Raw genomic sequence first — 72089 nt, 5'->3', positions numbered from 1 at the left:
TAGAACATCCCAAATCAGATAAGCTGCTGAGTCATGCAGGATGCACTGCTGACTCACGACTGTTTCAGTTTAGTTGCATGAAGGAATGGTCAGACAGAAATTGTTTTGGTTAAGTACTTGCAGATGAATTTACATTTTTTATCCCAGGATTACTCACATAAAATTAATTATAATATTTAAGTGCATAACTACCTCATTGCCTGCCCGAAAGCTCCATGTGAGATTAATTTGCTAACACGGAAAAAAAAAAAAAGGGAAAAATAATTCAGGATATTCTCAAACATCATCTAAACTCTTCTAAAACAGAAATAGTGAGATAAAGTGAGATAAATCTCACTATTTTAGAAAGAACGGTGTTGAGGTTCACATTAGGAAACAATCAATGTCTCCCACTATTTGGTGTCAGAATTTTACCACCATTTGGAAAGCTGGAGCAAGCCATGTGGAGAGCTGCTCTTCAGGTTCCAGCACTTATTCCAGAGGCCTCTCTGGCCATTACGCTCTCCCCAACAACTGCAACTGACTCTCTACACCTTACTTGCTATTTCCACAACAGAAGTAATAGGACATATGTTTTCCAGTTACAGTAAGAACAATGTGTGGAGAGACGAGACACTCAGACAATGCAGAGCCAAATACTTTGCTGTTGCAATGATGCAGCCCCACTGATTTCAAGATGTGGCTGTAGGGATAAAAGCAAGAATGGAAATGCAAGTACATCACAGGCCAGCTTTGAACGAAGAGACAGAACACAACGGGGAACAAGCAACATTATGAATAACATGTCATTACATTTGAAAGCAGAACTATGAATCAAGATGCTTATTAATGGAACCCTGAATTTATTAATTTGCTAAAGAGGTAAGCCACTAAACTGTCTTCGAAGTGGTGTTAATATAAAGGTCAGTCAGTCATTAGCAGCACAAAGCATCCTTCTGCACTTTGGAGAATTTGAATACTTAGTAATGGATGTTGAAACACAAGCCAGAGTTCTTGCAGCACATTTTAGACAAAAATTGGAATATTCTGCACATAGAAACGCAACACGCACAAAAAGATAACCTTTTCACTATAGAAAATGCCAGTACTACACTACACTACAGAACAACAGAAACACTAAATTTCTATTGCTTTTTTTGAAATGGGACTTAGTAAGTGCTGGCTAACAATAAGCCAGGACAGACACTGCAAATATTATTAGTACTTCTTACCCTATTTTTTGTAGCTGTACAGGATTCAAAATTCTCCCAGACAAACTCCACCTGTGAAAACCCAAACAGTATAGAGCAGAGGCAGCTGGGAGGTCATATTTTTTCTTTCACGGAAAGTTTTAATCAGAGAGAAAAATATTTTATTAAATTCCGGAAGGGGCACTGTATAAAACATGTTTTTGATTATCAGAATTGAGAACATTTGTATGTTTTCAAATTTTAAGAAATAAATGTACTAACAAAAGCTCTTCTTCCATCCCAAAAGTGCTATTTAATTGAAAAGTCATTTTCTTTCCAGAAAAAAAAAAAAAGTTTTTATGAAAAACATCCTACTTGCAACTACTAGTTCTAATGTTCAGGCTAAGAGTCTGGAAACCATTGACACTGATAAATTTACTAGCAGTAGCAGAGCAATGCTGCAAGCTTCCTGCAATCCCCACCTCCTTTAGGGGACCCAGAAATAGCTGCTAACGTCTCAGGGCGGGTTTAGCTGAATCATGAGAAATGCAATCAGGGCAGGAAGAAAACGCACTGATTAGTTATTTCTCAGGTAGGTTTTGCTACTAAGATTGCAGGTAAGAACTGCAGTCTTGGAGAGGCTTTTGATTCATAAGCAACTCAGCCAAACTCAAGAGGCAACACCAACCGCCCTCATTAACTGACTCTTAATCCACTAGTATAAAGTAATTTGTCTTCTGCTTGTAGGGATTAATCTAGGCTAAAGTAAGAGTTTTTAGTGAGCCTAGTGCACAAGGAAATCTAAAATACTGGAATAAAATCTTGCAACCAAGAAAATGGCTTAATACATACTGTCTCCCAGTTTTTGCAGCCTCATTATAGAGTTCCACAGCATTTCCAGTAACAAGCCAGATGTGTTAATAAAGGAAGTTTGCATAATGGGCACAGACAATTTAGTTACTAGACCAATGGTCACGACCTAGTAAACTTCACTAAATTTTTCTTTAGAATATATGAAGCATTTTACCAACAAATCAATGAAGATCATTTCTTAAAACTTCTTGTCTAGTTACGTGTCTCCACAATGCTTGTGTATTGCACATGAAAGTGCCAAAGACCTGGCCTGGGTCACAGATAATTCATGTTAGCACAATCTTCCCTTAAATGGATTACACCAATCCTTCCCTCTACACATGCTGAAAATGGAGCTTGTTCTTCCTCCTCTTCTAGGTTAGGAGGAGAAGGAAAAAACTTTTAAAAAGTCATTAAACATTATTGCTATTGGCAGGTCTCAGATTTATAAGGTCTAAAAACTTGTATTTTAAAAGATCCTTTTGACTATTTTGACAAGCTACCATGGTTGCCACAGGCCTTTGAAATGCAAAAGGCAGAATTCCCTTAATCTTAAAAAGTGCCTTTTCTTTATCCCATTGAACCGTACTCAGGCTGAGCCGAGTTACAAATTGTTGCAAATTGACATTTTCTTCTTTTACTTGAATTGCTCAGGAAAACTTAGGAACATGGTACTGGAAGAGAGCTCCTGTGGCATCAGATGCAGTCCGTAGGCACCATGTTATATAACCTTTCTCACAAAAGTATTGAGCTCCACCTTAAAAGCAGCTGTTCTTTTTCTGAACCCACTACCTCATTTGTAGGCTGTACCAGAACCTCATATAATTAAAAAACCTTCTTCTCATTTCTAGCCAGAATATATTCATAGCCAGTTGAGACTCATTTTTTTCATAAGAAAATACTGTCCTTTAGCTCAAATTGCTCTTTTCCATGTCTTGTATTTATTCCCTCATGTATTCATATTCTCTCTGACTTTTTCTCCTCCTATACTGAACAAGCCAAGCCTTTTAATTCCATGGACTTCATGATGGATACAATAAACACACTTCTTTCCTTATAAATGCCAATCTGAATCTCTCTCTGTAAAGGAATTTCAGGATGATAGATCAGAAAGGCACCCAATCTTTTTCTCATACAGTGAGAAATGTATACTTCAAAGTATACTCAGTTTTCTTCCCTCTTTGGGTAGTTCTGAAATCTGCAGCAATGAACTAACTCTTAATAAAAAAAATAGAAAACAAGTAATTAGTACGGAGAAGAGAACTGAGAATATATAACATAAGCCTTTGAGGCTTCCAGGTGTTGCACAGCTTCCAACACCAATCACAGGTCAAAGGAGCATTTGGTGATGTATCATACTAGTAATTTGATTTCAAGTCCTCCTTAGAAGTTTTATCTGTTACTGTTCAATTTTGCTGTAGGTCCCAACAGTGACTACTCAATGGTTCCTGATATCTGTAGCATCTGTCATCGGACAAGAAATACAGTTTGTTTTTGTGACTTTGCATATTCTCTGTCCATACATGAAATTTCCTCCATGTCTGCCTTCACTCATATAATATTATTTTTTTCTGGACTTCCGGAAGTGAGATGGCTCAATAGATTTACTACGTTTGAAATTAATCTTCCTCACTATGTTTTTGTAGAAATAAGTTTTCTAACTGTCAAGTGGAAATAAGGGTGCCACCTTCCAACACAGTTAAGCATTCTGTTAAAGCCAGCTCATGAACTGGGTTATTTCTACCTTACTAATCCTGTGAAAGAAGGGGCAAGGTTTGCCCTGTAAGGAATTTTACTATTCAAGAAAGGTGACAAGTAGCAGCCACAAGGACTGAGGTATATTCATGTATTTCCCAAGGATAGATAGCTTATCTACATAACCTTTGGGCTAAGCAGACCACCACTTGACAGAGAAGTTCTGCTTTTATATCCGCCAGTATTAGTCTTTTGAGACTGCCAGAAAAGGTGGCTGGTTTTGTGACACAGGTAACAGGTCATTCAGACCTGAAACTCAAGACTCCAAGCATATTTCACAGGCACACTTTCCTTTTCTAGGTGCAAACAGATTACTTTTTTTATAAGCCTTCCTCCATGTTAACTACTTTTTCAGTCTTTCGATAGCTTGCACAGGTAGTCAGGGAGGAGGCAGCTACTGAGCATGACTGGCTGCATCAGAAGGAGGCAAGGGCAGCTCTGTCTTAGCTGCTGTCACCACTATGTGATACCAGAACTACTGAAGAAATCACATGAGTTAAGCAGAACCCACGGCCCAGATTGTCCATGACTTCTGAGAAGCACATCCCAGCAGCCAGCACCACACACACACACACTGCTGGCCACGGTGAGACACAATGGCTGGGGCAGCACACTGTGGATTTACAGGATTTACAGACAGGGCAGTAAGGCGTGATACTTGTGGACAGGACAGGAGGTGGTTTTGGGCAGATGGTAAGTGCATGAAGCGACAGCACTGGCTGTGCTGCTCTGAAGACCCAAGGAAACTATCCCTTGTAATAGGCCTATGGAGTAGTGAACTCTTGTTCAAACTGCAGCTGCTGCCAACCAAACAGCAGCAAGACTGCCAGGGCAGAAGGACTGTCTACACACACTAGCCAACTCTTCCACTTTCTGAATGTCAAATGTTGGCACGTACACATCACCAAGTAGCCATCAAATGATCATGTCCTTGGGTTATATTGCCCTGTAACAGACTTGTTTTGTCAACATTATGAAAAGGTGCAAGAGTCACACTTTAAAATAGCCTGAAACGTAAATATAAAGGCACATGAATGAACACAAAGATGCAGAAACATTCTGTCTTCTTAGCAATGACTAATGTCCAGCTGCAGGTGTTTAGCAGCTGAAAATCACATAGGAGTAGTACAGCAGTGTCACAACAACCACAGGCAGTTCATGATTGTCTCGTAAGTTTCCTTGCTTCCTGCATTCCCTCAGCTGAAGCTGCACTGGTACTTTACACAGGGCAGTGAACAGGGAGAATACAGCAATGCAGATAGCAGCAGCTCCAGCACAGGATACATTCTGCTACCACCCTTTTTAATTACTATTTGCAGATCAAGGCTGCACGGATTACCTCCACCCACACAAGGTAATTTGAACACTTTTATTTCTTACAACTATGTACTGACATGATGTTAACAGTTGCAATTTCAAGGAGTAAAATCCTTAGAACTGCAGTTACAGATCAAACAAAAAAACTCAGCTCTTTCCCTCTGGTTTCATGGAATCACAGAATAGAGAGTAAAAAGGACATCTGGAGGTCATCCCGTCCAATCGCTTTTTCAAAGAAAGGCTCATTTCAAAGTTAGATAAGGCAGCCCAGGGCCTTGTCCTGTTGATTCTTGAAAATCTCCAAAGATGGAGACTCCAGAATCTCTCTAGGCATCTGATCCAGCACTTAACCACTCTCTTTATGAACTGGTTTTTCCTTCTGTCCAGTCAGAGCTTCCCTCCTTGCAACTTGTGACCATTGTCCCTCATCCTTTTGCCATGCATCTCAGAAAAGTCTGGCACGTTCACCATCTCCTAGGACCAATTAGGATCCCTCTTAGGCTTCTCCTGTCTGGAGTGAACAGACAGTTCTGGTCCGTTGTAGTTGTAATACTCTTGATTCACACTCCCTGTTATGGAGACTGTGGACCAGTCCATGCCTACCACAAGTGGGTTGGCTGCCACCTCCTCTACACTGATACACTCTGTTAGAGACACTAAAGAAAAGTTAAATGGTTCATTATTTGCAAATCTATATTGCAAAAGGATTTAAATTTATTTAAAGTCACTCTGTTGCAAAAAAAACTAAATAGAGCTAAATTCTCAACAATTCTAAAGTTGCAAATGTTTAATGCCTAAAAATAAAAATTAATTATAAAAAATAGAAATCTTGCTAAGAGCAAAATGTTACCATCTTGCAGGTTCTCTGTCAAAAACTGCACAAGTGTGCTTTTGAAGCTTTTCCCACAAACAAATGCAATGCAAATACCAGTTCCCACAAGGCCTAGTTTATAGCCTTTACTCTAAAAAGTAGTCCTAGGGATTAGCATAGTTAAGTATGTACTGTAATGTAGAGCCTGTTGTATATTCATGCATAGTGGGTATAATTCTCTTACAGTCACTACCAAGACCAGCAACACCCCTTGTATGTAAATGGAGAGTTAACTAGCTTGTATTGAAAGGTATCTCTAATAGCAAATAATTAACGTGGATGATACATTGATACATTTTTAAAGTGCAGACTGTATGATAAGGCACCATATTTTAAAACATAAAAACAACTTAGCAAAATAAATTAAAAAAAATATTCCTTTACAATTTAACTTCTATGCTCCTAAACAAACCCCTTGTAAATATTTTTTTATATGTGCTATTAGTAACTCTAGCTAATAAAGCACAGGAAAAATTTTTGAATGCCCACCAGACAAAATTAATGCTGCTTCTCCTTAGACTACAAAAGACTTTTCTCATTTTGTCAAGATCTAAAAGCTCTTCATTTAGAATTTCCAGGCAAAGAGCGGCTGATGGTTTAGTAGCTCATAACAATATTCTGAGCTGTGTTATGATACTCAAACACAATATGTATGCATTTTCCTAAGTGAAATCTAACATAATTTCCCAAGGCCTGAGAATCCTAGAACTTCAAAAAGAAGTCTCTCCTTACAGAATATAATCAGAAACAATGACACAGATAATCCAAACAATTGCTAAAGCAAGGGCCTGAGAGCTGGGATATGGATTTTCATCCCTGACTATACACCCTTCCATGATCTTGAGAGCCATCAAGTCATGATACATTTCAGTTTTCAGATCATCATGGTCAAGATATTAACACATTTCTAGCAAGTATTTTGAAAATCTCATTAAAAATAAACTAGTTAAATTTATCTTTATGAAATCTAATTTACTCATCCATTTAAGCATAAGAACAACTTTTTTTTTACTGTGATGATTGTTGAACACTTGAACTGGTGGCTCAGCCAGGTTGTGGATTCTTCATCTTCAGAGATACTCAAAACCCAACTGGAGATGGTCATGAGCAAATACGCTCTAGAAGACTCTGCTTTGAGCTGCAGGATTGGACTGGACAACCTACAGAGGTCATCACCAACCATCACTATTCTGTGCTTTTCTAATAATTGTACATACACTTTCAGTATATCATCCAATTTTTGCTTGTAAGCCCAGAAAATTGAACTTGGAGGAACCTTCTGGCTTCAGGCTCTCCATCCTCACAAGCACTGTAATCCCTTCCTTAAATGGATCAGGCTTCATAATGTCTCTCATAAATAAAAAACTACACTTTTATTTTTCTGAAATGTTGTGTGTCCTTGCCTAGTTTCAGAGTTCTTGTTACAATCATGCAGGGATGTTCTTTTTCATTGTGTGACCCTCGTGAGCAGTCCAGCCATCCAGAGGGTGTTTTGTCAGTGACCGAGTCCATGATTACAAATCACAGAACACAGTACTGCTTAGCATGTAAAATTATACAGGTGTTAAAAAACCTAGGTGTTAAAACCCTGCATAGTTGTGCATTAGCAGGTATCACTAGTTCAGCATCATTTTTATGGAGCAAAGTTTCATGGAAAAAATCCATTAGCTTACTGCAATGTTGTAATCCACTATGATCACTCTGAATATTACATTTACTATATGTGTAGACTATACCAAACTTGTCAGATGTCATCCCTTAAGATAAACTTTCAGTCAGCTAAATCTAAACGTGCTTTCTATCATCTTGCTATTTATGGATTCTTTATAGTAATTCTAATACATCTTGTCCAGATAGTACTAATGAAATTCCTCCTGCTTTCCTTTAACTCGAACTGTGCGTGTTTCAAACCCCACATTGTACTACAAATCACAACATCCTCAGGTGTTTACACACTGTCGTTTGTTGCTTAACAGAAGAAGAAACCACTTGAGTCCTCCACTCTTACCTGATGTCCGGGATATACAGGAATTCAATAAAATAATGTGTGCCATTTGCTCCTGCTTGATGTATATAATGATTTCCTAAATCTGTTGAAAATTCAACTGTTGAGCTGTCAGTTTTCAAAACTATGTATACACAAGAGTTCTCGCATGAAATTGAATTATAAGTGACCGATGTTTTCCTCTTTTTTTTTTTTTTTTTTGCCTTATTCAGAAAGTTAGCAAATCTTTTAACAGGAATGGCTGGCACCTTTCTATTACCTACATTCCACAACAAGCATGTGTCATGGTGAAGTATCTTCTACACTGGCTGTTATGTGGCTGTGATAATAACCTGTGGAAGGCATAACTGCTGACTCACACCAGAAACCAATTCTGAGCCACTTCTATCTGACGCAGTCTGTTAAAATGAATGCAAGGAGCTGATCTCCATTCCATGCTTGCATGAAGATCTGTTAAAATCAATAGATCACATGAATCAGCTCATAGAATCATGGCACACATTATACTTAACATGAAATATTTCCCAATGAAATTAACTGACAAGGAATCATGTGCTAAGCAATGGACTTCCTTATTTTCCCAGGCCAGATGGATAGTGACACGTATATACAAATGCATCATACAGATTCCCATATTAATATATTCTTCCACATCTCTTAGCTGGCATCCATTTTTTCATGTAACCCTGGTCAAAGCTTCATTTTTCCCCTTCTCAAAATAAGGCAAAATAGTGGCCATGCTTAGTGGAACAGAACAGAATCATAAAGTTGTAGGAAGTAAAGACGTTTTTCAGAACAGTTGCCATTAAAATATACTTTAAACCCTAAACATGTTCTATTCTGTGGCATATGCTGTACACCAACAAATAAACATTCCTTTGTTTTCTATATGTTACTGTCAGTTTCATCATCCTGTGGTATTTCAAGTTCTGTATCAAATGCTTCTTCTTGGTGATAAGTAATTGCATGCTGTAAGATCCAAAGAAGGGTCTGGAGGAAGACATTAATTTAGCATCAGAATCAAATTATCACAACTACTTGGTTGCTTACAAAGACAGCACAGGGCAAAATACATTGGGCTCTTTCCAAGCTTACTTCTTGTCACAAAACAATGTAAATCAATTATTAAAAAAACCTGCACCTTCCTATTTTCATTTCACCTTCATCTGTTCTCTACTTTTTAGATGCTGTATGCAGGATAAGGATATCCTCATCATCGTGCAACTCCTGTTTGACTTCTTACCTTGGATAACTTTTCTGACTAGTTTCCTGGGGTATTTTAGCTCTCTAACCCTAGGAAATTTAGCCCTAGGAAATCCATTTCCCTGCCTCTCACCCAGCCAGGGCAGTGCTGGCATGAGTGACTCTGCTCCTCTTGCTGTAGCTACCTACCACTTCCTGTCAACTCTTCCTTTATGAACTCACCAAAACACTTTCTTTCATTTTCAGCCTCACTGACTTTTTCCATGTTCTGGTCATCTTCCCTTCTTTGGTTAGAGACAGACATCTTGTTACCTCGTTCCCTGCTTTCACTTCTAGTTGCTGCCGCTAAAATATTCCCTGTTGCCTCCCATTTTTTCACACAGCCAAGGCTTTGCAAAGCCTTCTCTTTGCATTTACCTTTGGTTCCTTGTCCTTCTCTCCTTCCTCTCACTCATCTTCACCCTTTTATCATTAAATTTTCATACCTTACTACAGGAATTATCTCCATTTCTCTATTTACCAAATTATTCTCACCTATCATTCAGCTTCCTCTTCAAGATACAATGCAGTCCTTTACAGCAACTTTTCATACAGCTTGCTTCCAAAATGCACTATTTAACTGCACATTCCTTGGGGGAACTGTATTATTGACTGTACAGGATCCACAGCCTTTGCATAGCACTGGACAGACTGACTAAACAATCAATACCACACCAATGGCACAGATGTGACAACAGTATTTTAGCTTTCTGAAATATAATGGCTTCATTTTTAAGTTTATTCAGTCTGTGAGATAATTCCTTTAATTAAAGTAGTGGAAACGAGAGCATCCACGAAATCAAAAGAAGTGCTCAACTGTGACGTATCACACTTGGAATGCCTCCCTTGCTTGCATTGCTCTCTTGGGATGGGAAATAGGAGAAGGAGGCGAAACAATAAGAGTAATGAATAACCACAAATTTAGCAAAAACATTCAGTTTAGAGTATGTAATTTGCACAAAAATCTGGATTCTGCAGTAATTTCATTTCAGAGTAAAGATATTTCCACTTAAAAGCAATTAAAAGTGGAAAATATGTATTTCCAGAAAATCTGCTATCAGAAACTTTTTTTTAAATGGCAATCAGTTTAAATATTCTATTTTTGCCAAAAGACTCAGAGGCATACTGCATGACTTGACTAGTTACAATAGAGACCTGCTGGGTAAATGGAGGTCACTTGGATTTTTTAAAACTTTAAACCTTGTTTTCTTCTAAATGACAGGGAAATACACTGAAACCACAATCAACTTTTCCTGGGTTTGACAATCGCAAAGGTCCTTTTTCTGCTCCTCACTATTGACTCACACACCACCGCATCCCAAGGGACTGTGTACTCTAAAACAAGGAATGAGTAATCAGGAAAAAGATGTTTCCCCTCTTCAAAGTATTCACTAAAGCGTTCATCCTTTCAGAACTTCCAAACTGATATTTATTTGGGTTGTAAATCTTAAAACAACAATATTGACAGTGTTAATGTGATCTAAACACTGCACAATGTAAACGAAATTTACAAAAGTATAGACCTGGTCATGGAGATTTCTTCCAATGTGGTGCAAGGTGGGTTGTTCTAATTTAAGCTCTCTCAGAGCAGTAACAGCAAAGACCAGAAAGGACAGTCTGATTATTAGCTCTGTCTTGAAAGAAAAAATGTCCATTCTTCTATTGCTTCGGAAGGGACATTTTTTAATTCATTCAAGACACCTTTGAAGAGAGTTGATACTATAAAAAAGCCAACAGTTTCAGAGAAGGAATATTTTGGAATGCATCTGAAAAATGACTCACTGGATTTTACTGCCATTTTGTTTACTGCTGTGGAAAGCAGCAAAATAGTAGGTGTAACAAAGCAGACTTTGAAGAGAAATGTATTAAAATGTCTAGTTATCGATGGAATATTCTGCTTAGTGAGCACTGCAAAGAGCTGATTCGCTGCTGTAAACAATACATGTCCCTTCACAATCAGACAAAAAAATTGTTTTATCAAGAAGAATATCTAGGGTGTGATTATTAAGTAAGGCATTTCTTAGGAATTCAGACTTTTTTCTGCACTAATTACTAAAATTGCTAAAGGCATGGGTAGTTTACAGTACTTCTTAATCCTCTGGATGTTCTACCCTTCAAATATCATATCCCGACAATCCAAATATCACTGGCAAACTGGAAAGCAGAGAACAACCCTCCAGTTACTTCCGTTAAGATTAAAAGTTATGTTTTATGTAAGCAGCATGGCTGCTTAGGAATTCAACATCATCACACCACCCAGCAGACCACACCGACCGTAAACAAACATCTCTGAGCTCGCAACTACCATAAGATAGCTTTTATTGAAATCCAAGTCAATACTAAGCTGGTTATTTGGCAAGCTCATAATCAGCAGAGGTGATATTCACAATTCGGGAGATGGGGTCAATCAAGATTTGGATGCGCATGTGCTATTTCCTACTTTCATGATACAAGATGACAACGTTCAAAATACCCAACATTGGTATTCCAAAGAGGAATTCTCTCAGCTGGAGGAGCCTTTGGCTTTGTCCCACTTGGAACACTAGATCTTTAGGTCATAAATGAAATTTCAGAAAGAATTCAGTGCTCAATACCAGCAACATTGATTAACCATGCCCAGACTTACAGTATATACTCAATAACTGGTTCCAACCCACTGGACAGATAAAACTCTGGGCACTCCCAAGTCCCACATTATCATGGAGCGCAGCGTTACACAAAGGACTGAAATCAAGAGTTGAAAAGATGATAGCTGCCAACATAGTGAAGACAAACAAAGGCCACCACCGTGGCAAAGCCAGACCGCGCGGCACTTGGCGTTATTCCCAGACTCCAGGGAATTACTACCCTAGGTCAGCTATGAGGTCAGAACATGGAGTCTAAAAGCCAATAATAACTACAGCAGGCTGGCTACAAAGCCAAAGCGTGAAGAGCTGGTCAGCGCAAACCCTAGTGGCACTCTTTCACATCAAGAAAGATAATAATGAGAGGATGGTCAACACTTTACCTGGAGCAACAAATCCTTTACGGCATGAAGCGGCTGGAACACAAGTTGACGCTCAAGTGGCCTCCACAGTGCACTGCCCTTCGCTTCGTGGTGGCCACAGCATCGCACGCAGCGCCCTGTGCTGCACACCAGCTCCTGTCTCATCAAGACTCCACCATGCCTGGTGGAAAGCAGCATTTCCTCTCGCAGTGAGACGATTCGTCTTCACTCATGGCCAAGCCGGTATGAGAAAACCTCCTCAAGCTCGGAACCTCCAAGCAGGAGGCATTCGATTGGCAGAAAAGGGAAGGGAGGTGGTCAAGATGCTGCCTGGCTTGCTTGGCATCATCTTCACACGGATCCCTCGCTCAGGGAAGACGCCACGCTGGGCCACGCGGATGCCAGCGGCCACGGGGCAGCCCTTTTCTCAGAGAAAAGGCCCAAAGGGCTCTAACGCAACAACAGCCGACAACTTCGTGCCGCTCCACACCCCACAACCTCTTCAAAATGCCGTCCACCACACCTCCACGAGAAGACCAGGTGGCGGGAGGTTGGTGGCCTCCATTTCCTGGAGAGGACTGGCTAATTTGCAAAATGGCTGTGAGGGAGCAAGAGAGGCCTCTCGGTGCCGGGCAGAGGGGGTGCCAGCGGAGGCCAGGGGTGGCCCCAAAAAACCTCGCCACCTACCCCAGGCCGCCCCTTCTCAAAGGGCTGGCGGAAGGGATCCCGCCACATCCCTTTCCTCGGCGATGGCCATGGGGTGGGTGGGGCGGCCATGCGGCGCCGGGGGGGGCGGGAAGGTGGCCGGGGGGGCGGGAGGGTGCCCGGCAGGGCCGCCCGAGCCCGGCGGCGGGGGAGCCGGCCCCGCGCCCGCCTCTCGCCGCGGTGACCTTGGGCGGGCGGCACGGCCCGCCCCGCCGCGCGGCCGCTCCTTCCCCCCCCCCACCCCCACCCCCCTCTATTTATTTTTTATTATTATTATCTTTATTTATTTATTTATTTCGGCTGAGGAAAGAGTTTGAAGCCTTCCTAGCCCGGAGCGGGGCGGGAGAGGGGGTTTGGAGGGGTAGGGGAGAAGAAGAAGAAGAGGAGGAGGCCGCCCTCCGAGCGGCCCCGGGACTTTCCCTGCCGGAGGGTGCCGGGGGGGAACCCGTCCCGCTCCCCGGTCCCCGTTCCACCCCCCGGGGCGGGGAGGCGGGCGGCGGGCGGGCGGGCTGTGAGGAAGGGGAGGGGGGGGGGGGGCGCCGGCCCCGCCGCCGCGGGGGAGACGCGGCTCCCGGCGCTGTGCGCCCGAGCTGCTGCTGCTGCTGCTGCTGCTGGTTACGCCAGCCCCGCCGCCTGCCTCTGCCTCTCCTCGCCTCTGATTCTGCGCACAGCCAGCCCCAAAGCCTGTCATTCTGCAAAACACAGTTTACTCAACAGAGAGAGCGAGTGGGGGAGCGGGAGAGGTGGAGAGAGGGAGACGGCGCGGAGGAGACCAGTCCCGCAACCCAGCATGGCTTCAGGGGACCTTTACGAGGTAGCGGGGGCCGCGGGGCGGGAGGGCGGCGCGGGGGGAGCCGGCCGGGGCGCCGGGGCGGGCAGCGCTGGGGCGTTCGGGAGCCGCTCCGCGGAGCCCTCTTAGTTGCCGAAGAGCGGAGGAAATCGCCGAGGGAAGGGCTGGGGTGGGGGGGAAAGGGCTGGCGTGTGTGCCGGGGTGGGGGGGAGGGAGGGATGGAGCGGCTCCCCTCCCTTCCCTCTGCCTCTCTCTTTCTCTTTCTCTCTCTACTTTCCATCGGGCTTGATCTTAGCAGGCCTTGCAAGAGAGGAGGAAGGAGTGAAGGAGAGCGAGAGTTAGCGGTAGGATGGGGAGGCGATCGCAGTGTGATGAGCCCGGAGAGTGGAGAAAGTCCAGGTAAAGTCATAGGAGCTCTGGACGTGCTGAATGTGCAGATTAGTGCGAAAAAATGCGCCTTAGCGCTGCCGGGAGGCGCAGGGATGGAGGCGGCTCTGCGCCCGCTGTGCAAAGTGCAGGAGCCGGCGCCAGGTTGCTTCACCTCACGCCCGGGGTGCTGCGGGGGCGGCGGGGGCGGTGGCCGGGCCGGCGCTGGGGGGGCCGCGCCGCCCCGCGCCCCCCGCACCCGGGCGGGCTCCAAAGTTTGGCGGGGGCCCCGCTCCGGCGAGGCCGGGCGGCCCGGGGGGCGAGGTGGGGCGGGCGGCCCGGCCCCGGCGTGCGGGGCACCCCGGGCGCGGCGGAGGGGAGAGCGGCGATGCGCCGGGCGACGGCCGCCCGGTTTCCAGGTCGGAGGGAAGGGGAGAAAAAGGAGCTGGCAGGCCGTTGGCGAGACCCAGCCAAATTTTGACCTCAGGCACCCAGTTCTAATGGCCGAGCTGAGCACGAGTCTAGCCGCTCTTCCCATGCCAGAGAAGAAGACGGGAGAAAGCAGAAATGACAAATAAGAAAGGCTGGACCCAGGTGTTTTAAATATCCAGCTCCAGTCAGTGGAACCCGGGTGGAAGTCTGCCATCTAAAAAAACCAAACAAGACCGGAGTCCTACACCAGTTCTTGCTCTGGACTATCTCCTCAGGCTCCACGTTTCTTGGTGAAATGGCCGTTTGTGCTGCGGTTGTTTAGAGGACACAGTTTGAGGGCTAGGACAGAAACAGTCGCCTTCCAGTTGGAACTGTGTGCTGATGATGAGGCACGGCTCAACCTCAGGACTTGCTCAGGTGTGGAATTGCTGCTGTCGCTGGTTGAACATGGTTGGCCTTTCCATTTGATGATCTTGATGATCTTCTTAAGTGCAAAAAGTGGAGGATCTGACAGTTTTCATGTAGACAGTTTTTATTTTGTCATGGTCTTTCAAAGTCTTTAACAAAGGTCATAGTTAAGGGATGACAGTGCTCTCTGTTAGAACTTAATTTTGCTGAGTGGGACACAGGCCTCCTTTCAAGTGAACGGCGCTGAATGCTCTCCTGTGTGGTGTTAAATTATTAGAAGTACATGATGATTTGAATAGTTGGCCTTTTCCCCAATGTTTTACGATACCTGTCATATTGCTCTGCAACTTTAAGGACACTGCATGTCCCTGGTGTTGCTGCTGTGACTCTGGCTTAGCCAGTGGGAGTTCTGTGAAGGACAACTGTGACCCAAAAAAGTTAGTGATACAATTTTGTACTAGTAATTTCTGGGAGGTGTAGAGGATCTTTGCCTGGTTTTGTCTAAGTTTTATTTAGATGTTTTGATTAATTATAGAAAGAAATAAAACTAATACCTCTTGGGCTAGTGGTAGCCATACTGGTTTAACTCCATACTGGTTAACTCCTACTCATCATTAACAAACTCTGCTTTTCCATGAGCTTGGTGTGGTTATAAGACAGCCCTCTTTGGCTGGTGGCTGTGGGCTTGCACTGGGTGCTACCGTGTGGGATATGAGTGGTGTTGCTCAAGCACTGACCTGGCTTGGAGGTGTTCTGTGAGAGAGCTGACTTAGATCCCAGTTTGCAGTCAATTTTAGGCCCAGTCGCTTTGCAGGCATTTGCATTGATGAATGTGAATTGTTAGTGCTGTGGTTCAAAGTCTCTGAATCACTTCCTTTCTTTGTTACTCCATTTGAACCACTTTTGCTTATCAGTGTATAATATGAAGGAATTGTATCCACCAGAACAGGTAAGTGGAAGTATGACTATTCATTTCTTGTTCTGTGAGGTGCCTGGAATATGAGCTTCTCTGCTGGCCGTGGTGTTGAATCTTCATCTCCGTGCCAGATATGTGGGAAAAAGCATTTGGAGGGCTTAGATTATCAATCCATCTACATTTTACATCTCCACTGTGAAGTTCTGTGTGACAAAGGTCAGAAGAAGCATCTAGAAAGCTGAAGAGTGTGTATGTCTAATAGGTAGCAAGTGTGTAGATGTAGCTTCATGTAAAAAATGACTCAGCTTTGCCTCCCTGCTCCTTTCCATCCCAGAAGACCAACCACATCAAAGGAAGTCAAAAGAAAGGAGCTCTTACAGCTGTTGTGTCCCACACCAGTTGGCACGTGAGATGAAGTGCTTTCTGCCTTCACAGATGACACCTCTGTTCTTGCTTGGATACATCATTCTTTTCTGTCCTCCTGAACAAGTAAAATGTTTTGTGGATGGCAGGATGATCATTAAACAGTTTCAGGATTTTAGCTTGAAATACTTTGGGGCTATTAAGTGTAAATAATTTGGGACTTGTGCTGACAGCCCAAAGGTGTACAACAGTCCTGATTCTTCTTTGACTCCGTTGGTAGCATCTGAGGCCTTCAAGGGTTCTAACTGAACTTCAGCAAATTATTTTCATCAGCGAAATTATTTTTGTTAAAGACAATTATGATCTTGGAGCCGCGATAAAGCCCATTGAAAAGTACAGTCTGTTACCTTTACTAACTTCTGATATTTTGGTGGCACTCAAGAAACTTAAGAATAAAATTTAAGTTTTAGAAATCGATGTGCATATTTATCCTGTCAGTTGATTGGTTTTCTACTGTCATGTTATTTTAAAAGACTTTTCAACCTTTTCAAATTAAAAATAAATTTAATTAAAATCTTTATATTAAAGCAAAATAAGATCGCAGACAAAATAACCTCAGTGTTTGGTTAACTAGGTGTCTTTTTCTACTTAGAAATGGCCTGAAATACCTCCTATTATGTTTCTTTTAGGACTGTGAAACCCATTTATTGTAGAAGCAAAAGAACACTCATTAAAGATCTATGGTGCATATTCCTTAGAAATAACAAACTGAAAATAAAAGACTGACAAAAGGGTATTCACAGTGGCCTTCACTGAGGCAGCCCTATCTTGCTTTATGATTCAAGTGCACTGTTGGATGCATTGATAGGAAATCCTCATTAGTCTGGGTAACAAACAGAAAGGTTAATGTATTTACGCTTAAATACCAAGTTTGTTGATTCACATTAAAGTTGTTGTCATAATTTGAGGGAATATTTTTTGTTTTCCATGTAGAATTTAGTTCTCACATTTTCTGATCCCAAGTAGTTCCCTCACAAAGGCTCTGGTATTCAAAATATATGAGATGACTTTAGTGGGGAAAAAACCTCAATATGAAAAGTGCACCTAACTTTATTTTTCCAAGCACAGAGGATCCCTTTTACTGCAATAAAATTCCACTTTATTGGTGCATATATGAATTGGTTATCAGGATTGTGGAGATGGTCATGAAGCTGACTTTGATGCTTTTCCTTTTTATTTTATTTAATATTTGGGGGGTTTATATACAATAAACAAAATTAGACGTTCAGGGGTGATGATGCTGACATCTAAAGTCTTATTTTAACATTGTGTCAGATTATATTACAACACCTTAGATAAGTGATCTGAAGGTTATAGCTAAATCTTTGACTGTCACATGCACGTATTCCTGGATCACAATAATAAAATTAGTCTTTAAAACTCAGCCTATTTTGCATTGAAGTGTTGCTCTGGGTGGAAGAGTGACATTTAAAAAATGGCATCTTCTCAGTCAAATGACACAGGGCCCATGGATAGCAGGCTTGTCCACCATAGTGACAGCTTTCAATTAAATTTATGCCACTGTGTAAGAATGAGCTGCAGTTTATTTTAGCTGATGTGATTCAAGAGCAAGACAATGTATTTCCAGATGAGTTACAACATCTCCCATTTATACCTGCACTCAGGTACCAGCAAAGTCAAAACTTGAAGATAATAGTGGCACTGTTTGGCCTACTGAATCCTTATTACATGTGGAGACATGCAAATTGGAGAGAACACAGCTGAACTTTTGGATGCTGGGTTTGGTTTGCAGGTGCAGAGTTTAGAAAATAATCTTTATTTTACAAAGTGAGGAAGTGCACATTTTTAAGCATTCTGGCTTTCCACCTGGCATCTCTTTCAATGAGTCTTTTCTTAGGAGAGATGTTTCCTTTAACCAGCTTCTTGAACTGGAAAGCAGAAATCTGTAGAGTATTTTACACAGTATCTTCTAAGAGGTAACTTGTAAGAAGATGGTATCTTTAAATAAATTATTTACGTTAAGAAATAATAATATCTATTGATACAACAGTTCCGTGTTAAAGGAACAAGACTGATTTCACAAGCAGACAACACTGACTTGAAGTAGGGTCTTGGGAGCTTAGAAAAGAGTCGGGCACCTGCTCCTTCTGCAGTTCTTCTTGCAAAAATGGCAAGCTGTGGGTGCAGTGCTGATTTCAGTGATACAGGGCTTGTTCCCACCAACTAAGCATCTTTTATAATTATTTATTTATTTATGTGGAAATGCTTTACTAACAACTATTTTGAAGAATCAGCTATTTGTGTATACATTGTCATTGATCTATTATCAAAATCAGTTTTTAGCAGACAACTGTTGTCGGAATAATGTCACCTGTGAGCAATATTACCCTCAGTCAGTAGAAATCTAGAAATCTTGCTGCCTGATGACATTTTTCAGGACTCTGTTCCAAATTAGGTGTGATTTGCAGTGCAGACAGTATTCTTTAATCCCAAACTGGGCAGTCATCTGGACAATAGATTAACTGAGGTATAAAGCCAATAGCAAAGAGTTAACCTGAGGTCCCTTCTGCTCAGGTTTTGTAGTTCTCTAAATTAAAGATACCGAGTTTTAAAAGTGTAACTGGGTAACTCCAGCAACATTCATTATCTTACTAAGAAGTCCCAGCGTCCAGCGCATCTGGAACATTACAATGCACGTAATGACTGTCCTGTTTACCTACAACGTCACTCTGTTACCAGGATTCCAACTTCCTTGTTACATTGTAAACTGCTTGGCACATTTTGGGATACTGATTTCTTACGCGTGTTACCATCTTGTTACAATCTTGATGAAGGGTTTTATCTGGATCAAGTGTAGTTTTCGTCAAGATGCATGTCATAAACATACTCCTGCTTGGAAGGGCTACTGAAAACATACTCTGTATCGCTCTAAAGCTTCAACACCTTCACTGAAGACTTTCCCACTACCAAAGACTCTCAACTGGACAAGCTTCCCTTTGTCATCCAGGTTCAGTGTTCCTACCTATCCAAAGATTAAAATTACATAGATTATTTTACAACGCTTTCTGAATGACATGCAGCACTGTGCTTCGGGTTGATCTTTGATTCAAAATTAAAATCCAGCAATGAACTGTTTAGTAGTTGTTTCTGAAAGTTAAAATATTTAGAGAAAGATGCTTCAAATAATGGCAAAATATAAATGTGGTCTAATTCTGAAAGAAATTGGCTAATTATTTTTTTCTAAATCAATGGAGTAATTGTGATGGCCAGCTATGTTGTAAACAGCATTTCTTTGTCCATTCATTTGACTTTTAGCAGTATTACAGTTTCCTGGCTCTGTAAATTTTCATCAGTGCAATCCCTTTTTGTTGTTCCTCCTTAGCCATGTATTTTTCAGGCAATTTCTACAGCACATGTAGTGACACTGGCTAAAAGTTAAAATTAAATAGTTAACTGTTCCTTGTGTTTATACTATTAGAACAATATAATCTATATAAAAAAAAAAAAAGTGAAATATCTGCAATGTAGGGTAACTAGTAGTGGGGTATGTGAATGCTGGTTTGCTGTACATTCATGCAAATAAGAATATCCTGGTTTTCACAGAAGGAAAATCATCCTTTTGTCCTGTTGAATAACCATGTCACAGTCTGTTTATTATCAAAACTTCAGACTGGTAATATTGTAAAGCTGAAGGAAAATCTGTTTTCTTCTATTATGCAGAGAAAATGTAGATTCCAGTACTATTTCAATGCTGTCTCATTATCAGTAATTTTATAAAATGTTGTTACAAATCTAGTAGGTCTCTAAAAACTTTCACAATAAGTTGATATGATTGACCTGCATAAGAAAAAATGATTCTTCACGTGGTTTACCAAAGAAGGGGAAATAGGTAGTGGCAAGATCAATAGACTACAACAAAACACTAAAGCAAAACCAGTATTGGAAACATCTGTCAGAAACACACTTTTCTTTGAAAACAGCAGTTGCCCCACTTGGACTTTGCTATATTTCCCACAGACCACCCACAAAACTCACTGCCAATTCCTTCAAAGGGGCAAATGAGGAACAATGAGGATATTTTCTTCTATAAGGTACTTTGCTGCATTTATTTAGATTTTGTGGGGTTTATTTGAAATCATCTTATAATAATGTAATCACTTACATGTGCTCAGCATCCAATGGATTAAGAAGGATACAAGGGACACACCACTAAGTCTGAGCTCCATTGCACGCATATTAGTAGCTCCTATAAAAGGAAATAGAATCAGCAAGTATGTGTGAACATGTCTTGGTTTGGAGAAGAGCTAACATGAATTTTCAGAGGAAAGTCACATCTCACAGAACTGTTAGTATATGTGGATAAAATGGCTCTGGCTGGTAGAAATGGATTTTCAAAAAAATATTCCAGTAAGACCCTACAGGAGTGACTGCTAATGAAACAAAGCTGTGGTCCAGAAAGGTTGGTCAACTCTTGGACTACCTGGTTCAGAGAGGAAGAAATGAAGGGTGGTTGTGGTAGAGTGTCCAAACATCAGTATTGGGACCTTTGTTGTGCAAAAGAATCATTTGAAAATAATTGCATTTACTGCTGATAACTTAGAGATTATTATTAGCATTGTCAAGGAAGGTTTCACAGCAAAGAGCTGGCTGAGAACAGCTGAAATAGGTGTTTATGAATGCAAGCTAATGATCAAAGGAAAGATAATCCTGACTATACATGCATAACAATGAGCCCTGAGAAGCGGTTATTATTCAGGAGAGATCTTGGAATCATTGTGAAAAGTTTTGGGTGTGTCTACATTAGTATTCTACGATGTATCAGGTGCATGCGTTTGAAGTGAATCTCCCTGCAAACCCCATATACCACACCTCCCTCTGCACCACGGAGATGTCTTGGACAGAGCAGTGACTTCCCTTCCTTCAGACAGAACAAAACCAGAAATGTGCCAGCTCGTAATGGGTGTCCCGTCCATGGGACCAGACGACTGCTTATCAGAGGTAAACCTCAGGCCAAGAGAATTTGAGGTGTTGTTAAAAAAGCCATTGAGAATGAAATGGAAGATGATCAGCAACATGTCACTGGGGAACACTGCTGTGCTGCAACATCCACAGGAATGTACCCACCTCGAGAAGAATGCAAAACAATGCAGGGAAGGGCCAACAGGTTGTTGCACGGTATGGAATAGCTGTCAGTGGAAAGACACCTTGTGAGAACTTCCTGGCTGACAGAAGAAGTGATCAAGGAAGATGTGAATATTATGGAAAAGACAAGTAGGAAATTATTAGTTCATCCAGTGATTAATGCTATTTCTCATTGCACAAGAAAAAGCATGCAGTAAATGAAATTATTAGGCAAGTGACTATGACAAAGGAAGTACTTCTTCACTGTATTTAAATCTTGGAAGTCAGAACTGTAAATGTTTTCAAAGAATGGTGAAACAGCTTCTTGGAGGAGAGTTCCCTTTATAGCTTTCAGCAAGAAAAATCTGTAAACTGCTAATCACCAGAAGCTAGGAGGGTAGAGCAAGGGCATCACTTTACAAATGCAATAATAATTTCTATTAGAATATACAACATGTGAAGCTACATGGACCTGTAGTCTGACCTCATATGGCAGTTCTTAGTTTTGTACTTAGTACAGTCATTAAACAAACACAGGTATTGACTAAGTTGTTGATACAGTCTGCAGAGACCACAAACATACCTTACAAGTTGTATTCTGGTCTTCTAATTGGTCAACATTGTCAGTTAGTATCCTTACAAATTAAAGGAGAAATCAGAATAGTGGGTTCAGTTTCCAACACAGAAAAACTTTGTTTCTGTTATAGAGATCCTACTTCCAATGAGATGCAACAGGTGGTAGAAGCAAACAAAAGAGTAGAAGGGAAGAGGTGGTGAAGTAACAACATTGCTTAAAACATGCATAATAAAAATGAAGTTTGGGCTCATTGCCATAGCTCTGGATAATAACCAGGTAAAAGAGATAAACAAGAAAACATTTAGAGTAAATGCATGAATCGAGTCAATATTATTGGAAATATATATTAATGTGATATAACAAAATCAGCTGTCTCCTACTTCTGTGAGAAAAGCACTTCAGCATCTAAAAGGTTTTATCCACAGCTTGTCTGTATTTACATTTTTGGATGGTCTTCATAGGCTTCCTTAATGCTGCACAGGGCTGTTAATACACGTTTAGCAATCTTTAAAGGCCTTACCTGAATATACATTCAAAAGCCACTAACTTCTAACAAAACCATCAAGCTGCTCCTGTGTTGTTGTTTTGTTTTTTTCCAGTAATGGTGATTATTGCTATAATGAAATATAAACAGTCTCATTTCTAACTGACCAGCTCAACTTGCCAAATTCTTTCACGCAAACAAAATTAACTGTTCTTTACATCACTTTGCAGTCACTGCAATGAGCAGTGGTATTGTAAACTGTTCTCAGATGTCAAACTAACTGCAAAGGAGAGCTTTGCTTATGTATCTTACTAGATACGACAAAAGAAAGTGTGACTTTACATCATTTTTTAGGAAGAGAAAAAGATTATAAAATTTGTTTGACTATGCTAATGGACTTCACTTGAAATGTTACATGGTTGAAATTTGTTCTAACAGTATTTTTGAAATCATTAAATAATTTCCTTTTTTTGGAGAAGGGACTAATTAGCAAAATATAAAATCACATTATCACAGTCATAAATGTGATGAATTTGTCTTTCAGAAATCTTTTTGTGATAAGTTTCAGGTGTTCTAGCACAGGAAGTCCCAATAGGAGAGATGCTGGGGAATTCTTGCTAAATACAGTTCATTTGGAGAGTGAATGCACATTAATGTTTCCTAGGCTCAGAAATGGATTCTGAGTCTCTTAAACTGCAAGGATGTTGATCACAAAGGTTTTTTGGTGATTAATGCAAGGGAGGAATAGTGCAAACTCCAGTGCAAATGCATGAATTTAGGATGACACATGGTGAGAAGACCTTTGATGAGAAATGATTGAACTTGTATCTACCTAGGCAGAGGAAATAGCAACCTTTTAGGTTCAGCAATGGTACAACGTAACAGTAGAGCTTCGAATTAAATAGGAATATGACTCAAGTATCAAAATCCATACATGGAGGAGGATGGAGACTTTCTGAATCCCAAATTAAGTACTAGATGTTATTGGGGAAAAGATACTTTTAGGTACTAAAATGCCTCCACTTGACTCCAAAGGAAATAGCATGAAAGTTGTTGAAGGAATAAATACTGGTTGGTAAGAGGCAATTAATACTTCATTATTTGACTGCAGAAATGGGAAGCTCAACTGTAATAGAGTCTGGGGACACAGACTCAAGCTTTTCACAACCAAAAATGTGAAAAGTTGAAAAGAAGCTTTCTCTCTTGTGTAATTAAACAGTACCACTGGTTCATAATTTTCTTCTGTGCTGAAATATCAGAACCGATGTGCTGTAACAGTCAGAAAAGGAGATGGTTGAGGTGATAAGGAACTTGAAAATGTTTTGTCAAAGCAGTCACTATTATATACCTAATATGCAGATGAATACAAAATAGTATACAGTATTGGTATACTCAGCAAAAATGCACCAAATCAGTGATAAAAGTAACACAGAACTGAACGAAGCAATAGTTATCAGCTTCAGCTTTTTGGCAACAGCAGAGGTGAATTGTTAATTGTATTTCTTTTTGGTTTTTGCCAGCAAAATGCAAAATGACTGCTCTTCTGTCTTTATATATAAAACCAAAGTGTGGGGCACACAATTAAATAAAAAAGAGACAATTTAGACTGCAAAACTTGGTAACACTGAACGTTCCCATGACTTACCTTTATGGCCTGATAATGTCTTATCTACAATAGAAGCCCTACTCATCTATGCACTGATGATACACAAAAGATGTAACAGAAACCCAAGAGAAAGCTATGTTTGATAATGTATTTTTACATATACGGGGAAATAGCATCTCTGTTACTTTAGACCCACAGAAACACTCATATTTCTTAGTAAAACAAAAAGGGTGAGGCCCTTGGCCAGCTTTTATGGCCTTCTCACTGCTGCATGTTTTTTTGCCTCTGGGTGTCAAGAATGGTGATCGTCAATTAACTGTGGGAATCATGAGTCTCTCAGAGGAACATTGGCATCACAGGGCTGAGCAGTGGTGTCAGAACCCAGGTGATTTGGATCAGCTCCTTCCTCTGACTCTCATTTGGTTTAGAACCTGCTGTTTTGTACATACTCCTGATGTGTTAGTACCTTTAGGGAAGCTGAAGTATAAATACACCATCAGAGTAGGCAGCGGGCAGGCTGCCCGTGTGACCTGACAGCAGTAAGGAGTACCCTGTGTCCTCCCTCAGCAAAGACCTTTGGAAGGAGACTCGTCCACTGCCCTCCTGCCATCTTCCCTGTTGCCTTACCAGCAGCAAATGACTTGCAGTGCCTTTCCCATGCACTGGCATGCACATGCATCAGATGACAGATTAAAAAGGATTGCCAAGGTGGCCTTGTCATCTCATCCCTGCTGACTAAGGCCTATGCAACCAGTATCTTGTATGGCATTTGTCAAGTAGATCAAAGTAACAAAAATGTCAAGCTCCAAGGAAGACACCCTTTTTTTTTTCGTTGTAGACATCACAGCCTTTGGATTATTATTCTCATCAGTCTTTTGTTACACTGATTGATTGAATGTGCTTCCATCAAAGAATAGCATGGCTCAACACATGGACTGCCTGTTGTACTCCAAAATCTTGTATTAACTGTTGTTCTTGCTGCCCCAGAAAGCTTCAAGAAATTGCTAGAGGAACTGGTAGAAGGCTTCTGTCTCTCCCAGTCCAATAACGTGTCCCCTAACCTTGTCAAGAGCACCACAAAGGATGCCAAAACTTTTTCCTGCACTGTTTGACCATCCCATGCTCTGACTTTGTAACATGACACTACTTACAGTATTTCTAGTGAGTGCCAGTGATAACACATTTCTCACTCTTGGAAGCTCTGCAGTGAGTGCCTGGCTACCACTCATTGACAAGCTACTCTGGGCTGTGATTAGAATTGTTCTACAACTGTGCTGCTGTTATTTTTTTGTGCTTCATCCAATCCTATCAAAGACCACTGTCAAACTGCTGTGTTTAGAAGACAAAGGCAGATCTTCTTTTAACATGAACTGAACCTTCTATGTGTCCCATGATTTTCCTCCCCTCCTTTGAATTGCTGCTCTTGTAGCCTATTTAGTATACAAGGAAAAAAGTTGTTCTTACTGATCAATTAAGGTGTGTAAATGACTATTTTATTTTGGATATGCAAACGGTCTCAAGATATGTGTCCAAAGTACAGTTCACAAATCAAGGACAGCATTCGTTAATTCTGTTTTATCCCTAAGACACAAGGCAGAACTCCTTAGGTAACTGAAATTATTTCTGCCTTAACATAACACTTCTGTAAAATTTCTGGATTCCCTTAGTAATTCTAGGTTTTTGTGCAGCTCAGAACAGCTCTAAAAGAACTTTCCCTAAACATCTTTCTTACTTCATGTCCAGCTGCAGTTGCTCTTGTCACCACCAAAAGGCAGCCATTCCAAGATCACAAGCATCTCTAGTAATCAAAAGTTGCAGTCTAATGGCAGTTGATCTTTCCAAGTGCAGGGTTAGACACTGAGAATGCTGTTTAATAGTGAGAATCACAAAGGTATGTTTTGGATGTGTATTTAAGTGCACATACTTTCACAGGCATTGAGGGGATATCTGGGGATTGCCTACAGATATTTAGTATTTCATACATCACTTATTCAAGATTTGAAAAGTACTTGAGTAGTAAGCCTGAGGGTTAGCCGAGGAGCTGCATGATAAGCCTTAGATCTCGCAGAACTACTGATAGAAAGACCTACCTTTTCATTCCTCCTCTGATTAACCAGCAGTGTAATCGGGCTTTGCAGTGACATATGCAGAGTAACTGAGGGAGACGGGGTGAACCGAGGCTGTTTTACTGTCAGTTTTGGTGCTTTTTTTAATTATTATTTTCTTTTAAAGTGACTAGTCTTTAGCTCCATTTCTGAGAAGGTTAGTTGAACCTCTGACTCAAACAGAGACATCTCTGGATGGGGTGTACTGGTAGCTGCAGCACTTCTGGGACAGAAACTGCAGCCTTAGGAGCACGTTCCCCTTTGCAAACATGGTGGCAGCTGCTTTCGATCTGTGGCTTCTCGCTGCTATTGTGTGGGGGAGTCACTCTCTGAGTTTCAAGAGCCACAACAGAGAGGAAGTAAAGCTGTGGCTCATTTAGGACTGGGTGTTATTTTAATGAGCTTAATAAATCCTATATAGGACTGAGGCTTTCTTTGGAGTTCTCAGACCTGCAGAGCAGTGCTCTCAGTCTGACCTTTGAGCTGTGTACACTATGGAGCTCTAAAAAACGGCACCAGTGCTACGTTGCACCAATTCCAGCCACATCAGCAACCTTGCTTTAGCAGCTGTTTTCAGCATCAAGTTGATCAGACTTCTCTGGATGGAGCTGAAATGACATCCTACTGCAAATGTCTTTCTCTGCCCCAGGTCACCATTTCACAGATGTTCGTAGAAGTCCAGGAGGTCCCTACTCATGTAGAAAAAAACTGATTTGCTTTATGAAGTAAATACCCACAGAGGATAAGGAGTTGGCTTTTTTTTTTAACCAAACTCATCACATGGTTAAAGCTGAAATGTTTATGAACGTTAATATTGTTCTTGTAAAACATGAATGGCAAGGATTCATTTCATGTGCTGTATGGACACTGACCTTCAAAGGGCAAAATTCATTGCAGCAAAAAGCAGGGTGGAAGGAGATCTTCTAAGTTATTAATTCTACAGTCACAGCTATCAACTCCTCTTCACAGTCAGCCATGTCATAAAATCACTGTCAGATAAAGAAATGGATAACCGGATCAGACTCTGGCTAACAATAAGCAGGGTTCTCACTGTCTCCTCCTAAAGCTAAAGGTTACTTCAGGAAAGAATTTCTAAGACCTATCTCCCATAGTGGTTAGGACTGAAAATGCATTGGAGGAAAGACTCAGACAGCCAGTAAGCTCTCAGGCCTCCTCTGCAGAAAAAAACATTCACCATAGAAACCTAAAAATGACACAAGGTAATGAGCTGGTATCATTTTAAAAGTACTATTAGACATATTTTCTGGCTGCAGTACAGTTTCATTAATGGACATGTATTGTAAATTACATATTCTTGGACAATCTACTTTGGAACACTCAAAAACTAAAAAATTACATTTATAAAATTATTGTGTTTAAGTGTGCCTTAATACCAAAAGCTGAGAAATATGGTAGATATACCAAGAAAATGAAAAGCCCTTAGGCTAAATATTTTTATAAAAGGCATTTGAAAAACAGAACTTCAACTAACCCAGTTGACCTTGCTTGTTACAGCCCTGGAGAGATTTGGTTGTGCATAGCTATGAGTATAGCACTGTTTAAACAACATATCAGAATCTATCAGTGGTGTAATGCTCTGTGACTTCTGCTAAGACAAAATCCATAGCTTTTGACTCAGTTAATTAGGGAAATGTCTGATATGCTAGGTTCTACTGTCACTTAAAGGAAAATAATTCATATATATTAAAAAATTCATGATATCCCACTATTTGATAAAACTATTTATTCCTTCATTTTTTATGAAGCCTTTTGAAAAGCTTTTCAGGTATCTAAAACCAAAACATACCTGAGGGTCTGGCCTTTAAGTGAAAATATTCACAACTTTCCAGAATGCTCATGGTGCAAGAGATTGTTGCTGTCTTTCAGGGAAATGAAAGCATACTAGAACACAACAGGGTTGCTGTACCTTTCCTTATGATTGATCTGTGCTGCTCATTTTTTGTGTGTATGTAGCTCAAGAAAGTAGTACATCCCCCATGAGACATATGGCTAAGGCAGTCACTTCACCAACAAAGACGTATGATCTAGGCAGTTTGTATAGTGATTTCAAGATCATTCCTGATCTCAAACTGCTTGTTCTACTCTGAAGGCTCTAAGGCACTTCCTTAGCCCTGCTGCATGCTCATCTCATCCCATCCCTTTGTGCTGCTAGTGGAATTTCTCTGGATGTTACTGGCCTTGCCTTTGGGAAGTCACTGGACAGCCCTGCAAGCCCTGCTGTCCATCTCCAGCTCCCTGCCTCTCTCCTCTGCCTCCACACATAGGGAAGCCTGGAAAGTCAGGCAGGTTGTCCACAGCTGAGTCCACAAAAAACTTGGCTTCAAAATGAAGGTCAATATGTACAGCTTTCATGTAGGTAACAGAAGTATTACAATACAGGGAAGTGTAGCTTTTGTTCTTTCAATAGTGAATGAAAATCTCATTCATACTCGGCTGCCCTGGACCAGTGAGCTCATGTACCACTAATGCAAACTACTGACTGAATTTACCCTGTGGAGTTCCCTGATCTCTGGAATGCAGAACTGGGTTATTTTAGTGGAAATTGATTCACTAGTTGTGAATTTCGTTTGAGAAGATCACATAAGTCTTGGTTCTCTCTCTGCACTGAAGTGACAGCAGTTCTTTTACACACCCCAACAGACTCAACAAATTATTTAATAAGTTTGGGGTTAAGAAGAAAATGCTTTTACTTCATTTCCCACAACACATTTTATGGTGAATCACTTGTGCCTAGTGTATGGTTTCTCAGGTCAGCAAAACCAACTCCTCTTATATTTTCAGGCACGTGTATCCAAAGGATACTAATCTTTTGGATAAAAAAACTGAAATGTACTTTACTATGTTAAAAAATACACTAACCAGTAAACTCAAAGTATTTAAACTCTTTCTTACATTTGATAACTGCTTTATATGCCTGCTTTCCAAACATTCCTGAAGTGTTCTGTTTTGATTTGTTTAATTAGATTTTTTTAATCCATAGCATGTAGTTTTTAAAAAACCCAGCACTGAAAAATTAATTTTTTTAAAGGTAGGTTATTAAATTTTTGCAGCATGTGTAACTTTGATATATGACTTACTTTTAAGGTTTTGCACTCCCATAGTGTCATGACTAAATACATTCAAATAAATATCAGCACTTGAATTTTTCACAAACAGATGATGATATTGTCCTGTTTCAGAAGGGTACAGATTTGTGCAGATACAAAGCAGTTTGTAGACAGATGTGGGCAATTATCTAGTTGTTTGCAATGATCCAGTATAACACAGATCCAGTATAACTTGCTGCTCTGTCAGGTACGTATTGATCATTTAAAAAATACCTGTCTCTCCCTGTATACAGTAGCTAGAAAACAAATCGTGTCACTGGATGTTCTTTACAGCATACTCAAAAATTGCTGTTCCACATCCTGTATCCTGGAGTAGCTACGTAGTATATGCTCTACTTGGCCATTTGACCTGTTTTCTAATATGGAGATTAGATTTTAGTTTTACCAAGCCATCATTTCAACAGAGGGCACATTAGCTGCAAAGCTGTTATATTGTACTCTTTCAAGGATCACCAAAATTCACTTAAAAAACTTTGGTAAGGAGAGTGTGTTGTACAATGGCCCCTTAGACTGACCAGTATGTCACCTTGTAGCCTCCTCAACATGGAGTATCCTGTTGTCTCTCATTTTCTCCATGGTGCATAAGCTTTGCAAAGCCAGCAAGCTGCCCTTGGACAGTGCTCCTCAGTCACACTAAAGCCACTTTGAACAGCTGCAACTCATGCTCACATTGAAATGCTAAGTCCTCAGCATCTGTGGAAGCCTCCAAGTGACAAACAGCTCCCCAAAAACTAGTCCTTCACTTTGCTGTAAAAGGGCTAAGAAAATATTTTTCTACCTACCACACAAGAACGTGTGGTTTATTTTATGACAGTTGTCCTAGTAGCATTTGTAAAGCAATGAGTCACTGAGTGGTAGTACAGCAGAGAAGCTCAAATATTTATTTATACTGTATTATAGCTGAACCTTTGTAATTTTTTTTATGTGGAATCTTCACTTCTGGTTAAGCTTTGGGATGGATGTAAAAGTGTTGAACTGAAATCTTGGCCTTGAGTTAAATCTGAATGAAGTCCATATGGTGGAGAAAAAGACCAAGTGAACTGTGCAACAGAACACTAAAATAAGCTAGAACTGAACAAAGTAAATGAGAACAAACTGCAAATGAACATAAAGGAAAACACACAGCATTATTTTTTTTTTTTTTTCCAATTATTTCAGGTGCAGCTTTTATGTCAATTAATAATTGCCTCCTGCATTTCTGGACTTACTTTAATGTTGGTGAAAAGCACCTTTAGTGATAGTCATATTTTTATTTTTTAACTACTGGTTACACATTTCCACATCTGTTTGGAAACTTGAGAAATTTTAACAAATTCCAGGCAGTTTTAGTGAAAGAACTGGGATGTGTTCACATAAACACTAGTTTGCTTAGAAGTCTCTTCAAGTCCTGCTCCTGTTCCTATAAAGTGCTTTTAAAATAAAAGTTAAAAACCTCGAGGTTTAAAGGCCAGGGATTCCTACTTGATTTTACTTGTCTGTAAGTAAACTGGGAGTAAGTGCTGACTGGGAGCACTGTAAAGGAAACACAGACAGACTCAGGTCTCCTTACTAGGCTGGGCTAAACTCTTTTTTTCTGATGAACACACACATTTCCCATACACACACAACTGTATCATCCCATTGAACGTGTCAGAGAAACATTTGAGGAGGTAGCCCACAGCATCACAAAGCTGAGAGCCATAAATGTTCCAAAACAGCCAACTCTTTGTAGAGCTTAGCAAAATATTTTGTCTCCTTGCATTTAGATTTATCATTCATCTTTTAGTCATCTGTGCCTGTCACAGAAATAGACTGTACAAAACCAGTTCTACTTAAAGCAAACTTCATCCCTGTCTCAGTTCCCTTGGATTAACAACATACATTGACTGTGTCTTTAAATCTCTCTTATGATAGTAAATAGGAGCAGCAATTCTTTTTTGCTTTGTTGGTCTACAAATCAGGAAAATATCTGTTGTTTCTAAATTTAAAGTGTATGCTATAACATGCAAAACAAATTTAGCAGTATAGTAAAAATTACCAGCTGTACTTTAGTACTGAAATAAAAGTAAGCATTTATCATCAAATTCAAATGTTCTAGATGGAATTCTAACAGATTGCTCCTGAAATAAATTGTTCCAGCAAGTTTGTAGAGGTTGTGTTTAGAACTGATTTCACTTTTTAAGATAAAGGACATCAAGAGTTTGCTATGGCCTGCTTCTTGCTTTCCTTGAGAAATATGACCACTAAAATCCAACCTGATGTATTTTACAGAAGAAAATGGGTGTTTGATAAATGCATTATTATGCTTTAAAATAAACAGAAAGCCATGTTTGGATTTCCACCTAAGTTGTCTGAGTTGATCAATGTCTGTAAGTGAAAGGGATTTAAACCTTTTACAGAGGAACAGACCCAAAGATGTCTCCCTCACATTGCATAAAAGTCCTTTTGATGACACGGGTGCACGCTTGGACCTCAAAGGGACAAATCCTACTTTTCCTCCATATAAACAACATTGTCAAGATTGCCTCAACCTACTGCCAAAGAATGCCTTTATTTTTTAGTGCACTTCTCTTGCACCTCTGAAAACTGTTTCTTTCCAAATGAAAACTTACAATATTTCTTACAAAATTATTACATTTGAGAATAGCCAGCTGTTTGCTGGGCAACCTGTCTACAATAGGCCTGGGACAGAAGTATGTTCTGTATCATGAGCATATTCAATATAAAAGAGTTTCTATGATGTAATTGCCTACAAGGACAGAGACTACACATGTTGACCAGGAAGTGCTATCCTGGTCCCTGTGTTACCTGTCCATTTTCCTTTTCCAGTCCTTTCCCAAGGGACAGCATTGGTCTACTTAAAAAATGCTCTTCTTCCAGTGCAAGATTCATGTGTACATTATTATTGCTGTGTGCTCCAAAAACCACGATTGTGGCACTTCCACCACCAGTATTGTTTACACACATACACTTAAATATCCTAATAAAAGATTTAGATTACATCCCTAAAGTTACAGTGGCAGACACAATCAGACTGGGAGAGTTGAGCACTGTTAGGTTCTGACCAGGAGAAAGCTACAGTTAACAAAACGAGAGAAGACAAGAGCACAAGAGTGGGTTCTGTTAGTAGAGTCGGCAACAGGGACAGGTGGCATGAAGAGGGGAAGCACAGATGTGGCACCAGGGCAGTTTTCAAAAGAGCCAGAAATTAGCAACTGAGAGACCAGACTAGAATTTCAGTTCCGGTGAGACTGAACTTCAGAGAAAGGTGAGACTTCCCAGAAAAATGGCATAAGATCACTAGAGATAGGAGTACGCATGGAAGCTGTGGTTGGCTGTTTTTCTGCAGGCTATCAGCCAAGGGCTTCCTTTGATCCAAACTGATAATAAAGGCACGCTCCTACTGCCAGAAGATCCCTTACACAGCAAGGAAATCATGTTGCTTGCATGGAGCAAGGCTTATGTTTCGGTTTCTTCAAAATACCTGGATGTCAGGGAAGGTAACTTAACTAAGTAGCTAGGCAGGCAAAATTCTGGGTCCAGAAAAGTCTTAGGAATGTAAAAACACCACTTATAGCAGTGATTTCTAATTGCCATGTTATTACTGTAAAATACAACTAACTTGCACGGGGCTTCTGTCTTTCTATATAAACCTGCAACGTGGAATCACGTAGCAGGAAGCTGTGCTGGTGTTACTGTCAGGAGAGGAAGATCAATGATGCAGGCATAACGACAGGGAGCAGCAGGAATTTTTACAGCATTTATTTGTTCTGTCCTAAGTCTTCATATGTATGTGTCGGAGGCATACAAATACCTAACATGGTGGTTTGCAACCATGTTTAATATGAGGGTGATTGATTAATAGGCTTTTTCCCAGGAAAATGCAGAACTTTCAGGATTTCCTTAGCAAGTTTAACACCTCTGCTGATTATGAGAAGATTGTTGACAACTAAAAATTTATATGCTTAAAAAGAGAAAAAGGGGGGATTGTAACAAGCAGCAACTTCACATTAAAAGGGTGTACACTGAAATTCCTGGGAAGATGTCACTTGATTTTTTGCCTGTATATAATGCAGATGAGGAGTGTCTTTCCTTTAATTTTTATGAGTATCTGGCCCTTTTGCTTTCACTTTGACCTCCCAGGTAACTGCACAACTTTACTGCTGGGATTTTTCATAGCTGGCACGTGGATTGGATCTCCTCTGGTTTTAAACTGTGGGACACATTCTGAAGAGGGAGACTCAGCATCCCTTCCACTGTTATTTTTCTAACCTGAATATTGACTGCTTCAGAAGATATGGTGCCATATTTTTCATACATCTGGAACAAATGCTCCAATTACCAGATTTTGAGAAATTAAATACAAATACAAGAGAAACAGAAATCAGTTACAAATGAAAGCAAGCAAGAGATTTACAACTAATGAAATATATTATTTCTTAAAGCAAAGGTAACAACAAGATGTTAGGGCAATAATGAATTTTTAAAGACAAACATTGAATCAGATGGCCTTTATCTCCCTCAGAAATGTTTCCTTGGCACTTTTGTCTCATACTTTTCCAACACCCTCAGGGATAACATGGGACAAAGACCTCCAATGAAAAACCACATCAAACAGTACAAGTCCTGTAATTTATAGTAATGAAGAACAGTTTTTCTAGGATATGTCATGAAATGGGTCTGCTGCTCTGTACTGTACACTAACAGAGACCATTTGAGCATCACAGATTACAGTTTAAATTGTCTACATAGATACGCATGGTCAAAAGAGAGGAGATGACATGAACTTATTTCGGAAATCATTAAGTAGTTAGACAATCTTCCAAACTTTTCTGGAAGTTTGTTGATCTGCTGGAATGTGTTTTCTGGGAACATAAGGATCTTTATTTATGCACTGTAGAGAATTACCCTCTTTTAACTTGGCCTAGATATTTTTTTAGTAAGCAGACAATTACATTGCCCTGTTAAATAAGTAATTTTGACTCTGAATCTTCTGTGAAGGAAGATGCGTGTTGTACTCTGCATATATAAGCACTTGATCACCAAATCACAGCACAAAGTTTATGAAGCCCTACATATTTGTACTATAATTGACTGGGTTTTTTACTTTTACATTAAGTTTAGAATACAATGTTTTTCAAGTATTTTATTAATGGCTTCCATCCCAGTTTGTGCAATTGTGTAAAGGGTTAGTTTTAAGGTTAGTTGGAAGGTAAAAAGTGTGTTGCAGATGCATTTGCACAGATGCCGTGGGCTTACTATATTTGTTCTCTTTAGACATATTTATATGGTAACATCAGGACCTCAGTTCATCCAGAGTTAGCCAGGAGGGAGAGAGAGAATCCAAGCAAGTCATGGTATATGTCAATTCCAGCACTCTCTTAACTGTCATATTGCTGCAAACTTTGTCATTTCGCTTTCATTAGATTTAACTACTTAGTTTTCCAAACCAAATGTAGCAAATTCAGGGATTTGGCAAACCATAAATACCAAGATCACTTTTGGGAAGATGTCATTCAGTATTCATTAAAGACTGAACTGAGGGAGTAAATGAAAAAATCAGACACTGAAGCACATTCTCAGAACTGTGTGTTGTTTATCCTAGGGAAGGAATGAAAGTATTATTTGTATTAATCACTACCTGTCACTGAATTGTTTCTCATTAAGAAAACTCATGTTATTTGTGTAACCTTAAGTAAATACAGAAAGATGATTGCTTTATAAACTACCTGTTAAAACAAATACACATCATTAAAAAAGCAACACAGTGATGTTTGTTATTACTGTGGACTGTGGATAGAAGGAAAATGAGGCAGACAGAACCAGGTGTAAAAACCTGATATTTATGTCTACACTGATGCACTTCACTGTATGCAGTGAGGGAACACAGTACTATTCTGGAGGGGATAAATATCAGTGAAGAACTTAAAGGTCCAAGAAAGAAAAGGGACCATGTTGAGAGGTCAAGTATGTTTGATGCTAACTTCAAATGCATTCAGTAATGAACAGAGAGGCAGTAATGAGGACAAAACAAATAATCTATTCAGACGTTTTAGGCATCATTAGTCAAGCCAGTGGATATGATGGCTGAACCAAAAAACTCAAGGAAAACAATTAATTTTGCATCATCCCACATTTTTTTCAGTTTCTCCCCAGCAAAACAATAAACTGAGAAGGGGGATGACTAGAAACAAAAAACATTTGTCTTCAGTTTATTTAGTCTCTCTTTATTTTAGTTTTGTTACTTAAATTGGAAGTGAAACCTTGATAGTTTTGTTCTGAAAATGCTGTAATGAAACGTTTAGTCTTTCTCAAATATATTTGCTTTCTAAATATTTTTTCTGAAACCATTTATTAAATTTTACGCAATTTCATAAATACTTTTATTCTGCCTTTATGATGTGTTGAACTAGTTAATCACATTCTCCAGTGCCAGTATTTTGCTTCCCAGGAACAAAGACCACTCATGTTTTCTCCTTTCATCTTCTTAATTGAAATGCATAATGCCTCATCACCAAAATACTTTACTGTTTCCCATATTAAAAAATGCTCTCCATGAAACCTCTTCCCTTTTCCTCCTCGAGTAAAGCAGCAATAAGAAAATGAGAAATCAGTATAGTTAATTTTAAAAGTACGTGCATGAGTGAAAAAGGTGAAGTTGAAGGTGTGGGTTTTGTATGTGATACTGAAATTGGCAGTATTTGGCTATCCTTTCTGAGTTTCTTCCTTCAGTGAGCAAGTGGGGGAATGCAACTGGTGCAATCCCTCGAAAGAAAGACAAGTGACTCCAAGACAGCATCAACGTGACACAGAGTTTGTTTTCCAGGTTCAAATTCCTGAATTAAAAAGGGTAGGGAATGCATATATTGTTTAGCTAGTACAGATGGAATGGCACTAAACCAAATTCTCTACAGTAATGATAGCTGTGGTCTGCTGAGTTTAGCAGCAATTTAATTTTTTCCCAAGGACATATATTATCTATAGATGTATTTTACTCCTTGATATAGTGAGATGCAATAATTAAACAAATCCACAGACAACCCACAGGCCACTACAGAGTTCCATGATTCAATGTACAGTCTTTCTGGCTAGTCCCAGACAGAAGGATGAGAAGTATTTTAAAACCAGGGATAATTTGGACAGCTGCTCTCTATAAAGTCAACAAGATCATAAGTCTATTAGTTTGACAATGGAAAGCCACATATCCCAAACGAGGACAAAAAAATGCAAGTTCATTTTTATTAATTTTTTTTGTGAGGACTTTTCCCTCTTTTCAGACAAATGATCTCAAGCTTGCCTAGATTGAGCTTTAGTTGTTTTGCTACACTGAGCAATCCTGAAGGGGACTGTGCTAGCTTCAGAGTGAGGATGATGCCTTGCTTTGCTTCTGCGGCGGTTCTGGGTGGATATTTGATAAGAGAGCACAGGAATGAGCTGCTGGGGAAGCTGCAGTTGGGTGCCCTGGAGATGGAGGAAAGCTGTCCAGTATGACTCAGACACAGATACCTTAGCACAGTTCCCATGTAAATTAATTGAGATAGAAGTATAATGTTTAGTTGCTAATTACATTTAGACTCCTTCGGGGAACCCACCAAGATTTCTGTGAATGTACAGTTCCAGCCAGTGATCAGACAGAATTAATCCATTGCTTTGCTCTAACAGGGGATGTAAAAGGAACAATTACTTACACAGCTGTGGTTGCCCTTCTTCAAGGTTAAATTCTCCATACAGATCCCACTGTGGCTCTTCAAATAAGGTGATTTTTCTTTGAAGAGTATTGAAAACTATTACATTACACAGCCACTTATTTATTTTTCTAAATTAAAAATAGTGTGTTTGGTTAACTGTAGTGATTTACTTTTCATTAGTGGCATCTTTATCCTTCATAAGCCATATTTAAAAAAAAAAAAAAATTGAAACAGGAAAGAATCAGAAGATAAAATTTAGGAGAGACTTCAAAATATTTTCTCATCATAGCTTGATTTGCCAGCAGTGACTTTCCATGGCAGAAGTTTGTCTAACAGAACCTGTTTGTTCTAAAACTCCTCCAAACCTTCCCCATGTTACTTTATTCTGATGCTTAAGTCTTTCTACTATTGCAACATTTTTCCTAGTGACTTGATCTAAATTTCACTTGATGCAATTTTAACCCATAGCTTGCTGGACAGGGATTGTTCTTGGGTTTTCATGTGCACTCTTCCTCAGTTTGAGATCTTGCTAGTGCTAAGATTTTCCCCTCTTCCAGTCCCAATACATTCCCTTATCCCTTGGTGCAGAAACATTCCTTAAACAGACATGCTGTAACATAGGTTCATGAAATTCATTACTTCCCAGTAAGAACCCTGTTTTTATGTCCTTCATTTGCTTTTTTTTTAGTCAATCACTCACAGATTTTGTGGTTTTACTCAAATATTACATCAATAAAAAATACAAATTTTTAATAGTTGGAACTAGCAAAGTGGATGCACAGTACTGCAAAGATGTTTCATGCAAAATATTGTCATTTGCTGTAATCAATTCTCTGCTCAAGATTGTTTCAAGACATGAAGAAGTATGGGGATGTTTATTGGGACATAATGCATGTGTGGATTCAGAAGAATGACCAGGAACTGACACTGTAGCAAAAATAGTTATTTAGTTCTTTCAAACAAGCAGTAGCTGAGGAATGTTACAGTAATAATATCATTTTACAACCAGAATTTTGAAGAAATCATGCTTTCATTAATGATATCCTCTTGTTTCTTCACGTTATGTCTATTTCAGCTTTCTAGATCAGATTTGACCAGGTGTTCATGTCTTTCCTAAATGTTTTCAGGAGGGGAAATGGCCTTGGTGTCACAATAGCGCTGGGACCACTACATTCCTCTCCTGTATTGCCAGGTCTGGTCATGGGAATCCTTTGTTTGTTGAACAGCAAATGTAACACTGATTTCTAAACATGATGTCAAGTGCTTTATATACACAACAATTAGCTTCTCAGCAGCAGCCAGCATGGTCTATATAGGATCCAATGGGAATATAGTGTTGGACTGCATCCTATCAAAATGAGGTAAATTTAAATCTGTAAAATAGGATGCTACATTTTGGCTAGCCTGGGTGGCTTTCTATGTCAGATTCATTTCATGGTTTAGGCACCACAGTTTAGGAGAATGTCATGAATACTAAAGTGCTTCTACAATGTCAAGGAGGCCTTTCTAGCTGTAAATTAAGAACATTGTATTCATGACCAAACTATTTTTCTTTCTAATGTGATACTTTTTCCTTTTCCTTTCAGGTGGAGAGGATTGTAGACAAAAGGAAGAACAAGAAGGGCAAATGGGAATATCTCATTAGGTGGAAAGGCTATGGAAGCAATGAAGACACCTGGGAACCTGAACATCATCTACTACATTGTGAGGAATTTATTGATGAGTTTAATGGACTTCATGTTACTAGAGAAAAGCGATCAAGACATGGGAAACAAGCCAGCGCTCCAAAATTTTTACGGGAAAGCCGAGGATCATCTGTTGAGAAAATATCACATAGACCTTCTGAATCTGGGAAGCCTAAAGGGTCCACACACAAAAGAAAGAGAATTAATCCATCTCTTCAAAAACAGAAAAGAGGATATGCAGCAAAGCCAGCATCTGCTAATGACAGGGCTGCTAAAACTGTGACTTACCGAACTACTCCCAGCGGTTTACAGATCATGCCACTGAAAAAGCCACACAATGGTCTGCAGAATGGAGATGGCACTCATGAAAAAGATTCTAGACATTTTGGGAATGGCTCACAACAGCAAAACATGGATTTAAATGACCATGAAGGAGAACAGAATTTGCCCAGCGTGTTAGAAGTTAGTAATGATTCACCTGTTGTGAATGGAATTGGTATGTGATTTAAACAACTACAGTCTTTGGGAGGGGGAGGTTTTTAATTGCAGCAACTGCAAATAGAGACTCCACTCCTGGAAAACTTATTGTCATGCTATACAAGTGATACGGTGAGAAGCACAAAAACAGGTTCCACACTCTTTCCCCATATATTGCACCATTTTATTATCAGTTGGCTTCTCTCCTTCCATTTCCCATGGAGTGACATGAAGTGGTGTGGGCTCTGTTACGTGCCTTTGCAGTGTAAAGTTCTGGTGGGGAAATGATGGCAAGGGAGGTATGGATAATGCTGCAGCTTTGGTTATGTGTGTCACCAAGTAACAAATAATTTCTCAGTTATGTGTGCTTAGACCCAATGGTCTGGAAAGATCAGGATTATTTTAGAAACAGAATTAATACCACTTCTGCTAAAGTGTCTTGGTATGTCTGAATAACATTCAAGTTCCTCAGTATTAATGCTTGTCATATTCAGGAGTGCCCAGAACAGCCAGGTTCTTGTCTCTGACAGCAACTGGGTACAACAGAAGCTGCAAGACATTCTTTATAGGAAGGTACAAACAGTCTTGAAGTGAACAAGAAGAAACAGGAGAAATTTCTTTCTAACCCCCACAGTTACTGACTGGCTTAGTCCTCAAAAAATAAAGGTTTCTGTTCTGTATAAAATACTATTCAGTTTAATGCAACTAAGTAGCTTCTCATTTTCTATGTGTCCAATATTTTTATTACTTGTTTTTAATCTTACCATACTTAAAGCTTCAATGAAGCTTTGTGGCAGTAGTTTCCAGGATCTAAAAATGAGATGCACATTTTATTTGATCAGGTTTTCATGTCTGAGGTTTTGTTTGGTGTTGGTTTTTTTTGACCTTTACTTTCATTGAATAAGATGTTATCCTTATATGAAAGGATAAAGAGAAAGACATCCTGTCAATCTGCAGACAGCCCCAGCCTTATAAGCCTTCCTACCACATGGAAGACTTTCCAGGTCCCTGTTAGTTTTCAGTATCCTCTTGTGCCTTTGGTGTGTATGGGGTTTTTTTAATACCTTTTAAAAACAGCAGGAGCTGTTCCAAATTATTTCCCACTACTTGCTGATATAGTGGTGATACAAACTTTAGAGAATTATTTTTTCTGTTGTTACACACTGCATAAAGGTTTTTGTTGAGTGATACACAGTTGCTCCTAGGTTGTCTTTTTCCTTACTGGTTACAGTTAATTTAGAACACAGCTATATGTATGATTCCTTTCATTATGCATTTATTCTGCTTTACTGTTGCCAGTTCACCTTTTTCTTATGACACAGTGAAGCTCTTCAAAATCTTTCCTAGTTTTCACTCTACTTATTTTCTATTCCTTTCAAATTTTCCTCTCATACTTCTCTTCCCAGTTCATTAATACATACATTAAGTAAACTAATCCTTCTGCAGGTCCTTGGGGCAGCCAACTACTAATAGTTTGACATGAGGAAAAGTAACCATTTGTTCCAAATATTTATTTTTATTAGCCACTTTCCATAGCCCATGATAGCACTCATTTCCTTAACAGCTTCTTGTGGCTTGCCCTGCCAAAAATTTTTCAAAAGTCAACATAAATGATATCACCCCACTTTCCATTTCCCCCCTTCTGGCAACCCAGCAGATGCTACTTGATTTGGGAAGCAGAATTGGCCTTGCCTCATCTTACTGGTTACATCCTATAACTGCTGGAATCTTTCAGTCCAAGCATAAAATATCTTGTTAAAGACTCCCAAACCAGCAAAACATGTGGCCAGCTTTAAATGCATAAGTAGTTTTGATTATGGTAATGACACTTCAAATTGAGTGTACACTTTTCTGTTTTGCTGAGTTTGAGCTTATATGAGACTGCTTAAAAAGTTACCTATTTATTTAAAAAGACTTGCATGTACAATTACAGATGCATATAAAGTTATTTTTCTTTGCTTTCTTACAATTTCTAATGAAGTTTTTTTAATAATTTGTTTTATGTTGGGGAAGTTCTGATACAAAATACATCTTTAAAATGCATTCATTCTCGTATTTTAGTCTTTTTTTTTTTTTTTTTAATGAAGAGCAAAAGGGCTACAAAGAGCTGTAAGGTCAAATGAGCCTTCCAGTTGTTCCCACAGGAGCTAATAAATTGCATCCACCACCTCCTCTTTGAATAATCCCTGTAATAGGGCTCTATTTCAGAAGAAAGCTGCTTTGCTTAAGCAGCCAGGTGTTCTGCCATGTACAGAGAGCTCTTGGCCTAACAGCTGATGCACACACTCCTTTAAAATGTTTCTTTATGATGGCTTTTGTATTCTCCAAATCCATAACTTCTGTACTGTACTTTGCTCTCCTTTCTCCCTTGCATTCTGACTTCCCTATAGGCAAAAGCCAGAGATCTTTAAATCCCTACCTAGTTCTTGTCTGAATAACCCATACTCAGCAGCACTCTCAAGGTCAGAAATCCCTTCAGTCCTGCTTTGTGATAACCCAGCACATGCACAGTGGAGGAAACTACAAAGAGGAGAGATGAGACTACCAAAGTAAGAGCAGACAGAAACTGGTGAAGAAGGGTCAATGTAAAAATACTAGCTTTCTTCTAATATTGCCCTTCAAACTTGAGAGAAGTCACATTTCCTGATACAGGATTTTGCAGAAAATTGCACTACTCTTTAACAAGTCTAACAATGTCCTGAACTCCCTCAATGTTCACACTCACAGGGAAGTAATACAGAGGATGCCAGTGTGATCCTGCCAGGTGTCCTGTTAGCATCACAACTTAATTTAAACAGGATGTCCACTAAAACTGGCCTGAAATGTTACAAATTACAAATGCAGAAAGTTTCAGAGAAAAATGCCAAATTGTTGAATAACATAAGTTTTGTTCCAAACATCTTGGGTTACAAAACTTTCTCCAAATCTGAGCCAAGGTCTCAAGACTTTGTCCCTTGAGACCGGGAGCAGTGTGGCAGTCTGCTTGGCAGGACTCCCACATTTAGCTTTGAGGCAGCCAGCTATGCCAGAGGTTTCAGGCAGTCTGCCACAGAGTCTGGAAGTCAAAAGCCCAGCATGCCCCATCAACGCTCACAGGGCTCCCAGGCACTGTATGTAGAACAAAGAGGGAGCCTGGAGGACCTGGGTTTGGCTCCCAGAAGCTGTGGCTCCTGGGCAGCCCCATGCAGACATTTCCTTCAGCTTTGAGATTGGCTATATGGAGCCCAAATGAATGCCAGACTCATTTCACAGCTAAGTGTAAGACTGCACAGAAAATTTATGTAGAAAATTTAAGTTGGTCTTGAGATGAAGCCTAGCTTTGGAAAACTCAAAAATTCCCCACAATTTGAAAACCCAGCTGTAGGCCCAGCTCTGCTACCAGTGTCGGCCTATGGTTGAAGGCCTCCAAAACCCATCAGCTTGAACCAGTGTTCTTTCTTATTATAATGATGTTAAATTACCAGTGTATCGAACCAAGCAATGTGACTAGTCACCGACATGCTATAACTAATCAGGAAATATCTATTTTGTTTGTCTGTGGTATGCCAGTTCTGTTGAAACAAGTAATAGCTATTTGAAACCTAGTTTCTGATGACTCCTTGAATGGACCTTCACCAGTATGGTTGGTTTTGTGTATACATCCACGTGGGTACAAGTATTTCCTGCTCAACCTATAGATAAAACTCTCACCACTAAGCTATGAAAGATGAGTTTATACCTACAGAAGTATGTACAAAATCATATATGCACCCTAGGGGAGGCCTGGAACCTTGCTGAATTTGGGACAGAACATTCTTACCAAAACTTATTTTCTGTCTTCTACACGTCCCATCATAAGGAGAGTAGAGTTATCTTCATTGACAACTATTAACGGGTTTGCAAATTGGAAAATGTTGAAAAACTCTGCATGAGAACATTGACTAATGCTCCCAGGAGCTAAGAATACTGTTCTTTCTGATGTTATTTGTTGTCTTAAGTTATCACATTTTTGTTTCTCTCCAGATATTTTAATTGAGAGTGGTTTTTTTGTTAAGTTTCTTGACAGCATCAAAAATCATCCCCTTTTAATTTTCTTGTTCCCTTTTCTACATCACTCTATTTCTTTACCATCTACTGAAGAATTTTTGCTTGTTGTATATCACTTACCACTTTTTTTTCTCCATTATGAAAATCTTTGTAGTCTCATGCTGCTCCTAATTTAAATACTCTCTATGAACTTAGTCACTGCTTCCTCTTATTTTTTTAGCTTATTCTTTTTTATTTATTCTGGAGAAATACTGGCAGTAAAAGTTGACCAAATATGCTTGCTCTCTCAGTTTGGATAAAAACTCATGGCTTTTAGATATCTTACAGATGCTCCCTTAGCTGGAGAAGTCTGAAATTATTAGGAAATTATCAACAGAACATGGCTTTTAAGTATGTACAGTATCAGCCATTACCCACAAAAAAGACAGAAAGGAGACAGAGAAATGTTGTTGGGAAGACTGAGGAATGTCAGGCTGTTTTACCAGGGAGAGTAAGGAGAGTGGTTTATTTCACCTAGAAAAATTAAAGCCCTAGCTCTGATCCTTTTCACGGAGCACAATTGCGTGCTGCCAGCAAAAGGAACAGTCCAGCCCTCTTTCCGATGATACCCTGATCGTTACTCGCATCTTTCCCCTCCACCACTTTAGTACTCTTGAGGCTACAAGGTGAAGTTGATCTGTTTGAAAATCCTGGGTTTAAAGGGTGAGTTTCTAGCCAAGACACTTCCTCAGGTCAGTTCACAGTCTACCTACACACTGGTGCCTGCACAAGGGTCAAAGCCTAGGGCTGGTGGCACAGCCACTGCTCCATTCAACTGCCTGTGATGGAACACTAAGAACAAATCTGAAAATAACAGTAGCTGGAGGTGTCTGCTTCTCATGGATAGAAGCAGTGAAAGGAGATGGAGAGATCCAAGTCCTCTGAAGTACTGAGTGATCTGAGGCTCACTGCAATCTTTTCTCTCTTTTCCTCCCCTACTATTTGTCTGCTTAACTTTTTCTGCAGTGCTTCATATAGTGATGCCCCAGTCTCAGACTCAATCTGGAATCTTTGGGCACTTTCTAGTACCAACACCAGCAGCAGTAACATCCTTACATGTTGTTCCCTTTGGCAGTAGTGGAGTAGTAGAGAAGATACAGGGACAGGCAACTAAAATTAAAAGGATTACAAGAATTAAAAGAGCCTTCAGTTAGGAGAGGGGAAGGCAGAGGGGGAATATGATCAAAGTTTACAAAATCATCGAGGCCTCAGATGAAGTAAATGCTGAACTGTTGTTCACTAAATCCCTCAATAGCAGAACTAGGGACCACTCTGAACCTGGTAGAATATCAGATAAAAGCACAGATGAAAGAGAATTCTTCACTGTGTAGTGGCTGCACAACTTCTCAGACTCATACCACAGGAGGCTGTGGAGGCAGACAGCATCAACAGGCTCAAAAGGGAATTAGAGAAATCCATGAAAAGGTCCATGAGCATATACTGAAGGAAACAGGAAGGATGAATCTGCTCACATTCCCGTGCAACACTTACTGATGGTAGATGGGGAGGGACTGCAGATAGTGGCCAAACTTGCTTTATCTCCTTAAATAGCATCCTTTACTGCCATTCTTGTAGAAGGATTACTAGATGCACCAGTGGTCTGGGACTATCTGAAGTTTCTTTAAAAAACATTGAAACTTCCTCGAACCATCAGTGTGTTTTTAGGTGTTCCACAAGTTTTACTGCTGATTAATACCAAGGTAATAATTAGATTAAATCCCCACTAAAGGAAGGAATATTTTTACCTGTTCTATTTTCTTTTTGTACTTTGAGCATCAATTACTCACTACTAAGCCAGTAAACAACATTTAGAGGTAACTAAGGATTCCTTAGTTAATTTGTGACATCCTTAATTTCTCTCATATGCAGTATAGATTGCTTTAAGAATGCCTCTTTTTTCCTATGCCACAGTCATTTTTCATCTTGACATACTAAGGTAATGTTACCCTTGTGTGCATTAAGCAGGTGCCAACTATTGACCCTCATGCTCCAGAGCAAACCTTCAGTAGCTCCATCACATCCATGCAAGAGACATGCTGAATTGGCTTGCTTTGTCTTTGGACTTTGCTGATCATTTTCTCCAGTTTATCAGATTAAGCAAGATTACAGGGATGCACAGTATAAACTGAAACAACAATATATTCACTATATGTTGTTCGGTTAATCATCCATTCTTGGAAATGCCACTTTTCCCTGTGTATTTATCTCATACTTAATTTAGGTCTTTCCTGTGGTTAAATTTCTGTCAGCTGGTGTGCAGGCAGTTAAAATATCGTTATAAGATATGTAGTTTCTTACATCATATATTTCATTACAAACTGAATGAATACATTACTCAAACAAAGAAGAATACAACAAAAAAACCCAAAAATTATTACTATGAGGCTTTTTGTTTAGCTGGATTATCTGTGTGAATTAATCTTCCATCATTCTCTTTCCATCTGTATTTAAAATAGATACGGCATAATCTTCAACACGAAGTAACTAATCACTGTAGTTAGTCTGACACATCTTCCATTCAGTGGTCATTTGTGCCTCTGATTTTATAAGGTCTTTATACTTTTTTTGGGAGATTTAACTCTTTACATATTAGTAGCTTATTGCTGGGTCAAGCAACGTAGTAAGGATTAAATAGATAAAAATGCAATCTTTAAAACTCTGCCTAAGTCAATTAATTTGTTTCAGTATATTCTTCCCAGTGCTATTAGCTTTCCATTAGTAATTTCACAAGTTGATATTTGTTTGTAAGCATACATGTCAAAATATAGGCAGTAGCAAAACCTTATGAAAAAGGAGAAACATGCCATAAGAAATTATTCATAATTTTTAAATTTAAAGCACATGGTGATTTCTACACTTGTAGATAATTCTTGTGAAAAAAACAAACAAGTGTCAAATTCTGCTGGCTTCAAATGCATTTTTTTCCTAATTAATGATCTAATGTAATTTGTCAGTGTTTGCATTGCACTAGTTAAATCCTCTATTCAGTATAATATAGGCAATACTTTGGTTGGAATCTCTTAATCTAACAATGAAAAATAGTTTAATGTTTGACTAAAACAGCAGACTTTTTATCCAACATGCATTTCTTTGTGTAGATACATGTGTACACACATGCACACATTACATGATGAGGCCAAGTGGTGCACCAGTTAAATAGTGGTGTTAAATAATGTTGCAGTGGATATACAGGCTTTCCAAACACAGGGAATAATTCCACGGGCTATTGCCAGCTGAGGGGTATCAGTTCAGTTACCTACATAAACATCAGGTTGAAACACAACTAATCTACAATGAGGGTAAGGGACTTTGGTTTTGAGAATAATCTGTTATGAGTTCACCATTCAGATCTGTTCCAGCAGAGTATTTTTAATTGGATAGTAGTCATTTAAACGATAACATTTAAATTCATGTTGTAATATTCATGTCATCTGCCCTTTAAAAATTCCTGGCTATTTGATACCAGAAGCTGAACAGGTCAGCTTTGGCAGGAGTAAAGAACAGAACAAACAAAGTTGTTTTCATTCAGCTCTTTCTTGGTCTTTCTTAAACATGGCATATTGTGGGCTCATGTCTATTTAAACAGAAAACAGATTTGGAAACTATTTCAATGAACAGAGTGACTTTAATCTCTGTTCCTCTACAACCTGTCTCTGCTTTATTTCTAATGGCACTGGTGTGGAACATCTGCAATTAGAAAAGGAGTCTTGCCTAAAAACCTTTTAAAGATATTTTCAACATTCTGCCTCAGCATTTTTACCGTTCATAATATATTGTCTCTTACACAGGAACTGTAAACATAAGCAAAGTAATAGTTTACAGTTCATACAGGGTGTAAGTCAGAGTAAACCACCTTTTAAAATTGACATACTATTACTCTCATTTGATTTTAAGGAGGAACTGGATCTTTCTTGTCACAATTCCTTTTTTTCCCTATTGCTGCATATCCTTCAAAACGGCATCAGCATCCATATTTTCTATGTACAAAGTTCAATATTAATATAATAACTGTTAGTCAGAAGTCAGTAATTATTAGTGATTACTGTTACTGTAAAATGTAATGAGCAGAAGCTTGGGATAAGAGCAAAGAGGATGGCTAACTGCTACTTGGAATGCTAACCTCAAGGATTCATGGAAGAGAATGCCACTTGTGTCAGCTTAGTAAGTAAGAACTCCCTTTACTTATTGTCACATAGAGACGTGCAACAAGTTACTCAGATTGTCATTTGAACTGATGATTAATTTTTGGTCAGCATAAAAGGAAGAAAACATAGCTTTGAAAGATGGGGTTCGGACTAAACCTATCATGTCAAGTTCTTCCAAAGTTGAATTAGAGTTTTCCTATGAATTCAAGGATCACACCAAATTCATGTGAAAGACCATGGTACCATTGCTTTCATCTTCAAAGCAGAACTGAATCCCATTAAGAGTACTAGTCCTACATGCTACATAATTCTTGGATCTAGAAGTTGTCTGATCAGACAACAAAAAGTACTGCATGTACTTGAGGCCACTTTTGACTGGCCAGGCATATTTTTTATTTATCAGATTTATCACATAGAGGCTACTGTGAATACTGAGCCATGTTTAAGCTGATAGAAAGTATCGCTCCATTTCTTTGAAGGTATAGACATAATTATGCTTTGATTCTTTCCATCTGAAAGGTTCTTCTCTGGCCAATGGAGGCTTGAATCTACACAGCACTGTGAAGAGGAAACTAGATGGGGAGAAAGATTATGTCTTCGATAAGAGACTAAGATACAGTGTACGTCAAAATGAAAGTAACTGCCGGTTCAGGGACATCGTAGTCCGGAAAGAAGATGGTTTCACACATATATTGCTGTCGAGTCAGACTTCAGATAACAATGCACTCACCCCAGAGGTAAGCATGTAGCCATAAAAGCCACAGAAAGCCATCCTAATATGTGGGTTATCTTGGAAACACTGCACTTGAACTGGATTTTATGTATTTTTATCCTAACTGATTATCCTAAAAAAGAAATATGGAGTTCAGATTTATCTTACTTTTTCATGCTTGAGATTCCTATCAAAACGAATGCAATGGAAATTAATTTTTAACTTAGATGTCTGAAACCAGAAGTTGGAAGTAAAGAAAGGAAAGGCAAGATCAGTATTTCCAGCATGGAGTTGTGTGAAGCAGTTGTTCACGTGTTGGAGTTATGGTATTTACTGTCCTTAGGAGAACGCTGGTCTCATTCATTCTATTAATTTAAATAGTGCTCCAGTTGTTGCATATGGAGGAATTTCAGGCTGTATCCTGAGACAGTAATTCTAAAAGTGTACCTTGATCCCTAATTGCTTTTTCTCTAAATCACTTTATGGGTCCTTTTTATGAAATCTTAACCAATTAGGGGCTCTATTCTCAGCTGAATTGCATGAAGTTGTACAACATATAAATTATATTAATGAATTCCCTTGTTCCAAGCATTATACACTTAGAGTTAGACTTGGACTTGTACTAGTCCAGTACGTATACTGGTCACTGGAAGGGCTGAGAAGCTTTTCCTTCCATTCCCTGTGATCTCACCACAGTGGGCAGCCCTGGTTTACCTTTCCTATGTCAGTACAAAAGGGGTGTCAATAAATGCCTACATCAGGGTGCACTTCCTGGAGAGCAGAGAACATGATTGTGGTGCACGTGGGCAGCAATGGCCTGATGGAGGGGGGTTACCACGGATCAGAGAGCAAACAACAGGAGCTGCCTCCCAGCAAAATTTTGCCTGTCTGAGCATGCTGGGGGCAGAGTTGCTCCACAAGCTGCCCACAGTGTGGCAGATCTCTACCTTTTCTGCCCTCCAGACAAAACAATGCAGCTCTGTCTCTACAGTAATTTCAGGGTAAGATTATACAAAATATGAGTTCAAGCACCATTTGAGGGAAAAGTAGATTGTAGCTTTGAGGAATGATTTAATTCAGTAAGAAACAGAATAACTTTTAAATTAATTACTTGTAATGAGCTTCAGATAAAACCACTGGCAGGTATGATGGGCCCTAGATTTGATTCCCCTTTCCAAATGGACACCTACATAACACAGAATGATACTAAATAGTTAAAACTGTTGGTACATACATTTATCTCTCCTGGTTCTTAAACTATATAATATTTAAAAGAACTATCTTTATAATTAACACAGAACACCAAACACCTGCTTTTAATACTAATTTCTTAAAACGCATTAGATTGCATCAAATCCATCATTCCATCCATGTACTAATTACCACTAATTGGCACTGCAGGTAATTTAAAGGAAGAGCTCAAGAGCCTGAAAATGTATGAAATCAAGGACTGTGTTCAGGCTGAACAGACATACCTTTATGTTGTTGGCTGTGCTGTTCCACATCAGCAGTATTCAAATACTCTAAGCAGTGAATTAATTCAGGCTCTTCAGGTCTGCCAAACCAATCCATTTCATCCTTTGAACTTTTTCAATATGCCAGGAACCCACCACTGTGGAAGAATAAATGATAAGCATGTAATAGTCCTCTTCTTGCATTATCAGCATAGACTATTTCTAGAACCTTTATTGAAGCTCACTCAAAAACCAGGAAATACATTTTAGAAAACTACATTACTGACCAGGATCTGGATGGTCAGGAATTAATCAAGGTAATGAGTTCTCCACATTGAGATTGTCTGTTTAAAACTCATCCAGACTGAGAGCAATTGAAAGCTCTTGCCCTCTGAAGGCTGCTTGCTGGCAAACATGAAATGACTTCTTTGGCCTCAGTCCAGGCTGCAGCCCATGATCATTCACACTACAAAATTCAGCACCTCCAATATTGGCAATTCCACATCCTTGCTGGCAATTGCAGCAAAAATCCAAGGAACTGAAAGGAGGAATAGGTTGAATGTCTTGTCCCTGCAGTTTGCACCCAGTGCAGTGAAGCAAAATGACAAGAGGGTTTTATGGACATTTACATTTTCAGTTTTGATGCCTTGTATCAATGAAAGTACAAACACAAAATTCCTACAAAACGAAGAAAGTGTGTTTCATTTTGTTAAAATAAATGCTAACTTCAAGCTTTATTAGACATTCAGTAAATTATGTTTGCTAAACAGTAAATTATTGACTTACTCAGAGCAGATCTACTTAGTGTGGTTAAAATAGTGCTCTGATTATTCTCAGATATCTGTGTTAGGAAAAAAAAGGTGTGCATTGCTCACAATCATTATAAAATTTAACTTATACAAAATCACTCTCACCCCTAAGCAATCTTGCTTCCCTTTGTGTTTTACCTTGATCTTCAACCATTGGCCTCTGCTATTTATGCCAATTTAATTAAAATAACTAAGAAGTTATTTGAAAAAAAAACAAACAAAAAAAAAACCAAACAAACAACAAAAAAAACAAACATAGAGAAGTCCACCTGACTCTTCATCCTAAGTGTCTGGTAACCCCATCACACCTGTGGGTTTGTGCATGTGAGTTTAGTATGCAAGGTGCTGATGCTCCTTCCAGCAGCAGTTGCACTGATTGAAGTTGGCACAGTGCCGCTCGAGTAATGCAGGTTTTTTCTACACAATGTTCAAGGCACTATTGAAATTCTTTCTTATATTTTACAAGACCTTATAAAACTTCCATGCCGGTGCTATGAAACAGCACAGCTTTTTTATTAGGGTGGCTTAGGCTTGCTACTCTTAAAATTCATTTTAAAAATAGATATGTAAAATAACTCGTCTTTATAAATTCCACTGGGGCATTTTCTCTCATGGGCCTTTTGCTGCTTCCCAAGTAGTTTCTCCAATGATGATGCTGCTGTTTTAACTCAGCACATTTCACGGATCCAAATTCCATTTCAAACTGAAGATTAAATGGATCCATCCACTGTTTTCACTTTACACAATTAATAGAACTAGGAATTCATATTCTCCTGAATTAAAAACAAAGCATACTCTAAGCAGCTAATGGTTCCACTGCAGGCTGATATAAGCACACTTCTCATACAATGATTTGGGTTGGAAGAAACCTTTAAGATCATCTAGTTCCAATCCCCCTGCCTGAGTTATGTATATTTTTAGTCTCATACAAAGACCAGGTGTTTTTTTGGCCAGTACTTCTGCCTGAAGCCAGCCTTATAGGATCCCAAGTCCTGTATTTATCAAACAGAAAGGACTCATCATCTTTTTGCACAGAGTCAGGAACAAAAAGGATATTTATGTAAAAAAGAATGATTGTGGAAGAGGTTCTAAGAACAACAGAATTACTTAAACATTTTGTTTTACCTGTAAGAGTATCAACAGTGAATCCTTGGGGTTTCAGAGAAATTAACATTTTAAACTAGTTTTTCTGTTTATATGAACAGGAGACTTCTGTTCAAGATACTTTCTATAACTATGGTGTTAAATTCCCAGCTTCCTGATTTCCCCAGAATGTAAGAAGTATTGCAAGCAAAGGGCACCAAATGCTTTTTAACATTTCCTACATCCAGTAAGAGGCATTAAAATAAGCTTTTAGAAGTGTAATGAAGTTTTTAAACATTTAATGTTGATTTTGCAATATAAGGTTTCCTACTAAAAAACTAACCAACGTATTTTCTTGACAGGATTATACAAATAAGCAACTTTTGAGAAAGTGATAATTTTACTCTCCATTTGGGTTTCAATAAAACAGTAATTAAGCCTGGTTTAAATTTATAATTGATTAGATTTTCATAAATGAAAGAACTGGCTTTCACTGTTTTGTAAATACTTCCTCAGAAATGTATGTCAAATGCATTCAAATAAAAATTTCATCCCCACAACTGTAAATTAACTAAAAAACTATTTTCAAAAAGCATGGAACTGGAGAATACTGCTGTGGAGCCCTGGAAATAGTATTATTAGATCTGGTTCACTAGAGAAAGTAAAATTTAGTCGGAAAATTTCATATTTGTATCAAAATGACAGAAAGTTTAAGGACCATGGAAGGGAGAAAAGTAATATGGAATCTGACAAGGAAATGTCACTAAAAACACACAGTACATCTATATTTGCAAACTGAATCCACTACTGCATTAAATAGAAATTTGTACTTGTAAACAGGCAGCAATTCTGAACTAGAATTATACTGACTTTACAGTCCTGCAGTTGAATACACAGTTCTGTAACCCTTTATTTTATTGTTAGCAGCTTTCCTATAATCATATAAACACCTGTAGAGAAGTACCCATACCAAGCAATCAGTGAGGACAGCTGTGATGCCAGGGCATGTGGAGCAGCAGGGGTCAGCAGTTTGGCTGTAACTAGGCTGAGTGACAAGGTGACTAGGTGAATTTTGGACCCCACCAGCAAAGGAATCATGGCGTAGAACAAGGGAGTGGGAACTGACTTTGCTGGCATTGGTGTATTGCAGTGAGCCTCCGAGCACCTTTTGATGATAAAGTTAATGACAAACTTAACCAGTATTTTTTTAAAAAACACCACTTTTTGGAGACTGAAAGCACCAATACATTATGGTTTCCTAGTTCCTGATACTGGAGTTTTTTTGCTAGAAACTAGTGGAGAAGTGGAACTAAATTTCCACTCCTGCTCAAAAATACTACTCAAAATACTGACAGATCCTTCCCATTTTCACCTATATCTGAGAAACCAGTTCATAGTAACAGACCTTTAATGTCTCTCTCTCCAAAACACTGAAAAAGTAGTAATAGCACAGTATTGTTTTTTCCTACGAGTACTATAATCTCTGCTCAAAAGTTTGGTATAATTTTAGATGGTTTTAGCCATCCAAATCAATGAGGGGTAAAATAAAAAAGACAGGTTTGTAATGGCAATGGCATGTTGGAAGGAGAGCAGTAGTAAGATCAAAGAGATGGCACATATGCAGATATAACTTTATGAAGAGGAACAGTAAAGAAACTTGCTGAATGGAGTCTCATATCATGGCATCATATTTAAAGCAACACTTCTCATTGTATGTAAAAATATTTGACTGGTATTCTCTGATATGATTTAGACACCCTCCCTAAGGGAAAGCCTATTTTGAGAACATTTAAAATAAACTAAGAGGACAGTCTTGCAGTCACATGGAGCTCGGAAATCTTTTTTTACTCTAACATCTACCACCTTCTAAAGTTTCTTCTTTAACTTTGAGCAGAGCCTTCAGGGTTTTTTTCTTTGTTTCCCCTTTACCAAGTGTGCAGTTTTGCTATGTTTTTACCAACTGAAGGCTGAGACAGCCTCTGAGACTGAGAATTAACAGTACTTGTAAAATAGCTGATGAAATTGTCGTACCTGCACCAGAATTTCAAATACACTTCCAAATTCTGCTGCTTTTAATTACTTCACTTCCACCCACTGTCACATACTTGTTATTACAGGCATTCTGAAGTGCACTTGAAACATCTAAAAGTTTGCTACCTGCATTCTCTTGTCACAGCCTCAGCACTCGGTAGCAATCATTTTTATGCAAACAAGTATGGAAAGCAGGCAGGTAGCATTGCACGGCATGGTTTGAACATACAAGTTCAAGCTTGGTCTCACAAGCCACAGTATTTCTAAATAAAGGCTACCTAGAATGTTATAAACAAAACTTCTTTTCTGTGTGTAGGGACATTTCTGAAATAAGATACTTCAGAGATCAAAAGAATTTTTGAAAACAGAAAATAGTGGACAAAAATCTTTTTCTCTCATGTGGAAACTATATTTAATTCCCGACCACATTCTATCTTTCACCTAAAGCTACACTAACAGCCAATCTTCCAGTTCAGAAAAGAAAAAAATGACTTAACTTTTGCATGTAGAAGTAGTACTTTGACACATCAATATGTTTAAGCATAGGAAGTGTCACACTGGATAAAATCATGACCCTACTTCAGTAGGAGCAAATCACTACAGAGAAGAGGGGAATGATTCTGCAATGGCTGGTATCAGTTACAGCTTACACACTACACTGGGCTGTGACCGAACAAGAAGTTGCCCATCAGAAGTTTTGGAAATAATATTTCCTTTTAAAAATAATTAGGAAAAACAATTATGCTCAGATGAAAGGCAATTTTCTGACAATACCAGCAGCTCAATTCTATACAGATTTTTATTAGGTTTGATTGATGGTGCAATTAATAGCTTAATTCCATTGTAAATCAGAATGTGAAAATGTCTCTCTCTCAAGTGGCTTTTTTGCTCTAACTTTTGTAGGCTTTAACAATATCACTGACCACAGAAAACCGAATAATATATTTGTCATGTTGATGTATACGATGTCCTCTTGTCCTGCCTTGCTCTGGTTCAAGTTATTTAAACCAAAGTAATTGAAGAACTGAAATCTGGGGTTTATAGATTTTGCTTACAAGTGTTGAGGTTAATAGGCTATTGCTGTGATAACCATGTTACTGAGGATACAGTGATGTACCCTGAATATACACCATGAAAATTAAAAAGTGATATTTGAAATTACTTCATTGCAATCAAGTAGCATAAGCTAGCTAGAGTTTCCCATAGAATAAGCAAAGAAGAGCTAAGTCCTAAAAACTGTGAATTAGAAAACATCTACAAATCACTTCCAAGTACAAAATATTTTGTAAACTCTCAGTGTTATCATTCTAAGTCTATTAAAATTATATAAATATATCTATAATTGATGTAAGTATTAATAGCGCCCAAAATTTAAGTCTCTCAAAATCAATAAGGTTTGTAAAACTAGGGCAATGATATTGCAACAGCATGCATGTCGAATTGTTTACTTTTCTTTATCCACAGATCATGAAGGAAGTTCGGAGAGCATTGTGCAATGCATCAGCTGATGACAGTAAACTCTTACTTCTCAGCGCAGTGGGAAGTGTATTCTGTAGTGGCCTAGATTACTCATATTTAATTGGCAGGTTATCCAATGACAGAAGAAAGGAAAGCACTAGGATTGCAGAAGCTATAAGGTGACCCAAGCTTACCTATGATATCTAAATTATGAAATGCAGTGTGTGATTATAAAGATATTTATCAGGTCCAAAAATGTTGTATATTGAAGTGTTGATTGCATTCTAATGATAGGCCTACAAATTTGTTTAGTAAGAAGAACGTTGGACCTTTCCTACTGGAAAAGAAAGCACATTTATTCCAGTGCTAATATCCACAGGGATTTCTTTTATTCCACCTCTCTGTGTTTAATATTTCAAATCATTCCTCCAAATTCAAATGCAACTTCGTTGTTGTTTTTCCAAATTAGCTGTTGCTTCATGTTCTAAATTGGTTCCTGAAAGGCAGATATTTTCATTGTTTTAATGTTCATCATTTTAATGAATTTCAGTACAAATGGGAATCCATGGCTTACTCATATTCTGTTGAACTAGCAGTCTGCCACTGTGTTTCAGATTCTTACTAGAAGGCTCTCCACTCTTTTTCTTAAATTTAAATTACTTAATATATATGTAAATGTAGTTTTATTTTTCTAACTAAAATGTGACTTTCCTTATATATCACATTACCTTAACAGAAATCCAGGGTATGTAACATGCAGTCCACAAATCAGTCTGCACAATACACCACCAAATATTTCCATTATCAGAAGATACATTTTATACTTATTGGCAGATCTTCGAAGTATAAATTGACATTACTCCTCTAAAGCAAATTTCACCAGTCTGTACCAGGAGAGAGTTTGATCCCTTTTTTTCCCACTTCCTACAAACAAATATTATCCTTCTGAGAGTTTTAAAACGTTATGCAACAATTGTATGACAGAATATTAAATAATTTTTTAAAACATATCTATATTTTGAGTATATTAGTATAACACAAGTGAGGCTTAGCACATGACATGTATTAACCACCAATTATCTTGGTTACAACTACTACAGATCAGTTTGGATTCTCAGTTTAGTACTTCTGAAATTCTCAAAGTGGTAATTATTTTGAAAGAATTTAAAATGTACTTCTTAAATATAGTAAATTATGACCTGTTTTTAAGACCCTAGGTATGCTTGAATATCATTAGTGTTTAAAAAAGGAAAAGGTTTTGAAGGACACATCCTAACATACTACTTATTTTTAATGTAAGGAATTTTTAATAACGTGGAACCAAAAAAAACATGAGGGAAGAAAATCTCTATTCTTGTTTGAAAACACAGGCAAACTCACACTCCATTAGAATATACAAATACAATATACATATTCATGTAAATATTGTGTAGATTGTGTTATTCTATATGTATACATTTATCTACATACATTCAATATACAGGTATGCTTATCAATTCAACATTTAAATGAGTATAAGCCAGACTATGATACTCAATTTTTCCATCCTTGGACTCACAGAACATTCTTGACATACTGGTACAATGTACTGCTCCTTGTCAAGACTGTCAGCTTCAGGCTCACTGGAAATAGATTTTTATTGTACTTCTGGAAACAATACACTGTGTTTTCCATTTTGCACACTCTGTGCTTTCTTTGAACAAAGGACTCAATTCATGGAAAATATACTCTAACAGGAGTAGAAAAAAATGTACACTTCTCTTTTTCAGTGGTTAGGATGTCCTAAAACACATGAATTGATCTCTTGCCTCCACTGCTTTACATCAAGATAGATAGCATCAAAGTGAAATTAGAATCCTGATTACTGTGTTTCCACTGTCTAAAGTATGGATCTGGTATACTGATCACAAGTTAATGCTGAAGTTTAAATATCCATCAAGTCTCATCTCAAATGTATGATTTATTCATTTGGCCCCTGTCCTCATCTGCTGCCTTTGGGACTTGCAACTCAGAGATGTGTAGCTTCTCTCCAGGCCCTGAACATAGATGCCATCATCCAGATGTGTGCCTGGACAGACTGCACTGCAAGTGCTTACCTCTGGCCTACAGAGCTCTGCAGTCAACTCCCTGGAAGGCATTCCCAGCATCAGGCTGCCTTGTCACATCATCAGTCAGGCACCATTATGTGATACAAGACATAAAATTTTTTGTGTGCTTAAAAGAAAACAAAGAAGGACAACTTTACTTGTTCAGCTTCTTTATAGTCTGTAATGAACTTCTGAGCCCTGACCTGCAGCAAGACCTCTGCAACAATGCAGAGATATCTGAGCATCCCAAAGTGTACTCAATGGTCAACTTTCCAGAGATCCTGTAGCAAAACTGAAAGCCTTCTACATGTGACACTTTCCTATCTCTGAGCTTCTGGCTCTACTAAGCAACAATAGTTACAATTTAAGTCCTTTTCAAAGACTTCCTTGAACTGAGACAAGATTCTTCTAGCCCAGAAACTACATGTGTGAACTTCTGATTCGGAGAAGTGGAAACATGCCAGGTTCTGGGTACAAAGATGACTCACTGAAAGAAATAACGTACCAAACAGGGAACACAGATGAGTGGAGTGCTGGACACTGCAGCTTCTGCAAACCAGTTACAGGCATTTTTTCCCCTCTCAAGCTCCCAATATTTTAGCCTTCCTGTCCATCCCATACACGGCACGTTCCATACCCATCTGTTGTACCATCCTCTGTTCTCCCCATCCTTTCCTCATGATAGAGGCTCATTTTATCTTCTCAGTGTTCTGACCCACTGTCTCCCCATTTCCAGGTCCTCCTGTGCTTGCTCACTCATATGAAGATCTCACATTTCCTTCAACCCTCCCCCTCCATTGTGTTCTGCATTGTTCTTCCTCCCCATCATCTAACCATTTCCTCTTCACATCCCTAACTGCTTTTCCATATTCACTTCCAGTCCTCACATGCCTCCTGCTTTTATCCACAATACCATTTTCGTCTGCCTCCATATGATCCTCAGATCATTTGCCACTACTTATCCATAGTTTGTTTTACCTATCATTGGTCACATCCCTAGGTTCTAATCTGTAGTCTTACTTTGAAGTAAAAGATAAATTCTGGAATTTATCAGGTGCAGTGATCTACAGTCATTACTCAACCAAAACCAACTGAAGAAATAACAATATAAGGGAACAGCATTGCTTCTGCAAACAAAAATTAACCACAGATCTACTGAAACGTGCTATCTTCTAGAAAGAAGTGGTCTCAAACAGACAAATATGATGCTCCTTATTTCATTCCTTTATCTTACTCTGATCTTCTGCTTTATTACTGACTGTGTACTCACAGAGCTCCATCAATTCCCATGAGTCTCTCCTTTCCCTGTTTAAAATGTAGCCAATGCCCTATCACTTCAGTCTGATAAAGTACTTCTCTTCAGTCTGCTTTCCATTTTGTGCCAAATCAGCACTCTCACCTGCAAGGCACACCTCCTGTTCTCCAATACAGAAATCCAGGACTTTTTGACCTCAGTGGAAGAGCTACAACTCATCAAAGGCCATATTTGACAAAATGCTCTTTCCTAAAACCTGTCAGCAAAGATGGACTCTGGATCTGATAAATACCCAGTACAGGAAGAGAATCTATTCTTTTGTTTTTAATTTGATTGATAGAGATCTATTTTCTGAAGTAATTGAGCATCTCATTTGTCTCCATATACCTGCTGTGCACTGAGCTGCTGGTGCCCATAATTTGCCCACAATTACATTCATGCTTTTTCCTAATTGGTGTATAGGCAGTTCTGTTCAACAGATGTCTTTCCACAGTTGCTGGTAGGTAACTTATGTAAAATATCTCCTCATTGCACAGAGCTTAACATGTTCTAGTTCATTCATCCAGATGAATCCAATCACATTTACTTCCCCTTTATTTCCCATTGTTTCACATTTACTCTTGTAGGCAGGCAAGGGCATCTCTTTTGTTATGCCTTTGATAAAGACATTTGCAATGAAGACCCAACAGATCACTCACCTAGTTCTTTCCCTGTTCAAACACTTCTTTATCTCTCTCTGACTCCTCTTTTGTGAGTCTTGATGTTTCCTCTGTTGTGCCATAAACATTTACTATCTCCCAGTCCACTGATGGGACTTGCTATCAATGGTAAACTGTGACATAGGATCATAGGAGAACTTTTTGAGAAAAATAAATACTCAGCAGTCCACCTATAAGCTTCCTGTCTTTCACACTATAATATCAAGTTAATCAAGTTATCCAAACCAGATCATCAGAATCCATACTAGCCACTGTGGAACAAACTGAGATGCACTGTGTGTACAACTCATGAGTTACTGGTCCAGAAGTAAAACAAAACCGAATAAAACCATTCTGCAAAAAGTACAGAAGTCAGTTCATATACAACATACACAAAACTATTTCATGTCCCACGTACTCAGAAAGATTAGATAACTAAATATGAGCAAAATTTTCCATGTGCAAACTAGAAAGTATCTTGCAATTCTCACCTCGTAAAACTGGGCCATGATATTTATTGTGTTCACCTGTGGTTGTAATTTGTTTTCAGATTAAGTACTTTAAGATTGGATCTTTATCTAAGTGCTATTTCTGTATTCAAGATCTTTCTTTTATTTTTTATTTTAGGGATTTTGTAAAAGCTTTTATTCAATTTAAGAAGCCAATTGTGGTTGCTATCAACGGTCCTGCTCTTGGGTTAGGAGCTTCTATTTTACCACTATGTGATATCGTTTGGGCAAGTGAGAAGGCATGGTTTCAGACACCATATGCAACAATACGACTCACTCCAGCTGGCTGCTCATCATACACATTCCCACAAATTCTGGGTGTTGCACTGGTAAGGTTTTCCACCCCAAACTGCTGAAGAACCTTTCTTAAATTCATGATCTTCTTTCTCTCTTTAAAAAGTAAACCTGCTTCTCTTAACTGCCATTAATGGAAATGAAATACGTGGAAAGTTCATCAAATCCCTACCAATTTCTTATCACAAAATGACCTCAGAATTCAATATATTCCACATGCTATACAAAAGAAAGATTGAACACCTTGAAAAAGCAAACAAGATCATGGTAGAAAAGGGAAAAAATGCATTAGCAAAATAATGTTGCAGAGTACTTGTCTGTATTGTGGTAGGACTGTGAAGTAACAGAGCAAGATACTGCTCTCTGCTCTCTAAAGGCAATCCATAATAATTCCAGTAAAGTTACTTAGTTTTTATCAGTATAACAAAGCAGAATTTGCCCCACAGAGTGTTTCGTGCTAGGTTCCATGACTCTTGGCACAGTATCACTGTATCACTGACAGTTACTCCTGTAAAATCAGCACTACAGACTCATCACGCATGCCAGCACATTTCTCTTAAATGAAACCCATGCTGTGCTCTGGCCACCTGCACAATCCTTAAATAGCTACTGAAACTCCTCTTTAAGTATTTTGCAGTATGGAAAGATACAGGAGACCATTTGTAAATGTAATCTTGAAAATAGCAGGCAAGTATGGAGAATTTTTTACAGGAATTATAACTCAAGTCATCAGAAGTAATCAAGTAATCTTTTGGTTTCGCAGGCAAATGAAATGTTGTTCTGTGGGAGAAAGCTGACAGCACAGGAAGCCTGCAGCAGAGGACTAGTGTCACAAGTATTTTGGCCAACAACATTTAGCCAAGAAGTGATGCTACGAGTGAAGGAAATGGCATCCTGCAGTGCAGTGGTAAGGAATCAAACTCTTTTATGATTAAATGACATCTCACAGAGGCAAGGTGTGCTCACATGAGAAAGGTGGTTCCTCAGTTTCCACAACCGTGTCTGTGGAAGAGGGCTGACAACAGAAAAACGGGATCGGGATCAGAGAGCTCATGGAGTTACCCATTTTTCAGTGGCAAGGAGGGTTGTTTCATTTCTCCGTCTTCCCTTCTATTTGGTATGAGTGGAACCTCCCTGTCTCATATTTTGAAAGGGGATTTTAGAATTTTCCACCTTCCTTAGGCTGGAAGAGTGAAACTATACAGCTGTACTGGAAAATCTCTGTAGGGCCAGAAAGGAAGTATATTTGCCTTTCACATTGTTCTAGCCTACTGTGTTTCAGCTGAGTCTGCCTTCTTTTCTGCACCTGCATAGCTCCTGATTCTGTAAAATGTTCTACATAGTGCACCAATAGGGTAGGACAGTGCCAGGTAACCTCTGCTGTGAAGGAAAGGTGAGATCCAGACACAGAGGGATTTGAACACAGTCTGGTCACAGTGTATTATAACTTTCCTTTTATGTACATAAAAGTTGAAAGAAAATCCTTTCCTATTTTTACTTCCTGTGGTTTTTTTTTTCCCTTCAGGCAGATATACTCTATTCTGGGCACATCCTTGTTTAAAAAATTGCAGTGCATAAAGTGATACTGGCTGCAATAAAACTGCAGTAACTGACGTGCAAACTGTTGCTGTTTCTCGCTATACTTCCTATGCCTGAAACTGTCTGAGCATCACTCAGTTTCATTTAAAAGATCCATTGTAAAAGAGAAGGTAGAGACACAGGAGATTTTTAATTAAATGAAGTGTAGATTAGATCTCTCAAAAGACATTAAGAATGAAACTCTGGAAATGTAGCATAAGCTTATTTGATCATGCTGATATAACGTGTATTATATGAATTGGGTAAAACCTCTGGGCCCTCCTGTGAATTCTTCTTTTCTTCACTGTTACTGGCTGCCAATGAAATTTTCTCTTGAGATCTGTTAGGAAAACTGGTGCTAACTTGTGGACAAAGATGAGAGTTAAAACCATCAAAGACTAGATTTGCTCTCTGAGATCCTGAATGCAAATCAGGCTGAAGTCACAAAAACCATTAATAGGGTGAGCTCATCCAAGTTCACTGTGGATACTTGTTCACAGACAGACCAGAAAAATCCACAGGCCCCGGGATTGGCAATTGACACCATTCACTTGGGTTAAAGAGAAACACTATTCTGCAATGGCAGTGTTGTAACCTAAACCAGATGGGAACTGAGCTTCATGTGTAGACATTGAAAAAGAGTGAAGAGTATGGTCTGCCTTCCCATAAACACTCTATTGGTTTACACTCAGTCTTCTGTCCCCAAAAAATCAATAATTTCTGAATTAATAATTGTTTTGTTTGATTAGTTGGGTTCCTTGTGAGATACATACTGGTGTTACATATTTCAAAAAGAATTTTAAAGAAGGTAATCTCAATGTTTCTAAAAATGGGTCTGAGAAAAACAAGATGAAAAATGCAAGCACCCATGGACCTGCTGATTGTGCCTTTAAGAACCTGCAGCAATTACCAAAGGCTTCAGCTTGGACTTTCCATTGCAAAAATCCTTTGGTGATTTGTTATGATTACTTGTATATGCTAAGCAAATCTTAACTCCAGAACAGCCAGAGGGTGCTTATTTTGCTTAACAGCCTTCTTTTGTAAAATATTTCACTTTTATAAAAATGTAAGTAAATGAAAAGCTATTTGCAGTGAATTCTCTTTCCTGTTAATTTCTGGTTTGATATGGAAATTACGCACAAGGGTAATTTTTTAAAGATGAAGAACATCCACATTTGGGTTTCCAACTTCCATAACTTTGAAGACTACCTTCTAGAAAGCAGGTAGCCAGTATACCATCTCACACATTTTCATTTCAAGGGATCACATTTTCAACAGAAGGGAGTTCAGCTCCTTCTAATGCTTCACGGCAGCCTTTCAATAAACTGAGGTACTTCAGAATCCCTCATTCCTTTTAAAAACATTGACATAAATGCGTAAACGTCAGAAGTCCTTAATTCTTACAGATGATGACTATCAGCAAGCGGAGTTGTGGCTGTAAATCCAATCTAGTTTCTGTGCCCAAAGGAGTTGTTTAGGTTTTAAAAGAGTCAGTAGTGTAAAAATGCTGTTCACGCCATTATTCATCATCATTTTGTCAGATTCAAAGTAAAATACAGAGCATAATTTTGGCTTTAGGTACTGGAAGAGTCCAAATGTCTCGTGCGGAGCTTCCTGAAATCCGGACTTGAAGATGTGAATGAGAAAGAGTGTCAGATGTTAAAACAGCTGTGGAGTTCTTCCAAAGGACTGGATTCATTATTCAGCTACCTGCAAGACAAAATATATGAAGTCTGATGTCTTGGCCTAAGTTAAAAAGAAAATGCTCCACTTGTGACCAGAGTCGGAACGTTACCTGTGTTTGAAAAGCAGAGGCAATGCATCCTTGAGGAATTTGTGACCGTGTATCCTAATACATATGGTTGTGTCGATTTCCTTGTGAGCTACACGGCTGCTTGTAGCTGGTTTGATTTCGTGTAACCGAGACGTAGGCAGGCTTGTTCAGTGCACATAATCTCTACAGAGGGCTGCATCTTTCACACGCTCATCCAGATAAAAGTATACATTCCATGTGCTGAGAAGCACCACTGAGGCCCAAGACGGCACACCATCTGTAATGATTTATTTTGTCTGTCCTTCTTAACTTATTCATGCTGTCACAACACACCTGGACTTATACAGAGGGCTCAATCTAATTACTGGGTCATCAAAATATTTTGCAGACCCAAACACCATACTTTGGAAAGATTTTAATTATTTTTTTCTAAGTTCTAACAGTGTAATGGAAAAATCTGATAATTTATATGTATAATATGTAAAGTTACTTTTTCAAAAACTACTATAATTTTTTTCTTTGTTGAATTTATTTAACTTATTTATTTTGTGTTCATATTCAGCTGATTACTGATCACAGATCTTATTTTCATACTTCCCTTGGCTGAATTAATGGCATCACATGAGAATGCAAATACATTTTTAGCAGCAAATTGTGTAGAAAAATAAAGAATATACAGAAAACACACAGAGTGCTGTGAGCGGTAAAAGAAACAGCCACGTGCATGCTCCTCTGAGCAAAGTTGTACAAAAAATGTATGAAATAGAATCATTTGCCAGGGTTAAGGGGAAAAAAGTGGATTCTGAAACAGCGAATCCCCTGTAAGTCTCTCTTCACTTTCTGCCTTCCTGAGGAGCACTGAAGGGCTTGCCAACAAGATGCTTTATTTAAGTTTACTATATTCCTGTTAGCCGGATGTCAGTAACAGGGTGAGTGGTGCCCTTACGTGGCATCGTACTGTTTTTCAGGTGTAAACATCCCCCTTTGGTCTGAAGTCTAAAAGCAAATCCTTATGAGCCTTAGTCTAGTTGCCTGATTCCTCAGGTGTGAGATAATTTCTGCTCTGGAGGCCTTTTGGGTGTGGGCCAACAGTTTATACAAGGTGCTAGGTATTGAACTAAGTGGAGGGAGAGGTTTTTTGCTTTTCCCAGCTCTCCACATCTGGCTGCCCCACCATCTGTTCCAAGAACTTATGGCTATCCATAAAAGCAGTCCACAATAAACAACAAAAAATTCAATCTGCTCTTTTAGAATGTGATCCTAGTACTTTTCAGTGACACTGACTGACTTCTGAACACTGGATCATTTCTTTCTTGCTAGTAAGGCAATTAATACGGAAATAACACAAGCATGCTCTGTGACTTCACCTGCCATTTTAGTATGCCCAGATTAAAACCTCTTGAAGCAGAAGCTTTGCACATTTATTTGCTTTGTAATTTGTGCACTTGCTCTCCATCCTTGAGCTCAGTGACTTGGTCATGGTTTAAGTCTCTGCAAATGAGGCCACTAGGTTTTCTCTCCCAGTATTTCCATGAAGAGTTTCAGCAAACCCTTTGTAAAGTTAAATAACAGCTGATTATAGTAAACAGTAGCCTTCAACACATTAATATAACATTTACTCTTCCATAAATAATTAAAAGTGCTGTTTTTATGGCCTAATTGTACCACTGAATTTTAAGGAAATAATTACTTTAAAGGCAGAAGTTCTCATGGAAATTCTTCATTAAGAAGACAAATTCTGGGTTTTATTCAGTCTGTTTTAAATGTTTTAAAACAAACTTATCAGAACACGCAACTTATTTTTAAATGTCTGAAAGACAATTCTTTCAATAACTATTTGAAGGGATAGATGCACCACTGATTTTATACTGACTCTTGTTTATCTCCACAACCTGCCAGCAATGCCACAGGGCACACGTACAAAGAGTTGGTTGTCTCAAAGCCAGAGGACCCCTCCTGTGCCAGGGTGTGCACCTGGGCCACCTCTGTGGCAGCCCCATTAAAATGAGAGGGATCACTCCAGTGACCATTCACACATGCATGTGCTTGCACAGTCAGGCCTCCAGCATATGATTTCAGAAAAAATAAAAAAAGAAAGAAAAAAGAAAAAATAAAGAAAGAAAAAAAAAAGAAAAAGAAAAAAGAAAAAGCAATGGAAAGTACCATGATTCCTCAACTTCCTTTATTTCCTTTTTTCCCGTCCAGAGAGCCATAACTCCTAGTCATGTGTTAATAAGTTATTAGGAAGTTTATTTCAATACTATGCCTGGGTTTTGTAGATAAATATAGAAAAACTGCTCAGCAATGTGAAGGTAGGCTTTCCATAGGAGATTTTCAAACAGAGAAGAATCGAAAGTTGTTAGACATTTAAACTGCATCATTTCATCTGAATTTTCAGATATCTGTATCTTAGCATTTTTTATGACAAAGGAATGGTTGAAATACATTTTCTATAATTATTTTTCCATTAAAGCAAGTGCTAACCATAGGTAACATTTTTAATTATTCATATCTATACAATTACAATCTAGTTTTCATGGATTCTATTTTCCCTTCAAAAACAGAGTAATAACAATGTCAAAAAGCTTCTTTTCCAGTATTTGTAGATCAGAATAATTTTTCTCTTGTGTTTCTGTCCTTACTAGGTATTCAGATATCTAGATGTACTGTACATATTAGTCTGGGTACCTTTACTAATATTCACAGTATTTAAGATTATAAATGCAATTTGTTGTTAAGTATGTTATTTTATTCTTGTGTAAATTGTTTTGTACAATCTTTAAAAATCTACAGTTTTGCATTTGTAGATATTAAAGGTAAGCAATTTATTTTGTGTTGTCCTGCATGTATATTTTTGCTGTAGATAAGTGTTGCTTAGTTTACTATTTCAGTACATTTCTGTTTAAATGAATAAGCTTACAAACTTTAATACAGTATATATTTTCAGAATATAAACTTTTATATTTCTGTGGTAGGTTAGGGTATGCGTTTTAGGCAATCTTTTTCACTACTATTAACTGTTCTTTTAATCTATAATATAATGGTTTTGTGCCAATAGTTTTTCATTAGAATAAAATGCTCTTTTAATGTTAGGGATAAACAGACAATTTTGGTTGGGGTTTGTTTTATTTTGGTTTTGGTTTTTTTTTTATTATTATTATTACTATTATTTTGCCAGCCTTTACAGTTTTAAATGTAATTTATAGATGTATTGCATTTGTGAATAAGCCTTACCATTAGGTACAAGAAATCTTTAAAGCTACATAATTGCTTATGTAGTACTAAGGACTTCCCCAAATAATGTAAGAAAGTTAGCAAATCAGAGTACAGGGCCTTAAGTTTTTCTTGTGAAAAGGATAATACGGGTTGTTTCTTTTGAACAACATAGGTAGACTTGTCAGCATGGGCTTTGTTATATATAAACTGTGCATTTGTGCTCCCAACCACAGTAGTTTAATCTCAGGCTTTGTGTGGCTGGGTCTATAAAAGTCAAATCTGGCTAAAGCCAGCGCTCTTTAGGAGACACTAAAGAAGTTTACATAAGAGACTTATAGACAATCTTAATCATAGTACATTTGGGTACTTGGTATCCTGGATGTGTTATCTGTGTCTGCCCAATTAACCGTATGTTTTAAGCCATATTAAATCTCTTTACTGCTACTTTAAATACTACACTGAAAGTCATTCACTAGCTTGCTTACTCACAGACAGGCTTTCAATTTTTAGTGAATAAAAATATTATGCCTTCCATAAACACAAAGGACCAAAGAATTGCATTATTCTAACAAAGCATTAGTTCCTTCGACAGTGAACTAGTTTGACATTTGTACTGAAGATCAAATAGTCTCTTTCTGCTACAACCACTGCATTCTCATCCATGTCAAGTGTAAGGGGAAAAGATGTATCCACTGACCTATTGGGAAAGGAGTGACGTTCAGCTAGGATGTCTATTGGTAAGGCTTATTACCAAACCTCTGAGATGAAGCGAAGAACCAAAAATTCACAAATTATGTCACTGTAAATTTATTTTCAGAACTTGCACAAATAATTAATTGTAGAACTTTGCAAATTAGGCCCTTAAGTTATTTTGTCAGAATGCCATGGAACAGACTAAAACAGTTTCTAATATTTGTAATGATGAGTACATATTATAATATTATAAGGGTACAGGCACCCCTATATCACAGTGTTGTAAATATTTTCTGAAACTGGTACAGTACTGAGGGACTTGTATCTTCTGATATATCAAATATTGACTGTCTAGATCAAATTGTACACAACTTACTTGTTGATGGTCCTGTAACTAGTGTATGGACACATTTCTGGGTGCCTTAGAAGTTGTATTTTTCATGTGTGTTAATATGCAGTATTTATACATTGTGAGAAGCTGCTTTGAATAAAAACATTGAAACTTCAATGCAGTGATTTTCAGATTTACATAACCAGAATGAATGTGATGAGTAGTAGATCCAGAGATCCTTGTATTACATATGATAAAGCTATTCATGGACTCTTGCCTTTGAAGAAAAAAAAAAGAAAAAAAAAAAAAAAAAGGCAAAAACCAGGACACTAAAAGACACTGAAGATACTGTATTAAGAATGCTCTAAAATAATTCAGCATGATCCATCTATCATTTAACGATCAAATCCAAGAAAACCACCAAGAACTGTCTTATAAATATGCTTCTAGGACACCTCTTCACCAGTATCACTTCCACTATTTGCTATGTGCATGTCACCTAAAGCATATCTGCCCAGAATCAACTCCTGCATACAGTATTTCAGCTCCACATGAGGAAACTGGATAAAGACCAGAAATGCATGAGAAGCAATTAAGAGCTTTTTGCAAAGTCTCTTAGCTAGTCTAACATCCACGTTTCTACTACACACTGGCTACAGAGGAGCATCTAAACACATATATAGTCTCCAGCTATACATTATTAGAAAGTAGCCGTAATTGTTGGGTGATTGCTTGGGGGTGATAGATTTTAATAATTATAAGCACTACAACATATTTTATCGTGCTGTAATTTACAGAATGTAAATGTATCAAATTCTTGGCACAAAAAATTGTCATGCTACTTAATGAGTCAGGAACAATCGTAGCAGTTACAATTTCACCTGTCCTTTAGCAAATTTCCATGTAATAAGCAAATATCCTCCTTCCAGGACAGGTCATGAACATCTGAGATTGGCATGTGACAGATACAGTACTATCAATGTGACTTCATGTGCCATTCTTAGCAAAAATGGAGTGTTGTGACTGCAAAGGAAACCTGTAACTTCAGCCTCCACACCACTTTCTCTGCAGCACAGGAACCACACTGAGCAGAAGTCAGTAATGTAACTTTAAAAATCCTAAGCTAAACTGGATCACCTTTCCTTTATCACTTCCTGGCACTGGTGTCACTATAACAAATTCCGTGGATCTAAGTCAAAACCTGCGGACCCCAATGGAGATCCTACTGACTTCAGTTGCTTCTAGATGAACCCTAGGGGTTCACAGATACTACAGCAAACTCCTTCACCATAATAGTACAGGGAATATCTTGCAGCTATGTTCTTTGAGAAACAATGTAGCATGGTTCAGGAAGGCATAATGAGCATGGGTGACAGGGTTCCATATCTTTAGTTCGAAATTTAACAGCAGTGTCTATGAAATTTCAAATAAAATTCAACATTTTCTATTTTATCACTGATTCTTCTTAGTAGGGAGTGTTTTAACCTTTCTTAACTCTTCAGTCACACTTATCCACTTGGATTCCAGATGCCTATGTAACATCTGTGAAACTTATTTTATACATCGGTCATAGACAGAAAAATACTGGTGAACAACTATAAAGAGAAAAGTGAAAATGCTCTTTGCAACTAACAGTCATGCTTGAACCAGGGGCTACTGAACTGCCACTGCCTCCTAAGATGTTAGTTAAAAAGCTGCATCTAACATTATAGTTTCTATAACAAAAAATTATTTAAACACTAAGTGGCAATCTTGACTTGTTAGGAGCAAGTTAATTACTATAATCTATTTTAAGGTATTCACAGTCATCCAGAAATGTGTTTCTGATGTGTCTGTAAATAAGTGCTACAATTACTATCACAGCAAAAAGATCAGCAGTTTCATACTGCTGTCCTTCCAGCTTTCTGGTTAGAGATTACATATGCTGACTACCATGCTCTGAGGTATTAGATTTCTACAACAGGTTCATTAAATGGATAAAGGCATTCACATAAAACTCTTCCCATGCCTAATTATTCAAGATCTGCATTATCTTAGCCTCTCACTTGTTTATTTTGTATGCAGCTGCAGTGAGACTCAGACTCCAGCAAACAATTCCCTCCAAGTCCACTTTTTGCCCATTAGGCTCATAATGAGCAACAACTATAAACTCCTGCCAGCTGAGCTGCCAAGGGATTCCCTGCTGTTTCAGGGGCAAAGGTCAGCTGAGCACGGCTTTGCTGGTCGGCAGCAGCATGTCCACTGGTTGGAGTGTGGGGTTTGGAGATGACAACTGCTTGACCCTCACCCTCCCTTTATTTCTGAAAGTAAACCTTAATAATATCACTGGTCCAGCCCTCTGTGGGTTTTCCTGCCATAATGACCTTTCCTCACTCATTTGCACAGGGCTGCTCCCTGGAATGACATCTGAAGCAATGTAAGTTGTTAACTGTAAAGCAACCTGTAAGTTCCTTATGCCAATGACAAGGCCTATCTGAAAAAAACAATGGACAAAGTGATCATAATACCCATACCATCCTCAGCACCAGACTGTGCCTGGCTTAATCAGACCAGAAAAACAGGACATTATATTTTTCATGTATTTACATTTAACAGGATAAAACAAATAGACTTTTTTTCCTGGATGCTAATATGATTCCAGTTGGAGAGAAATATCCCAAGCCATATTAGACCTGGTAGGATTAATCTTCCATACATGGCTGTAACTAGTTAGAACACAAGACAGAGTCCCTCTCTAAATGTTGTTTCTTAAATAAATCCACTTTCGCTAAAAATCTATTGAAAGATTAAACTCGGCTTTAAAGAAGCAGGCTGCAATACAGCTGATTTGAAAGGCTAAACTTTTCCCAACCTTTTTAAGTACAAGAAAATCCAACAGCACTCCATTTGTGATTTAAGCACTTGGTAAACACACTCCACAACTGTACTATGGCTGTGTGCCAACAAAATGGTGAGTCAGCAGGCAGGGTAGGGAATCAAGTGTCAAGAATGCATTTAACCCTCACTCCAGAGAACACTTTTCTTATGAACAGAATGAAAATGCTCTGTAAAAAGAAAAAAAATACTGGAATTTTCTCCATTAGTACAGGCAACCATCTCAATTCTTCAGTTTCCAGAGCTCTCAAATTCTAAATTAGGAGAAATGCTTAAGAAAACAACAATCAGCAAACTGATGAGAAAGAGTGTCATGAACACATATCAGTCCAATCCTTACTCTGACAAAAATCCTACTGATAAACCTGGCAAGGCTGAGTACAGAAGAGGTTCATGAGAGCATGAGAATCTATAAAACAAAATACTTGCACAGATATGAAAAGGAGTGCATTTTCCTAATGAAATCACAGCTCAAATGATCAGTCATATTCCCAGAGGAATATCCATGCATGCTACTTTACTTCACAGTGTTCTTGCAGAGTGTTTGATGAAATCATGAGATTTCTTATATAAACTGAAAGTTAATCCCTCTTAAGAAATGTCCTGCTGAAGCATCACTTTGCCTGATCCCCCTAGATATCCCATTAAGGGTAGCAGAAAATAATAAAAGGATTGAGGATTAAAATCTAAAAAATCTTTGAAAGAGGACCCAGTCTTCCACCTAAAAATTTGAACACTCATTTACAAGGTCGTTAAACACTGCCAAACCAGAATGGCAGCATTTTATACCTACTTTCTTACTCACTCTTCACAGGTGTAAATAACCACACTGGACACCTGTGGAGGAGGGGGAAGCAGGGGGAAGACTTTAGTTATTACCTTCACAGTGTTAGTTAAGCGTAATTATAGACTAGCTGTAAACTTACAGCTTACCCCCATTAACAAGCAGATAGAGCTTCCAGTTAGAGGCTAGCTCTGCTCACTCCTACAAACACCTACACAAACAAATGATTATTTTTACACGTTGCCCCACTCAACTCCATGGGCTGAGCTGTCTTCTACAGGAACTCCACTCACAGCCAGTAACTACCATTTAATGTTATTGTTTGTCCTGCCCCAGATTAAGCCTAGGCTGTGAAACTACAGAGATAAGAATTAGTTTGTACAGACACCTAACGTATGACCAGAGTGGAAATACTCCTAGTTTCTCTGCTTAGATCTATGAAAGAATGTTTCTCCCATCTAGCAGCCATTATAAAGCCTAAACCCAAAGTTTAGACAAAACCATCACCTATGGCGTTAAGAGACAAGCCCTGCCAAACCCAAACTTCAGCCCTGTTTTTCTGCCAGATGTTAGCAACTTGAGCAGGGGCTGCAGATTAAACAGCCAGATCTGCATAAAGAAGATAAAAACTTTGGCTGACTATGACCTCAAATGGTTGACAAAAATCTAGGACATTTGAAAGATGGCAACCTGCCACAGAGGAACACAGCAGCAAGCTAAGGTTATCTCTTCAAACATCACATTCCTCTCCACCAAGATCTTATGAACTGGAAATACAGATGGATGACTGAAGTATAACTATGATGAGAAACCAATGTCACTCACTGTGAATGATTCCATCATAGCTTGCACTTGGCTTACACAAGTGTGAGAACAGAATCAAGGCCTGCAGAACTTCAGTTTTGAAACTAAATCCCCCATGGATGCTACTAAATTCGTCCATCCAAAATTCACAAAGGAAGTTTGTCAGCTTGTAGTACTAAGCTTGCAGTTTATGGGAGGAAATCACAGTACATCTTTCCTGCATGCAGAAAGCTCTAAGTAATCTTCCATCATCATCCTAGCACTAATTCCCATAAATCCTGCAAAGCTCCAGAGCTCTCTAGAGCACTATTTCATATACCCAGCACTCCTCCATCAAAAACTGTCTTTAAAAAAACAAGAAAATCAAAACCACCATTTACAAATAGA

General features: G+C 38.7%; 1 protein-coding gene across 1 annotated transcript; it reads left to right on the top strand.

The window, feature by feature from the left end:
* Positions 1-13448: 13448 nt before the first annotated feature.
* CDYL2 (chromodomain Y like 2) lies at positions 13449-67417 on the top strand. Its single transcript, XM_051629530.1, has 7 exons — positions 13449-13716; positions 38473-39067; positions 47778-47995; positions 54812-54984; positions 59473-59683; positions 60412-60555; positions 62805-67417. Exons 1-7 carry the CDS (start codon positions 13693-13695, stop codon positions 62961-62963), a joined length of 1524 nt encoding a protein of 507 aa, XP_051485490.1. The 5' UTR covers positions 13449-13692; the 3' UTR covers positions 62964-67417.
* The last annotated feature ends 4672 nt before the right edge of the window (positions 67418-72089 follow it).

This window comes from Apus apus, chromosome 11, assembly GCF_020740795.1.
Source record: "Apus apus isolate bApuApu2 chromosome 11, bApuApu2.pri.cur, whole genome shotgun sequence".
NCBI lineage: Eukaryota > Metazoa > Chordata > Aves > Apodiformes > Apodidae > Apus > Apus apus.
Note: the sequence above shows the minus strand (reverse complement) of the source record. Positions and strands in the feature narration are given on the sequence as shown.

What these genes read in the sequence shown, in the direction of transcription:
- CDYL2 (XM_051629530.1), top strand. Translation starts at nt 13,693, where the DNA reads ATGGCTTCAGGGGACCTTTACGAG. An exon ending in ACCTGTTGTGAATGGAATTG is followed by an intron (nt 39,068 to 47,777) that starts GTATGTGATTTA and finishes TCCATCTGAAAG; the next exon opens with GTTCTTCTCTGGCCAATGGA. An exon ending in TGGCATCCTGCAGTGCAGTG is followed by an intron (nt 60,556 to 62,804) that starts GTAAGGAATCAA and finishes TTTTGGCTTTAG; the next exon opens with GTACTGGAAGAGTCCAAATG.